Source organism: Rhinopithecus roxellana, chromosome 4, assembly GCF_007565055.1.
Source record: "Rhinopithecus roxellana isolate Shanxi Qingling chromosome 4, ASM756505v1, whole genome shotgun sequence".
Classification (NCBI taxonomy): Eukaryota; Metazoa; Chordata; class Mammalia; order Primates; family Cercopithecidae; genus Rhinopithecus; species Rhinopithecus roxellana.
In genome coordinates, this window is record NC_044552.1 from 8,266,826 (window position 1) to 8,338,914 (window position 72,089).

Below are 72,089 nucleotides of genomic sequence, written 5' to 3' on the forward strand. Positions count from 1 at the left end.
CCTCAGAACTACACGGACATGTTAAGTGTCAAATGCTTGGAGCCAAACTGGTCCTGGCCTAGGAAAGTCTGAGAATAACAGGCCTATACTGATGCTGTCCTGTTACAAGTTTCAACTTGCATTTATGAGAAAGCAAAAAGAGTTGATGTGTTTTCAGGTTTATTGAAGAAGAAATTGGCATAGAGAGATTAAGTCTAATATGAGGTCTCATGGGCACAAAGGGTCAGAACCTAAGAGAAGACCCAGGTCTCATGTCATCTACTCTCAGGTAACATGCAAAGGGCTTTCAAAAGTCACAAGTCTCAATAAATAGGAATGCTTTTACACTGTTGATGGGAACGTAAATTAGTTCCACCATTGTGGAAGACAGTGTGGTGATTCCTCAAGGATCTAAAACCAGAAATACCATTTGACCCAGCAATCCCATTACTGGGTATATATCCAAAAAAATATAAATCATTCTACTATAAAGACACATGCACATATGTTTACTGCAGCACTATTTATAATAGCAAAGACATGGAACCAACCCAAATGCCCATCAATGATAGACTGGATAAAGAAAATGTGGTAGACATACACCATGGAATACTATGCAGCCATAAAAAGGAATGAGATCATGTCCTTTGCAGGGACATGATGAAGCTGGAAGCCATCATTCTCAGCATACTAACACAGGAACAGAAAACCAAACACTACATGTTCTCACTCATAAGTGGGAGCTGAATAATGAGAACACATGGACACAGGGAGGGGAACAACACACACCAGAGCCTGCTGGTGGGTGGAGGGCAAGGGAAGGGAATCTAGAGGATGGGTCAATAGGTGCAGCAAACCACCATGGCACACGTATACCTATGTAACAAACATGCATGTTCTGCACATGGATCCCAGAACTTAAAAAAAGGAAAGTCACGAGTCTCTCAAAATTGTAGTTTCTTCAACCCTACATCTCCCACTCATCCCTGTACCTTCTCCTATTTTCCACATCAAAGATAACACAAGCGTCTTCTTTTAACACATTTTGGAGTCGCCCACCAACACCAATTCCCACAAAAAGTAAGCCAAGTGTAGTTTTATGAAAATCTGTTTGGTCCTCTTCTTTTCTTTTCTTCTCTATTTATTTATTATTTATTTATTTTTGCGACAGAGTCTTACTTTGTCGCCCAGGCTGGAGTGCAGTGGTGCCATCTTGGCTCACTGCAACCTCTGCCTCCCGAGTTCAAGCGATTCACCTTCCTCAGCCTCCTGCGTAGCTGGGATCACAGGCGCCCACCAACATGCCCTGCTAATTTTTTATATTTTTAATAGAAAGGGTGTCTCACCATGTTGGCCAGGCTGGTCTTGAACTCCTGACCTCAAGTGATCTGCCCGCCTTGGCCTCCCAAAGTGCTGGGATTACAGGCGTGCACCATCTGGTGTCTGAAGTTCAGTCCTGATTGAAGACCCTGAGTGCAGGGGCACGTGTGTCTCCATGGCTGCTGCAGGCCACACTATGGAAAACAAAACTCAACGCTTTTACAACCAGAACCCTGGAGCTGAAAAGACCAACCCTCCCTCTCTGAGTTTGAACTAAATAGTTTGTCTCTGTAGCATAGTAAACAAAGCAGAGAAGCTCATTAGCAACAGGATCTGTGGTGGTTGATGACTATGTGCACAGCTGATGGGCAAGTCCCGGCCATCTTTCAGGATTAATTTATGCTGGCCGCCTTGGCTTCCTCATCTTGTACATACTTGGTTCAGAGAATGCGAGGAATTTGCTAGCTGAGCAAGTTTATTCATCCTGCTTTCTAACTAGGCTCTTTCCCACTGAGATATGTTTCTAAAATTTCCCTCAGCAGACTTCGTGGCAAAAGCAGTGCAGCCTTCAACGGGACAGTTTAAATCTAAAACAAATCCTCCCTAAAAATGCACTGTTCTCTGTCAGGACAGAATCTGACTTAGTCTTTGAAACAGAAGTGCCTGAACTTATTACCAAAACTTCTAGTAAAGGCTGGAAGGACATTATCCCTCTATGTGCAGACAATACATTGAAAGAGGCCACTGGGACAAAGGTTATTTGCTAAGCACTCACTACATGCAACATGAGATGTCATTCCATTTTACTAATGTAAGAACAGACTGTTGCAGAAGTTAAATGACTTGGACAAGTTCAATTACTAAGTGGGTGGAGGAGGAATTTAAAACCAAGTCTCATGATACAAGGCCGATTGCACTATGTGTGTGTAACCCCAAGTTGACCAACTGTATAACTGTCACTAAGAAAGCGTAGACTATTAAATTAGATACTAAGAAGTCAAGGCTTGCATCTGTAATCCCAGCTATTTGAGAGGCTGAGGCAAGAGGATTGCTTGAGGCTAGGGGTCAGAGACTTGCCTGGGTAACACAGTGTGACTCTTTAAATAATAAATAAAATACACTAGATAAAATAAATAAATTAGATAAATCCATTATGCATTGAGTTGGAATTTAAGAAAAATATATAAATCAAAGTCTAGATTAATGACTTACAAAAATCATAAACTAAAGTGATTTTCTAATTTGCAAACAACCCTGAAACCTATCTTAATAATTCTTTGGAAAGTTAAATTGGCTAGTGATGACATGAAGCAACCTCAATTTTTCTCATATTTAATTTTCTGGTGTGCATTTCTTTTGGAAAAAAATTAACATTAAATATACCACATGGAAATGAATCCAAAAGTAACAGTTAATTTCAGTTCATAGGTAATGTCCAAAGCAAAAAGCAAGGAGAAAAATAAAATAGAACCACTGCACCATCTAGTGACGGAACTCTTGCTTTACAAGAAAACCACCTGATGAATTACATTTTGCAAATCAGTCCCCAGAACTTTCTGAGCCTGAAGAATATTCATAAAATTGTCCAAAAGAATGCATAGTGACAATCAATCATAGAAAATTAAGAGCAGACAGGATAGATTCTTCTCCTAAGTTTCCATTTGGAAGCTAGAGGCAAAGCAAGTTTTACTTCTCAAGGAGTAAGTAGGTGCCATGGGTCCTGTTTACTTTCCCCTCTGCACCCAGAAGTTTTATGTACTATTTTATGAGCTAATAAGGGTTCGAAGCCAGGCATGGTGGCACACACCTGTAATCCCAGCTACTCAGGAGGCTAAGGGGAAGGACTGCTTAAGCCCAGGAGTTTGAGACCAACCTTGGCAAAATAGTGAGCAATCCACTCTCAAAAACAAAATAATAAGGGTTCAACTGCAAAACATAGATGGTATAAGGACCTGTTCAGTAAATCTGAAATGTTTCTCCACAAGCCTGACCAGGACTCATTCATATTGGTAAACACAAGGCTCAGTTTAAGACTCAAGCATCTTCCTTCTAATTACCTTTCCCTGTAGTTTTGTCCATCGTAGGTGGTGATAAATCTGAAATGTACTAGCCAAGCCTAGTGGTGCACACCTGTAGTCCTAGCTACTGGAGAGGCTGAGGAGGAAGGATCACTTGAGCCCAGGAGGTCAAGGCTGTAGTGAGCTACATCACTGCACTCCAGGCTGGGCAACAGAGTCAGACCACATCAATCACTCACTAAATCTGAAATAAGTAAATGTGAAATTTAATGTCTTATTTGAATGCTCGGCAAATAACAAAATGCCCAAAGAAAACTGATTTATGTTTTAAAATTACAAAAATATTACTTCAAGAGCCAAAGATACTAGAACTAAAATAGAAAACTTTTTTTGGATCTCACGATTCATATTTTGTCCAAGATGTTAATATTCATGGCCAGGGAGAAAATATATTGAATAATTTCATGATTATTATGAATTTTAAAAATTACCAAGGAAGAAGAAAATACATTTCCAGAGTAATTATGTGGAATGAGTATGTCAGTGTATGTGAAAAAATGTTTACTTCCATTATGCTTGCGCAATGTTTAAAGTGAAGCTAGTTTTCATTCCAGCAAGATGTGAAACATGTATAGTGACTGGCTCCGTCAGCTCCAATCTCTTCACAGGCAAGAAAGTAGTTGAAAGCAGTTGGGTACTTAGCACTTCCCTGAGAAATCCCAAACATTCAAAATATGCATAAATTTGACAATTCAAATCCTGAGTTCATCATTTTTCAAAACCACATAATTTCATCTTGTTTTTGACAGTAATGAGATATTATCTCATTACAGGTAAGAGCTCCCAAAATACTCTGTGGACACCAATACAACATAGTCGCGGGGAAGCAAGGTAATAGAGCAAGAAAACCCCAGCCCGGCAATTATTAGCTCTGTGACCTTGAGAAGATCCTACCTTCTCTTAACTTCAAATGCTTCATCTATAAAACGGTGACAAAACACATCACTTGAAGGATTACCTTAAGTGTTAAAGAATACATATGAAGTGTCTAACAGATAAGAAGCACTCAACAAATGGTAGCTCCTTATTAATAAAACTGATAGCATGCTTCTTTAAACGGTAACTCAGAAGTAGATGTTACGTAGCCCAGGATTGGTCCTAGGCAAGTCTGTTACCTAGACTTTATGCCTCTCACCTTTATTTATGTATTTATTTATTTATTTTCTGAGACAAAGTCTCACTCTGTTGCCCAGGCTGGAGTGCAGTGGCGCGTTTTTGTCTCACTGAAACCTCCACCTCTTGTGATTTCCCAGCCTCAGCCTCCCAAGTAGCTGGGACTACAGGTACACACCACGGCGTCCGGCTAATTTTTTTTGTATTTTTAGTAGAGACGGGGTTTCACCATGTTGGCCAGGCTGGTCGCCTCTCACCTTTTAAGCACTACCTCCTAAATCTGTAGGTAAAACTGGGCCAGAAAAATTGACAAAAAGGCAAGAGAAGACATTTGAGTCCATAGTGAATGAATTGAAAAGATGTATCACCAAGAGTCGAACACCCCATAAAGCTTTCAAAGACAGGTTTATTTATATATAAGTGCATGAAATTGAATACAGAAACTTTATTAAAATACTGTATATTACAAATTTTTAATCCAATAAATTCTGTGTAATGACATTTAAGTGCTGGATTCACTTTTAACAGTTGTTTTGTGTGTATCAGTAAAGAGTTCACCCTGTATATTACAAAGAGGAGAGCCACATGAGGACCTCAGAAATGGTCCTGTGATTAGACACTGAATGATAGTAACTGTGCATCTTTTCCTTAAAGAAATGAATTGAAACCTAGATCTTATCTTTGTAGACCTACTTTCTATAGTTAAAAATAACTTGCGTATGTTTATTGCTGCCCTTTGAAGAAAATGAGAATGGTGAAAAATAATTTAAAATAAAGATCAACATCTCTAGGCTAAACCGATGCTTACTGCAATGAAAATACTTAAAATTCACTGCAAAATTTGTGTTCTCCAGGAAATTATGCTATATACATAATGAGATTTGTACATGAATTGGGAAATAAAAAATTGCTTATATAAAATTAAAAATCAATAATATACAATATTTACAGCTTGTTAGGTATTATATATAAACATAGTTTTTAAAATAATCCTTCAAAATTAAACTGTTTTATGTAAACATGCAGTACACATACTCATACAGTGTAGTTTATAGTCTTAACAGAAGGGGAAATGTGTTCACATAACACAGGGTACTTCATCAAATATGCCTTTGTTTTTGTATATTACCCTTCCAGCATTTATTCTCCTGTCTTTAAGCTTCACAGTACATTTAGTATTTCTATAGTAAAAATAAATCCCTGATGGTAAACATATTTCTAAAGGTTAAGGTGTGTGCCCTGTACTACAGTATAAAACTAACACTGTTCACTAGAATCTCTAGTTTACAACAAAACTAAATTTTAAAGTCTCACACTTAATTTCTTAACTACATTTTTTTTCCATTTCATACTTGGAAAAAGAAAAAATAGAGAAAAATACCACATCATGAAAATATAGCGAAAGTAGCTGTCATCTGTCACAGTCAATGACTAAGTAACTGATTTACATTGAACCATATGAAGTTAGTAGCTACTATTTGTTAGGCTTTCTAAACTTTGAATTCCCAGTCATGGGTGATGTGTACCTAGCCAACTCCCATCCTGAATCTTGCTAAATCCACTTTGCACAAGTATTTTAACTTTCAAGGCACTAAGGCTTCATTTAGCTTTTAAAATCTGCCTGTGATTTACTAAATGATTCATCAGTGGTCTGAGAGTTAACACAATTTGAAAGTGAGACTTTTAATACCTGTCAGGTCAACTACATTTTTGCTATTTAAATAAAGACATTTTAGCTAGTTAACTTTCAAGATAAAGTTGATTCCCTCATCTCAGAATAACTAGAGTCAGGGGCTAATATTTACAGTAGAATCCTACGAATTCTGGAGGGCTAAAACAAAAAAAACTGTTAATTTCCTATTTGTTCATCTAAATGTGTGGAGCTCAAGTCTGAATGTGCATATTGGTGAGAGGGCCAAATTTTAAAAAAAAAATTCTTCCATTGTAAATGCATCCAATATCACAAACATTAAGAAGGTGTCAACAGTTTCTGTGGAGAAAACTTTAAAATGTTCCATTCCAAAAATACTTAACAATGATGTGTCAGTACTTTAAAAACAAGAGAAGCTTCATCATCAGTAGTCCTCTCGAGTTAACACTCATTTAAACAGGGCTCTATAAAAAGTGATTTCTGCTTAATTCAGCAAGACAGAATAAAATTTTTAAAGTGGTGATTTTTAGTAACTACTGATTTATATTTAAGAGAAAAAAGTGTTACAGTTACGGGACTCAGATGATTGATGATGCACCGCAATGCCCCTTTCTGTGTATTTGTGTCAAACTGCTTTTCAGTTTCAGTTATCCACCTAAATCCATTCCCAAAAAGGGTAGAGTCATGTTACTACCAAGAGTAATATGTGGATGCAGTACATAATCTTAAAAACATATGTATGAGGTTCATGCTCTCCTGACTTGCCTGAAGTATTTACTTTTCAGTAAGATTAGAGCTGCACAATGGTAGGTGTTAATATTCTTTCCTAAACCAGCTCCTTGGATTCTATCAAAAAATTGTACATATGTTTAAACTATAACAGATGACATCTGTATGGAAAGAGGAGGAAGATTTTTAGGAAACTGCTAAATTTGTTCTCAAAATCAGGGAAGAGTTATTATGTAAGTTCAATATATGTGCCATAAATGTAAAGAATGTGAAAACAACTTCTCTAAACTCAGGGGAAGAGATGATTATAGTTCATAGCTCACTCAGAAACGTGAGTGTTTCCACTCATTTAAAAGTATTATCTGATTTATCTCCACATTTACTGAAAATACGTCAAATATTAAGCATTATTTACCCCAAATTCACGGATACATTTTTAGATAACTAATTCAGCAACCTCCTTAACACTGTCACTGCCTACACAGAACAGAGCTCCTTAAGTGAGAAGATCAAACCTATCACCACACACACACAGAATGTAATACAATTTCAAAATGCACGGTGGTCAGTGAAGCCTCGCATATAAACACAGCACGTGTAAACATGCAGTCTACATACTCATCCAGTATAGTTTCTAGTCCTAACTAAAGCGTGGAAATTGTGTTTCACAGGATGTAGGGCGCTTCGTCAAATGTTTTTGTTTTTGTGCATTATGTCTCTAAACGCTATAATTTTTAATCAAATAATATCCTTTTTATCCTGAAGAGTTTTCTTCCAAGATGTTGTAACAAAGACAGGAAGTTAAGAAAGATTATAAAACCATTCGATTATTGGTCCATTTTAACAATTAAGAGTTTCACCCCTGATTATTAAAAGAAATAGTAATTTACCCAGTTACCCAAAAAGTGTTTCCAAATTTCTCTGCAATCGAAATCTGCTAGAATTTCTTCATTAATTTTCCTCGTCCCTCACATCTTAAAAACAAATAATGACTGCAGAGATTCTGATTGAGACTGAGAGAAAAATCTGTAGTGTCAAGAGTGAAGTGGTTTGAGAATATTTCAGAAATTGCTCCAGGCATTTTGTTACTCCCTGAATTATATAATGAACATAAATTTAAAATAATTGTACTTAAAGTTAAAAAAAAAAAAAAAAAAAAAAAAGGCTGGGTGCGGTGGCTCACGCCTGTAATCCCAGCACTTTGGGAGGCCGAGGTGGGCAGATCCCTTGAGGTCGGGAGTTTGAGACCAGCCTGACTAACACAGAGAAACCCTGTCTCTAATAAAAATACAAAATCAGCCAGGCATGGTGGTGCGTGCCTGTAGTCCCAGCTACTCGGGAGGCGGAGCCAGAAGAATGGCGTGAACCCGGGAGGCGGAGCTTGCAGAGAGCCGAGATCATGCCACTGCACTCCAGCCTGGGCGACAGGGCGAGACTCCATCTCAAAAAAAAAAGAAACAAAATAACAGCTAGGGCTTAAGCACCCTTGGCCAGTGGAAGAAAGGACTTGGTAGACACTGAATATCATTCTATTTTTCTACAGAATTAGAACTGCACTGTAGAGCCAAAGGCCCAGGGCCGGTAGAAGAAAACAGACATAGAGAAGACAGAAGGGTTATATATCGCTCTTACTTTTCAAGAAGAATAATTAGCAAATAGAAAGTCAATGAATCAACATGGCTGAATGAATCCAAGGGAAGTAAGTGGGATTAGGGAAAGGAGTCAAGGCTGACTACCTCTCTACCCTTGTCCTATTTTAACCAGTGGTCAACAGAACTCCTAATTTAATCCTCCTTGCACTGGCCATTTCTGCCACCACCAATTCACAAAAGGTTCTTAAAGATCTGCTGATTTTAAAAAGAAAAGGTGAAAAGGAGATGAAGCAAGATTCTAAGAGAATGTTTTTAGTTTCTTTCCTAAAGTATATGTAGGGAAAATATAGAAATGAAAGAAAACTGATGAATTTTACAAAACAACATATTCAATTGGTAATGCAATTGCAAAATCTAATTTAAAAAAAATTCTAGAGACTATCGATTGATCATTTACTGTCAAATACATACTGCTTTGCCATTCATAAACAATCTCACATAATCCTCACAATAACTACATGAGGTATTAGTCACATTTTATAGAGTATGAACTGAGGCTCAGAGAGGTTAAGTGATTCACTCAAGGTCAAAAAGCTGACAAGTGACAGAGTCTTAATTCAATCTGTGTTGCTGGCTTGGAGTCTAGTATTCTCTTCACTATGTCACAGCCATGATATCTCAGTTATGGAAATTCTATTTAGTGGATGAACCAGGAAAATGAGAATTTGGAGAGACAAAACAGGCTAACTCTCAACTAACACCAGGAAGCAAAATGTTGTCCCAAACTTTTTAGGATTTAAAATCATCTTGCTAGCTCTTGGTGGACTCAAGGTAAAGAATTCCATCTTGGTAATTCTTGTACTCCTTACTAGAGAAAATACTTGGTAGAGCACTTTACATAGTGGATCCACAGAAAGTGTTTACAAAAGAGAATTATTTGGTGTATGAGTGGCAGCCTAGGTACATCAATGTGGCAGCTGCACTTTCTTCATTAGAGGTTCTTTAAAGACCTTTTCCACAACATTCTGTGATTTCAAATTATCCCGTTCCTTATATCACAAATACAAGATATACAGGCCAACTCATTTCTTTATTTCTCTCATTTAAAGTACAAACAAAACCCAACCCTTATACTTTTTCGAGCAGTGAAATGTATGCTGCAAATACTAAGAAAGTATATTGGGTAACAAACTGTAACACTGTTTGGTAAACATTAAGATCTAAAGAATAATTCAGCTACAGGCCCTGAAGATAGCCATCATTTAGGACTTTGTTTATCCTAAGCAAGGTAGGGTATTACCTTGGAACTGTCTCATGGGGAAGACTACTAGTTCTCCTTCTTTTAAAGTTTTAAGCATTATCTGTAGTTTATTTGGGGCCTCCTGACTAGCTGTCAACTATGGGCATTTTTAATCAGTATGTTAAACAATAATTAGTTTGGACATGTAGGAGTTCCTTCTTTGGGGAGCTGATTTCACTGTAAACAATATTTTATTAAACACTTTTTTAATAAAGGAGTGTCCACTATAGAGGATCCTCCCTCCCTTCCTGCATTTGTCATGAAGAAATGTACTGCTAAATCATATATAAATTTTAACGAAGTATATAACCCAAATACATCAATAAGGGCTTTTGTCATGTCCCAAACAACGGTCTCCAGCTCTATTAAGTGAAGAAAATTTCTCCAAAATTCAAAATTCTCAAACATCCTCAAACCTATTTTAAAAGATCATTACACTGAACAAATTTTCCACTAGAACATGAAAGTGTTCATTGAAAAAAAGGTTTCCAAGTAGACTGTATTCATATATAGCAGCTCTCTATATACGTATATAATGATATATATGTGTGTGTATATATATCATTAAACATTTCTTGTGTCTATAGGAAAGCTACTAACTTTTTAAAAATCTCAGCATATAAATAGCTATTAAGACAATTCATAAACTCACACTATTCAACTGCATCTCAAAACATCAAAAGAGTGACAGTTGCACAAAATCTCCATGGAAATAACTGAAAACAGCAAAGGAACCAAAAATAACCCTTAAAATTAAAAGTATACACATACACACACAATTCATAATGTAAAGCAACTTGATAATGAGATAACTGCAGGACACTCTACAAACTAATTATTAACCGTTCAATTATACTTTCATTCTAGAGTAAAAACAAGAGTTTAAATCTCTTTGGTCCACACATTGGTACATTTAATGTATCCAAGTTATTTTCTCATTAATTTTGGATTATGAATCGTGCTCTATATTACTTTACCGTTTCTTAAATCATAAAATAACCATATGTTAAAGTAAGTATTCCTTCTGTAGATGTGAAACAATTTCCACATGCTATTGGTAGTTCCTCTGGAAGAATACGAATGCTTTAAATTATTCACAGAATAGCCAAAATAAAGGAAGAACACAATTCAAGTCTGGCAGAAAAGAAAAAATGATTGACTTGGAAAAGTTATGCCTAAATTTAATTTGTAAAAACATCAGGAATATAAAGAACACATGAAAACAATTTCAGGCTTGCACATAATAAAAATAATCAATTTTAAGATTTACTTCAAAGATCCATGCATAGTTGCTTATTATTTTTTTTAAAACGAATTTCCAAGCCAGTGTTAGTAAATCCCTTAAATTGGCTTCCATACTGGGAAAAGTACTGCCTCTCCAACTTCTCATTGATAAATTGTGGATATATTCTGCTTCTGGCTAGAGAAAAAGTGGTACGGGTAACAAAGTTCTTAAATTTGAATGGAATATAACAAAGGCCTACCTTTACAGCAAATTGGATTAAACAGCAAGGCTACCAGGTTATTTTTTGATTATCCTTAACATTCTCTGCAATGTCTCCTTTGAGTTAGCACATTATAACTGTATCTGGTGCCAAAAAAATCTCATTAGGAGACCAGTTCAACCCTACTTCCTATACTCTTACAATTACGTATTGCCAGAACCTCTTAAAATGTTTTATATAAAGGACATTTCCACTTTTAACATACGCCCTCACAGATTCTTCTAGTAAACTTAAATCATAACTTCCTATCATAAATCAAGAACTGAACAACTGAAATGAATTACTCAAATACACATTCAGTACTGTATTGATATGCTGAGACTAACTGCCAAATTTTAAAATTATCTACTATATTTCCCAATTTTCACTTAGCAAAATTATGATGTTGCCACATGTCCAAAGTAAAATAAGTTTATTACTCTTCCTATATAACTTACTTGTTACTTATAGCTACAAATGAGGTCTTTATTTCCAGAGCCTAATTTAGGCCACTCTCTAAAAACAGTTAATACTCCAGAATGAAAGACTGTTTATGTTTTGTCAAAAATCAAGATATATGCAACACGTAATATAATCCCGCTGAGATACTAGTTATAAAGATGTTTTGTCCATGAGATACAAGGCAAAAACTTTCTTTAGAAGGGTCAAAGAATGCAACATGCATTTCAGACTTTTTTCTTACAAAATGTTTAAGAAAATTTTCAAATTATATTTTTATGACGCACAAACTACAATCAATGTGTATGACCCTTCAAGTTTCTGAATTTGTATAAACAGAATATGTATGCGTGAGGGAAGCTATTAAAAGGGTGTTAAGTTAGTGAAAAGTATGCACCCTACAGAGCTACTCTGAGTTCTTAAAACGGTTGAGCTAGTCTTCAGTTAAGAAGACTTATCTTCCACATCAATTAAATAACAATAATACCTAAACATATTGAAGCCCTAAATCCCAGAAACGCGCAACATTTAAAACCAAATAATTTCTCTCATATTAAAGAATTCAGTATTTAGCACTCATACGGGATTTAGTGTTACAGAACAAAAATCTTAGTACATTACCTGAATTCATGTCAAATATGTTCACAGCACTCAGCTACATCTACGCTTGCAAATTGTCACATGATCAATGTTAACAAAAAGAAAAGAGTTTGGCACATATATCAATACTTCGAAACGTCCCTGTAACTTAACACAACACTGTTAGGAACGATGATTTTCAACACCAATGTTAACCTGATAGGCAGCTAAACAAGGTGCTTTTTCTTGTAACTTTACATAGTGTCTTAATGCACCTTGCCTGAGACAGAGGCACATAAGGTGCAGTGCGGTAGTGCAATCACTTGAACACCAGAGGGCAATCTTTCCACACAGCTCAAGGTCTTCCTTATGCTTTGACCTGCTCAGTCCACATTCTTGCACAATTTCATTTCCACTTGTTAACAACGCCGTTTTCAGGGAATCTGTACATCTGTTTCCTTATGTGAAGTAAGACATTCCCACAGAAACCTCAAAGTGTAGCGAGGATCCTTGAAAAGGAGATGATTAATGTCAGTACAGTCTGTCCAACGCCCCATACCAGCGCTTCCAAAGGGGCCATGTTCTTCCCAGCTACTCTGTAAATGCCCGCTACTGCTGCACCTAAGGAGAAACGGGAGACAAATGAAGGGGCACAGTCCCTCGTTTTATAACACACTGCATGCTGCACCTTAAGAGCTCTTTTCATTTCATCAAAACTTAAATCATCGTATTTTTTCATTTTATCCACTTTCTATGAGAAAGTTTCCCTGTGACTGGTGAAAGTTACACCTTCCCATAATACACTTAGCCACTTATCTGAAAAACAGACTTTTCTACTCAACCAAAAGATATGTATTTATGGTATATGCTCCATACTTGATAGCAAATACGTTCATAAAAATAATTCATTATTGCAACCTCTCACCTGGGCATTCAATTAGCTACACCTCTGTAGCATTTTTGTAAACATACAACATAACATACTGATAATTACAAATAATAATGCAGAAAAATAACATAATTTAATGTAATTGCTAAATTATTAATAAATATTTTGATATTAAAGGTATCTTTTTTGAATAATATGAATCTTTAAATGTCATGTAAAATATAATACCTGACTAATCCATCTCACAATTCTCACAATCTACCATATAAAATAGTTCATTGCTTTTTAAATAAACCATCTAACTCTAAGTTATCTGGAGACTAGTATCTTGATGTCTAATAAGAATAGAAAATGAACTTGACATCTATTCTAGTGAGGTTCCTTAGGTAATGTACACTTCCAAGAACGGGAGAATCTCAGCATATGAGGAACCTCAGTGCCCATCCGATTCAACATCTGATCTTCACAGACCATCCATAATGATGTGGTATCTAAGTGGCTAACTTTAAAAGCACATTTAGGAACCAAAAAGGAGGAAATATTTAAATTATAATACGCCATCTCACAGATGCAGATGGCCTGAAAACTATTTTTCTAGCAAAACTGTCTATATATCCTAAAATGGTTAGATAAAAGAACATAAGAAAAAGAAAAGAAGTTATCTGAAGATACTGAATTGACAATTACAATTAAGACTGAAACCTATTCATGAAAATTAGAATATAATTTTTACTTGTCAACTTAGAAAAAAATTAGCTAAAGATTAATTCTTTGTACTTCACCCAAAATCTTCCAAATAAAAGTTATTGTATTGCTTTGCAAGAGATGTAAACAGGAAAAGCAAATTATTAACCTAAATCAAGGACTTTCATATACATGTTTTAAAATAAAAGGAAATTAAAATAGTGTACTTACCATATACTATGTATTTTGCTAGGAACTTTAAAAATATTATCATATTTAAATATCATACCACCCCCTCAGTATTATCATCTAATTTAAAGATGAAAAAAACAGAGGTTCAGAGGGGTTCAGTTACTAGCCCCAGGAAATAGAGCAAGTACAAGAGCTGGGATTTTTCAATCCAGGTTAGTATGGCTATAAATCCCAAAATCATTCTATCACTTCATATTTACACTAAGTGAAAATGAGAACAAAGAATTCAGAAAATGATAAAGTAGCTAATAAGCATCTCAAAACTCCTAGTAGCACCAACATTTACTTAATCAAACAATAAAATCACTTGTATAATTGGTCACATAACCAAATTGTGGAACTGGATGACATTCTTTAAAAATATTAAGTATCCTACAACTTTGTTATCAGAAATTATGTTAAAATAAATTAGAGTAATACTCTTTCTCTTTGGATTCATCCTAGATTTATGTGACTATCTTCCATTTTAAAAACCACAATTCGGCCTCCATCCCTCTGATACTGTTTTCAATCATGATCCACAAGAAGGGGAAAATCAAAGCAATTACTAGCTCAGGCTGCCTCGAAATGGAAAACAAATGTATCAATTCAAATGCTACATGCTTACATAAGGTGAGGAGCACGGGTTCTGGAGCTCCTAGATTAAAATCCAAGCTCCACTACTTAGCAACTGTGTTACACTGGGCAATCACTTAGCCTCCCATGCCTTGCTTCCTCAACTGTAAAATGGGTGGGCATGAAGATTAAGAGATGACACTTGTCAAGTGCTTAAAAATAGTGGATGATCCTAGTATGTACTCAACAAATTTTGGCTAGTAGTCATCATAGTAGTAAAGGATAAAGATAATTCCAATCAGTGATTCAACATTCAATAAATGGTGTTGGAACAACTGGTAGCCATTTCAAAAAAATAAATTTAGGTCCCTGCTTCACACCATTCACCAAATAAATTTCAGATGGATTAAATAACTAAATGTTAAAAACAAAAGTACATATCTAAACTTTAAAATGTAAGATAATTATATTTATGATCCTAGGAAAAGAGATCTTCTTAAGACCACAAAAAAATAGGAAAACCCATACAGGTATCACACCAAGGAACAGACTGGAAAGTATTTGCTATATGCAAAACAAACTGATGATTAGTATTTAGAATATAAACACACACATATACAAGCATAAACACATAATCAATACAGCATTTTTGTAATCAAACAAAAACAAAACAAATGTCCACCATCAGCTGGAGATAAACTACATGAAGTCCATACCATGAACCCATACAATTTCAAAAGGAAAATATAGATCTGTATGAACTGAAATAAAAGTAACTTAGACATATCATCTATGTAACAAAGAAAATAAAACATAAAACAATACGTATTCTCTACTAGTACATACATACGTGTGTATGTATGCATGTATGTATGTAAATATGTACGAGTGAATGTAATGCATCAACAAATATCTGGTGGATACATACCAAACTGAAAATAGGGCTTGCTTCTGAGAAGAGCACTAGTTTGAGAGTGTTGGTCAAAAGGGACTTTGCTTTATCTACAATGTTTTCAGTTTTATATAATGAATATAATTATGTATTACTCACGTAATAAAATTTTTTAAATCTAACAACTTCTATACCTAACTTGCCTAAAACGTCCCTAAAATCCCAAGAAACTTTCATCTTAAATGTCAGGATATGAAAGATATTTCATTTTAAATGCCAGGATATCTTTCAATCCTATTTTTCAAACAAAAATATTGGTATACAATGAAAAAGTTAAATAAATTCTTGATTTAAAAAAGCAGGGCACAAATATATTATGGAATATAATAGGAAATAACTATATTCCTTGTATGCAGCTATAAGTTATTCATTTTCACTGCCATACAGAATTCCAAGTATGAATATACCACAATTTATTTATCCATTCTGTGGCCAACAACATTTCTTTGTTTTCAGTCCTTTACAATCACAAACACTGCTCCTGTTCTTGTCCACAACCCCTAGCACACACATGCAATTAAGAGTTTCTCCATGATCCATGGGTAAAACCAGAATTGCTCAGCCCTATGGTATGGACCTGTTCAACTTGACTAGATAGTGCTAAATTATTTTTCCAAATTAGTTGTACCAATGTATATTTCAGTTACTCCATATCCTCAGAGGCAGGTGATATCCCTTTTTTTTTTTTTTTTTTTGCCAATCTAGTGGGTAAGAGATATTATCTATCTGATTAATTTATAAATCCTTGGCAATTAATGTGATTAAGTTTCTCTTCACATATTATTAACCATTAGGGTTTCTACTTCTAGGAAATGCTTAAGTCCTTTATTCATTTTTCTACTGGGTTGTCTTTTTACTTAAGTCACAGGGTTTTTAAAAAATATATAGTCTAGATATTAATCTTTTTACAATTATATGAAGTTATATATTGTTTTAACAAGTATCCCAGTTTGTTCTTTAGTTTTCACTCTCCTTAGGGTGTCTTGCTGAACAACAGCTAGCTGAAAGAGTACATTAAGATCTTTATTTTCATGGTGATTTATGAGGCTAATATATGCAGGCATTTAAAGAAGTGGGATAGGGTGCTTGAAATAAATAACACATGTGGATCTGCCACTGTGAACAGTGGTGAACATGATCAATTAGACATAAGGAAAGATCCCAAATGAAGTGGAGAAAGCAATACTGCCGAGATGACTTGAAGGTGAGTAAAAGATACAAAACTACAAGGATGAAGGGGAATAGAAGAGTCATCAGTAGACAGAAAACACTGATACACAACATAAAAGTGCCTGCAAATGGGCATTCCAATAAAAAGTGATGTTATCTGCCCTGTGTATTTCCTGACAGAAAGCAAATGATAGCCTGTAGTCCTAGTGACTCAGGAGGCTGAGTTGGGAGGATCACTGGAGCTCAGAAGTTCAAGGGTACAATGAGGTATGAGTGTGCCACTGCACTCCAGCCTGGGCAGCAGAGCCAGACCCTATCTCTAAAATGGAAAAAGAAAAAAAAAAGCAAGCATATCATAAAGGTTAAGTGTGAAGAGACACAAAGAGCTATGGGTAGAAAAACAGAAAAAAAATAGAATAAGGATAAGGGAAGAATTAGTTTTAATAATATGTTCATTCTATCAGTTTGCACAGTTAGATCGAGGTTGGCAAACTACAATCCACAAATCTGGCCCACCCACCTATTTTGTAAGCATGTAGGCTAAGAATAGTTTTCACATTTTTAAAGTGATTTTTTAAAATTCAGAGAATAACATTATATGATACATGAAAATTGTATGAAATTCTGATTGTAGTGTTCATCAATAATGTTTTCTTGAAATACAGCTGCACTCATTTCTGACATTGAATTATCTTTTGCATTCCAAGAATAGCAATTCCTAAGGTTCTGGTGTAGTCCTCATCTTATTCAGCAACAAGATTCCACTGACCTCTGCAAATAAGCTGTGCACACCTTTTATTCTATTTTCTGCAGTAACTTGGATCAAATATGAACTAGTTGTTCTTGAAAGTTTGGTAGAATTCTCCTGTAAACCCCTTTGGGCCTGGAGTTTTTTTGGAAGAAGGGTCTTTAATATTGCAATTGGCAAAAATAATTATTTTCCTATTCATATTTCCTATTTCCATTTATGTCACTTTTGACATTTTATATTTAGGTACGGCTGTTCATAAAACTATTTTATTTTTATAATTCTCTACCTTCATTACTGAGATTTAGTTATTTCTTCTATTATGCTCTGTATTTTACTCTTTTGCCTTAATCCTTTTTTCTTAGTTTGCCAGCAGTCTATTCATCTTATCTCTACAAAGAACCAGTTTTTTGTTAATCTTTCATAAACCTGACTTACAAAGCTTAATAGTATTTCTCCACACCAATAAAACTAAACAATGTAATCAAAAGATATTCATGCACAATAGCCGTAACAGGTGTTTAGGAATTAACTTAATAAAAAATATACAAACTTCCTATCGAGAAAAGCATTTTTAAACTCTAATAAGAGACATAAAAGATGATCTCAATAAATGCAGATACACTACATGTTCCTGGGTGATATATGCCAATTCTTCCCAAATCATCCTCTATATTCAGTTAAATCCTAATAAAAATCATTATCATACTTTTTGAGCGATCCACAGACACAGTCTAAAATTTATATGAAAGAATAAAGCTCCATCAGTAACTATAAACTTTGAGAAAGGAAAGCAACAAGAGGGACCTATTCCTGACAGATATTAAGATATACCACAAAACTACTGGGATAAAAAAAAGTGACCCTTCCATAAGAACAGACAAAAAAAACCCAACGAATCAGAATAGAGTTCAGAGACAGATCCCTGTACTTTGAGAATGTAATACACAATAAAGGTGGCACTACAAATCAATAAGGAAATGATTTTTTTTTAGTGTATGGTATGATAAAAACTGATTTACTATATGGCAGTGGGGGAAAAAAACACATAGAATCCTATCCAATACCTAAAACAAAGGTAGACTCTACATGGAGGATAAATTATGGCCTGAATGCCCGATGCCTTTTTTGTAAATGGAAATAAAGTTTTACTGAAACAGGCCATGCGCATTCATCCACATATGTCTATGGCTGCTTTTGCACTACCTTGGCAGAACTGAATAATGTGACAGAGACCAGTAGCCTGCGAAACCTAAGATATTTATTCCTTGGCCCATTACAAAAATGTTTGCCAATTCCTGCTACAGGCGAATTAAAGACCTTAATACAAAAGGAAAAACTGTAAAATTAACGGAAGAAAATATATCAGAATATCTTTTGGCACTGGTATGGGGGATAACTTCTTTAATAAAATCTTTATGAACCGTAAGGCAAAAACTCTTTAAGTTGATCACATCAAAATCAAGGATTTCTGCTCTGTAAATTATATCATGGATGAAGGTAACTGATAAAAGACTGAGATAAATTATTTGCAAAGTCCAAAACCAGAGGTCAATATCTCTAATATATAAAAATATCTGTAATTTAAAAAGGAAACAAGAATACCAAAAGAAAACCACAGAATGTAAAGGAGTAATCTATAGAACAGAAAACCTAAATACATAATAAACATAGGAAGAGATGCTCAAACTCATTAATAATCACAGAAATGCAAATTAAACCAACAATGAGAACTTACTTTACACCTTTAGACTGGCTAAAATTAAACAGCTAAAATTAGACATTATAAATAAGTTTCTCCCAATTCTGGTATTAACTAAAAATACTATATGAAAAATCACTCTGGTTTCAAAATAAAATCTAAGTAGCAGCAAAATATAATGAATATGTAACTGTATTCAGTCAGCAGCATCTTATTGAATATAGATATTTGGCAATCAATAACTGAACTGAAGATACAGCTACGAGTGCACTAGTATTCACAACTTGTATTAAGAAAATAAATATCACTACTCACATTGGCTAGTTTTCCTAACTCACCTGTTTGCAGGTCAGATAATTAGCCAGAAAAAATTACATGTTTTATTGCTAATACACACACAAATTTTTACTTGAAATTGTGTCAGACTTACATTTTTAAGGATTTAAAAATATAACACTGCAGTTTCTAAAATCACTGGCTTACTTTATTCTTGACTGAATTGCAAATGGGTTACATATACACACATATCATCAGAGATAAATGGAAGAATTCAATTTCTCATGCTCTCTTTAAAGTCTTCCAATAATATATGCAAATAAATACATATATATATATATACACACACATACCACTTAAACTTCCAAACAAGCTGCTCCTTCTTCCTTCCTCCTCTGTTCATGGTTCCACAATTACAACAGTGGCCATGTCAAAAACTACTGGCAGCCCCTTTCATATCTCTTTGCCACCACAATTAATAACTAATTTAGATTTTTTGTCCTTTGTATAGTTCTTACATTAACTCCTTCCTTCCCAACCTACGGCCATTATTGTAGTTCAGAACCTGGCCTCAAGTATAGATTACAGTTAATGCCTCTTAATTCCTCTTCCTTCCTCTTTATTCTCTCTCCCTATCCCCTCTTCTTTATTTCCTTTCCTCCCTCTCTTCCTCTCTCACTCCTCCTCTCCATCCAACCTGTATGTTTTGAGTATAAATTATGTTCTAGGTACTGTTTTATTTTTGGGGATCGAGCAGCGAGGAAGACAGACCAGGTCCCTGCTCTTTCAGGGTTTTCTCTTGCTTCTATGCGTTAATTCTGTATTCAACTATAAAACAAAATTTACCACTGAACTGCTTTGTCCCTTGCCAACTGCATTCAAAAATATCCATTTGTTTTCCATGACCTGCAGGATAAAAGCCCAAACTTCCCAGATAGCTTTCCAAGGCCCTCTGGAATCTGGCTCCGTTCTACCTTTCCTATGTGCTTTAGCTAAACCTGAGCACCTGTTTAAAACCCTGTCTATGACAAAGCGTATGAGGTACCATTCATATCATCAAATTAAAGGTTGAATGCAGAAACAACAAAAGCAGTTATAAAAACTTAACACAAGATAACACAGAAAAAAACAGCAACGGAAGAATAAGAAAACAGACTCCTCCCCATTTCCCACAAGTAGTTTATGGTTGTCTTATTAGTGCCTAGGACATACCCAGGGACATGGGAGCAGGGCTTTCCTCTCAAGACAAAGGATATCAATCATTCTGGAAAGGGTAAAGAAGGGAATCCCTTGCATCATAAAGATAAGGTTGCCTTCTTATCTCTGAGGCAAGAATCAACTAGAAAGGAAGAAGAAACTGTCAGAGAGTCCCAAAACAAATCCAGTGGTAGCAGTGAGCTGACCCTGACATATGGGAATAGGCCAGATGTGAAGGGCAACAGACACTTGTACTGGCAGTCACAGAACTGATAGCAGCACAGAGAGGTACCCGGTTTCTGGCACAACCACACTAAGCAAGCAGATGTGGCACACTCCAGTCTCTACAGGGTGCACACCTAAGCTCTGCTCAACCAGCAGCTGCAGAAATTGTTACAGTAGGTAAGTTGTCAGCAGTGGGCCAGGACAGGGCTACCCCTATCCCCTAGGAATGTCAGGTGACCATCAGGTGATGGTCCGGCAGTTGTCACACTAAAATGATAACTGGTCACAGGCACCAGGGAGAGACAATTTTCCAAAGGATAAAAACACTTGAAACTGGTAACCAGTAGCTTCCAATAAAATCTCAGGAAATGGGTAAGTGGGCTCGAGCATGCGCATTAAGACAAAATGGTAGAGTATGAGTTTCGGGGGCATTCCACTAGAAAAGGGAAGAAAGCCTCAGATGAGCATGACTACAACTTCTTAAACACACTGTGCATGCTCGCCTCCCAAGTGTAAGGAGGGCACTGCACATGCAGGTGGCTCACCCTAAAGGAAGAATGAAGGAAAAGGGGTGCAAGACACTGGAAATGGGCCAGCAAGTTGTAGGACCAAAGTTTAATGGGACACTTGACCTCCAAAGTGCCCGCCTGGGTCTCTTCCAAGTGTACCTTCCTTTCTTTCTTGCTCTAAAGCTTTGAAATTCCACTCCTGCTCTGAAACTTGCCTCAGTCTCTTTTTCTGTCTTACACCCCTCAGTCAAATTATTTCTTCTGAGGAGGCAAGAATTGAGGCTGCTGCAGACCTGTATGGATTTGCTGCTGGTAACTTGGACACCTTCTGCTGATAACAAAACCGTAACTAATTCTTTGAAGTCAGGCTGGAGTTTGGGCCTAAGTACAGTGTTAAGCAGAGAAGGCCAGAGGGAATGAACCTGAAAACTTGTCTGAAAAAGCTCATGAGGCAGCACAGCAGGGAACCTGCAAAGCACTAGAGGACACTCTAGCACAGCTTATTTCTAGTAGGCCATAATAATGTGTGCATAAGAAGAAAGTGCAATTTTATTGTGTAGTCACAGGCAGATGACAGTAAGGACCTCAGGGCTATACTTTTGTTTATGATAATTATCACAGACATATTTTTATGCCTTTCCTTTTTCCTAGAAAGTGAGCAACTTTAAAGCAGAAACTATAATCACTGTGAATTTTCCCATTGAACTGCCTTGCCTCTTGGCAACTGTTATGAATTTTTCTGTTTCCCACAAAACCTTGTAAAAGGACTCTTCACATTGCAGAATTACAACTATCTGTTCAATGAATAAATCAGTTCATCTTTATCTTCTAGGTGGAGTGTGTTAAGTGTTGACAAATAATCTACATAAAATATCTCACTAATGTTACATGTATAATAAGAATACAGCTACCAAAATGGTAAGTGCATACAAACTTACATCCTCAGACAAAACAAAATCAACTTACTGGTAATCATCGCTCCAGTTACAGAAGCCAGAAATCCAATGCTGACTGCAATGACAGAGATGACTCTTCCCTGCCTATGCCTCTGCAGCATCACAAACATCAACACTCCTGCAGCACCATGGACAAACAGAGAAGAGAAGAGAGCCCAGAGGAAGATCCAGTACCACATCTCTGAAAGGAAAAGCAAAGTGTTAATAATCATCTGTTGAAATACAACTTAGAAAATTCAGTTTAACAAATAGTGAGCACCTATGACTTGGGAGGTTACACAACATAATACATAGAAAAATGCCTCACACCATGCCTGACACAAGCAGCACTGAATACATTATAAGGTTTACCATCATCGCTGACGCCTGATGGGGAAATAATTCCTCCCATGGCTTCGAAAGGTTAACACTATATTCTAATTTTTTCTAAATGTCCCTATTATATAGCTATCATCCATCAATTTTATATTAAGCCTCTGATATATGTGTAAACTTCTTAGAATAAAATATAAAAATTAATTCCTATTTGAAATAGAATCTTTTGTTTTCTACCCTAAATAAGTGTTAAGAATGTTTTTAACTACCTTCTAACTCTAATTCAAATCATTCCAGATATCAGTCAATTATTTTTACCTTTTATTTTTAAGAATTTCAGGCATTTTCTCCTTGTGGCCCTGAACTTGGTATACTAAAAATTCAGTTAGATTAAAAAAAAAATCATTTGCCTCTAGTCATCTTAATGTTCCTTACCCAGAACTTTTCAAGCTCCAGTATTATCTCCCCAGTGTGACCTCAATCGACTGTTCACTGACATCTCGGCTTAGAGACCGTGGACAAGCGCACTTTTCATTCGTTCTCCCACACTCATTCCCTTTCCTTCTGGCCACCTGACTGCCTCCCAGTCACTCCATATAGTTTCCACAGATGTCCCTGCACTGACTCCTTCTCCCTGACCATACTGTAGTGAGGTATGAAAGAAAGGCAAGGGATCCAAGCTGGGCCAATCGTCCCCTTCCCCTGGGACTTCTGGATCGGGGCCAACTGAGCATCCTTGCTCTTCAGGTAGCTGAAGCTGAAAGGCTCAAGATTTGTGAAGTTACTTCATCATTGCATGATGAAAGCCACAGTAGAAGAAGGGAAAAGATCCATCAAAGACAAGAGAGAATCAAGTCCCTTAATGAGTTATTTCTAAGGCCCTGACACATTACATCCTTAGATTCAATGTCACATCCCAGTTCCCTTGTAATAAAATCCCTCTTTTTACTTAAACTATTCAGGTAAGGATTCTCTCACTTATACCTGAAAGAGCTGACTCTAAAATATTTAGATGTTACCTTGAGGGTCATCCTTGATATGCAAACATTCCATAATACAAAGTCTCTCATCTGTGATTTGGGCTAGGTAGTCACTATCAATTGTAAAAGAAAAGTCAATAAAATAGTCATTAATAGAATTAAAATGGATGAATCAAAACCTATGTATCCAAATATCATTAAATATGGATATATACTATTGGTAGGAATGTAAAATGATACAGCTGCTGTGGAAAATAGTATGGAGGCTCCTCAAGAAGTTAAAAACAAAACTACCATATGATCCAACAATTCCCCTTTCTGGGTATATACCCAAAAGAACCAAAAGCAGAATCTCAAAGAGATATTGGCACACCCATGTTTATCAGTATTATTCACAATAGCCAAGAGGTGACAGCAACTCAAGAGTCCCTGAATGGATAAACACAGTACACATATAATGGAAAAATTACTGAGTTTTAAAAGGGAAGGAAGGAAATCCTGTCACATGCTACAACATGAATGAACCTTGAGGACATTATGCTAAGTGAAATAAACCATCACAAATGAATACCATATGATTTTTTTTTTTTTTTTTTTTTTTTTTTTTGAGGCAGAGTCTTGCTCCATCACCCAGGCTGGAGTGCGGTGGCGTGACCATAGCTCACTGCAGCCTCCATCTCCTGGGACCAAGTGATCCTCCTGTCTCAGTCTTCCCAGTAGCTACAACTACGCATGTGGGCCATAAAAATATTTTTTGTAGAGACAGGATCTGCCTGTGTTGCCCAGACTGGTCTAGAACTCCTGGCCTCAAGTAATTCTCCTGCCTCAGCCTCGCAAAGTGCTGGGATTACAGGCGAGAACCACCACACCTGGCCTCAAGTTGTAACCTTTAAAGTCAACCAGTAACCATAACCAGTGAAGTGGCTTTCTACTGGTGTCTAAATGGGAGTCGTTTCCGGGACTATGCCTTTAACTTGTGGGATTGGATGCTAACAACACCAGGTGATGTCAGAACTGAATTGAACTGTAGGACACCCAGTTGGTATCCTAAATTACTTGGTGTGGGAAAAAAAACCACACATCACTTGTCACAGAAGTGATCTGTGTGAGGGTGGAGAAAACAGTGAGCGCCTTTTTTGGGGTGGAGGGGGGCCTGGAATGGAGTGATCTCAGCTCACTGCAACCTCCACCTCCTGGGTTCAAGCGATTCTCCTGCCTCAGCCTCCCAAGTAGCTGGGATTACAGGTGCCCGTCACCATGCCTGGCTAATTTTTGTATTTTTAGTAGAGACAGGGTTTCACCATGTTAGCTAGGCTGGTCTCGAACTCCTGACCTCAGGTGATTCGCCCGCCTCAGCCTCCCAAATTGCTAGGATTATAGGTGTCAGCCACCACGCCCAGCCAACAGTGAGTGTGTTTCATCAGATATGTTTTTACCAATTTTTTAAAAAAGGTAAAAAATTTAAAAGCATGGATATAAATTTGAAAAATAATTAGGTCAAGACCATAAATGACTAAGAATTTTAAAACAAAACAAAAACTCCCTAAAAAGGAAGCAGGGTATGGTTATTAAAAAGCAACATGAGCGATCTTTGTGGTAATGGATTTCTTCTTTGACTATAGTGGTGGATATACATGTAAGTGATACAATTGTACAGAAGTAAATACACATAGAGAAGAGTACAAGTGTACATGAAACACTAGCAAAACCTGGATAAGGTTGGTGGATTGCATCAATGTCAAGATCCTGGTTGATACATTATACTGTGGATTTCTGAGATGTTCCTACTGGGCAAACTGGATAAAGAGTACAAAAGCTCTCTATGTGTTGGTTCTTACAACTGTGACTCTTATAATCTCAAAATAAAAAGTTTAATTTTAAAAATCGAAAGAGGGAATAGAAAGATTTTTTTAAAAATCAGCTTAACCCTGCCAAATTCTTAAGAACTGGCACATAGAATGGACTCAGGCAATTTGAAATTATTTCAAAGAAGAGACATCTGATATATTTTACAGTGTGTGTTAAGCTACCATGCATGCTTCTCAATGGCATAAGAGATAGAAGCTAGTGATTATGGAAAAATAGACATGTTTGCCTTTTAGAGGCTTTTCTCTTCCAGCATTCAGGGAAACAGTATTTCAGACCATCGCTCTCAAACAAATGGCTTCAATTTATAATAAATACATTAAAATTTAAAAACCCCAACTTGCTCAGAAGATATTTGCATATTGAAAGATACAGTTTTCCTAAGTGAACCTAATAAAGTGAGAATATAAGGGAGTATAACATGGGGGTGTATATTTTCATCAAGGGAGCTCTTTTCTCAATTTACCCTGAGACAAGGAAAGGCTCTGCAACAACCACAGACTCTTCAATACAAAAGTCAACAATCCACCTTGTACCTCGAGCCCATTTAAAAAGTTCTTATAATACAATTAGAGGAAATAATTTATTGACTATATTTAACACTATGAACAGGAGATTATCCGACATTATAAAAAAGTAGTGTTGTTTGACTACTAAATATGTAGCTATGATCTTAACAATGAATCTACCTAATAGAAGGCAAAGTAAAATTTCAGTTTAATGTTTTATAAAAACCAAAGGCATAAAAATAATCACAAAATTAAAACAGAATCTCAAATGGTCCTCCAATGACCAGTCCAGGATTATTCCTTCATCAGACTCAACATCAACCAAGTACCCTAATGTCAGATTTACTTTTACATTTCTTTCTCTCTTTTAAAAAATCATACTCTTTATGATGGAAAAAATGGACTATCTTGAGAATATTTACAGTTATGTTAGGTTTTGTGTTATTACTATTATTTTGAATTACCTGACAGATCAACATAACCTCCTGAGTGAACAGGGCCTCTAAAGATTTTGATCAACTCTGGATAAGCAAGACTGTCTAAGGCCCAATCACTACTGGCAAATACATGAAACCTACTGGATTAGTTCAGGTGAAGAGAACTGCAGGATCCTAAGGACTAGAGCAAAAGCAGATGCCTAAGATCCTGGGAAGAAGAACACCTAGTAAAAAGACAGGAGTGGAATATCACAGCCTTTCCTTAAACTGTTGATGCTAAAGTGGACACCCGGAGGCTCACAGTTTTCTCTCTCCACCCATACCCCACCTCATCCAAGCTTCTAGCAAATGGGTAACAATGAAGGAAGCCAGAGAGACTTTGCTAGTGCTGAAAAAAATACAAAACAAACATTTAAAAAATGTAATACACAAAACAACAGAAACTTTGAAACATCTCATGCCTATAATCACCATAATTCTCTGGAAGGGAATATCCCTTCTTTCTGAACCTATCTCAGAAATTCCTTTTGTAACAATTCCCTACTCAAGACTATCCTATAATCCTCACCTTAGACTAATTTTGTCTGGATTGTTGCAGTGTGTTACTTTTTGGTGGGGTAAAAGGCAGCAGAGTTATAATCTGTTCCAGCCTCCAAACAATACTAGAAATAGCTCTGCTCCCAATCTGTAACTTTCATCAGCTCTGGTTGCCAAGTCACTAAAAAATTATCTTCTGTGCTTTTGTTTTTAATCCTTCGACAATATTATTTATGAGAAATGAATTTCTCTAGATGTCTAAAAAATACTGAGTAAAAACAAGTTAAAGAATGGTACGTATTGTATAATCCTATTTGTTTAAATGAGTACATTTTCCTATCTGTACAGAAAATGTATAATCAAATGGAAGAATACCTAACAATGGCTATCTTTTAGAGATATGAGATGAATGATACTATTTTATACATTCTTTACTATTTTAAACAACCCGTCTGAAATATTTTACACACATTTTTACTGCAAATATATTTTTAGAAATTAGTTTTTCATTCTTTTTTTTTTTTTTTTTTTTTTAAGAGATAGCGGTCTTGCTGTGTTGCCCAGGCTGAACTCAAACTCCTGGGCTCGAATGATTCTCCTGCCTCAGTCTCCTGAGTAGCTGGTACTACAGGCATGTACAACCATGCCTGGCTCTCATTCTATTCTATATCAAAGGAGAAGATGCTCTACTACACTAATGGTTAATACACTTGGGCTGCTCATGAGAATGACTGCATACCGGGTATACAGTAGAGACAGAAATCACTACTCTAGGATAAAGTTACATAAGAGGTATTTATTTAAAACTTCAAAAGTCATTAAAACAACAAAACCTATCTCATTAGACTAATTATTTTTTAATCCTCAAAAATACAGAGAATCCAACTTCTCTACTAAAAGTCATTAGCAAGTCAATACTGAACACTTACTGTATACTAAACATTCTAGAAATCAAGCTGAAAATACCATTTATATGTCATATATATTATTTCTTTATACCATCACCTTCTTTATAGAAATGCTCCATATAATATATTTAAATAATCTATGTCCAAATTGGGTTATTTCAAGCTTTTGGTTATACCAGCAAATCCAGTGTAGAACTTGCTCCCATTTTCTAACAGCAATGACTTCTGAATTTGGGGACATGTCCCACATAGGGGATTAGACTCTCAGAGAGATGATACATTTACAATTTGAAAAAGTGCTATATAGATCAAGGGGTAGCAACATATAGCCCATGAGCCACATCTAGCCTACCACCTGACTCTGCACAGTCTTTGAGAATGGTTTTTAGATTTGAAATGATTTTTTAAAATCAAGAAGCTGGGCACAGTAGCTCACTCCTGTAATCCCAGCAGTTTGAGAGACTGAGGCAGGAGGGCTGCTTGAGCCCAAGAGTTCAAGACCAGCATGAGGCCCTACCTCTACAAAAAAATTAAAAAATTAGCCAGGCATGGTGGTGTGTTCCTGTGGTCCTGTGGTCCTCACTACTCAGGAGGCTGAGACAGGAGAATCACTTGAGCCCAGGAGGTCAAGGCTGCAGCAGTGACCCATGACTACCACACCCCAGCTGGGTGACAGAGTGAAACCCCATCTCAAAAAAAAAAAAAAGAAAAAGAAAAAAATATATAAAGAACAATAATTTGTGACATGTAAAAATCAGAGGAAACTCAAATTTCAGTGTTCATAAAGTTTTATTGGAACAGATACACTCATTCATAGTAGTCTATGACTACTTTCAAGCTACAATGGCAGAGCTGAGTAATTGTGAGACTCTATGGCCCATGAAACCAAAAATATTAATATTTACTACATTTTCTATTTAAGTAAAATAAAATACTATTGCTAAAAGCAGAATACTGCATTTACAGAAAAAGTTTGCTGACTCCTGGGCTGGGCTTGGCTGTCCCATCCCCCATTGAAAATTACAGTCAAGGTAGTTTCATATATTATGAAGAGTTGGCACTTTGAGTGTTCAATTAATGATATTTCAATTACATATGTTCTAATTCTTCAGTTTCTACAGGGTACAGTATGCAGGTTATGCTATGGGGTACACAGCCCTGTGCAAGGGTGTGGGTTGTCAAGAAAGGTCCCAAGAAGAGTCATCACCACACATGCATTTTTAAAAAATTAACAAGATTTAAACAAATTAGATAATCATGTTGCAGGTGCAGTAAGAGTGGGGAGTGGGAGGCGGGACTTGGCTGTGTGCTGGAGTCACCTGGGAGAGCCTAAAATAAATGATGATGCCTTGATACCACCCGCAGACATTCTGATTTAATTGGTTTAGGATGTAGCTTTGGCACTGGAATTTTTGAAAGTTTCCCAATTTTAAACGTTTCTTATGCTCCTGTACAGCCAAGAATGAGAAACCACTGCTCTAAAACACAATGTTCAAATCATGAAATTGTATATAATAGAGAATATGAAATTGCAAGAACTCTGGGTTTGACTAAAACCAAAAAATATGGAAAGATGAGGCTGTAAATTACAGTGGTATGAATTTCTCTAGATGTCTAAAAAACACTGAGTAAAAACAAGTCAAAATTACTCTGGCTAGAGTAATTACTCTGGCTAGAGCCAGAGTAATTTTTGGTGAAGAAAGGGGAGAGGCTTATAGACCATACAGAATGAAGAATTTTGGTAAAAATTGAAGATTATGGGGACCCAATAAAGGCTTTAAATAAAGAAGTTATAGAATCATATCTCCTTTTAAAAAGATGACTCTGGTAGATATGGAAAAGTGGGACTGGATGGAGATGAGAGACTATAAGAATATTTCAAGAGTACAAAGAGATTAGCCAGGTGTGGTGGCATAAGCCCATAGTCCCAGCTACTCAGGAGGCTGATGCAGGAGGATTGCTTGAGCCCAGCAGTTTGAGGCTGCAGTGAGCTATGATCGTGCCACTGCACTCCAGCCTGGGCAATGGAGAGAGACCCTGTCACTATTTAAAAAAAAAAGTAATGATAATAAATGAGTAAATAATAACAATTTTAAAGAGTACAAAGATAAATTAAGGCCTGGATTTTTGTACTGGACTTGGGATTGAAAATAATTTGAGAAATATTTAGAACTTGCAGATGGCCTGGATGATAGAGATGAGGGAGATGTGATGTCTGGCCTCCCAGATTTCTGGTGTGAACACCTGGATAAATGATAATTCCATTAGGTTTGGGAGTATAAAAACGTATGTTTAGTCCATCTACCAAACAGTTCAAACGCTGGTGAGAAGCAAGCAGTAAAGAAACTAAAAGTAGGAAAATAACAAGTACAAAAATGTGAAGATTACCTGTACAATTACATAACTGACCATGTTCTAAAAATATCTAAATTTCTTTTTTTAATTATTTTAATTTTTTAATTTCTGGGGTACATATGCAGGATGTGCATGTTTGTTACATAGGTAAACGTGTGCCATGGTGGTTTGCTATACCTAACAACAACCCATCACCTAGGTATTAAGCCCAGCATGCATTAATTTCAGGTTTGTAGTGTCCCTGATTTTTTCCTAAATGCATGATTTTGTTGGAATTTAAAATCGATGATTACTAAAACAGTTCGGTTATTCTATTTAAATTTTAATATAAAAAGTTGCCAAAAATGTCACTCCCATCCAATGAGAAAAAGATAAAATTATAAAATCATAACTTTTCCTTAGCTCATTAGTGAGGTGAGGATGCAAAAGAGTGGGGGACATGTGTTACCCGGTAAAAGCACAAGAGCAGGCAGTGGGCAACATACAAGTGGGTAAGAAAAAATCAGCTACAATTTTTACAGATTGTTAAAGACCAAGCATGGGTTAACATATCAGCCTTGAGTTAATGACACAAGTGACAGACACAAATGCACACTCGCTTGCAAGTGCTTTTCCACAGGTCTCTGCTGGGTGCTCCCTGGAAAGACTGGATCATAGGCTGGGACTGGAGAGAGCCACCACTGGTGGTGTAGGCCTGCGGGAGGTGACACTGGCTGCTGGGGAAACACAGACATCTTGCTTCTTGCGACCCTTCTCTTATTCAAGGCAAAAGCCTTAGCCATTAGGGAAGGGCAGCAAATCCTGTCACCCTAAAGGGACAGGCAAAGCTATAACAGAACTCCAGTTCAGGGAAGGGTAGAAGAATAAAACCTCTATTCCTGGGGGAAAAGCAGAAAACCATCCAGGACCCAGGACCCAATTCCAAGCAGAGGTCTGTTACTGCTGATGGAAGAACGGAAAACTGCCTAAGAACAATCAGGAATGTAAGAAGAGTTTGGCCACCATGGTTCAGAAAGGCAGGAATGCTGACAAAGCTCCCCACTTCCTGAGATCTCGATACACAGAGCATGCCCAACACAAAAACAGGACAGCTCCCCTCAGGAGCCTAGCAGCAAGTAACAAGCATCAGCATTCCACCACTCAAGGGGGAGGCCCCTTCTGAGGCATAGTTGTGAAGAAGTGGCTAAAAGCTACAATGGAGCATGGCCACCGAGAATAACCCTGCAGTACACAGCTCCCACCCTAAACACAAGGCAACAACAGCAGCCTCCACAGAATGTGAAGCGTGCGGTGCGCTGAGTAACCACAACAACCAAATTCAAATTCAGCTCAACTCTTAAGTAGATTAAATCAACTCTCACACTACTGGTCTAACAGAAGCAACAGACCATCTCCAACATAAACACTATGTACCTCAGTCTTTAGTGAGATTTTCCAATTAAAAAATTATAAGAAGCACTCAAAAACAGGAAAAACAACTCACTGTTGAGAGAGAAAGCAATCTATAGAACCAGAGCCAGAGATGGCCCAGTTTGTAGAATAACCAGACATGGACTTTATAATAATTATTGCTAATATGTTAACGTCTCTAGTGGAAGAAGCACACAACACACATGAACAGATGGGGAATCTCAGTAGAGATGGAAATTCTAAGAGCCAAATGAAAATGCCAGAAGTTTAGAAAAAAAGATATGGAACAATTTCAAATGGTTTAACATATATGTAATTGGAGTCCAGAATAAGAAAGAGACAATGAAGAAAAGACACCTGAAGGGAAAGTGGCTAAAAATTTTCCAAAAATAATAAAAGTCATCAAACCACAAATCCAAGACTCGCACAGAATCCTAAGCAAGATAAATACCTCCCACTTCCAAGAACCAAAAAACAACAAACCAAAAATAAACCACACATACACCTACACACATCATAGTGAAATGAGTGAAAACCAAAGATAAAAGGAAAATACTGAGGGTAGTCAGAGGTTAAAAGATATATTACAAACAGTGGAACAAATATAAAAAGTAAAGGAAACTTCTCATCAGACACTTCTGAGCCAGAAGATAATAGAGTGACATCCTTAAAATATTGAAAGGGGAAAAAAACTATAAAGCCAGAAATGTATATCCAACAGAAATATCTTTCAAAACTAAAGGTGAAATGAACATTTATTTGTCAGAAAGAAAAAAGATCAGAGAATCAACTGTCAGAAGATCTATGCTACAAAATATATTGAAGGAAGCTCCTTAGACAGGATTATGATACCAGATGCAAACTTTACACCAAGAAAGAATCAACAAAGAAAGCTAAAATGAAGGTAAATATAAAAGACATTTTCTTCTTATTTTTAATCTAACATTTCAACCAGATTTAAAAACAAATTGTATTTATCAACTGGCAACCACATTTAATACATAAGTTAAAGCTACTGTAGATATTTAATAGTTTTCTACTTTTGCTCCTTAAGAGAGAGCAGAAATACTAGCTTTTAAACTTAATTATGACACCTTCAAGAGCTGCTTTAACATAGTGTCCATCTTAAAATTCATGGCAATACTGTTTACTACCCACTGAAACTAAAATACCCTTTTGCTTGCTAATTACATAATTTCAAACTGTAAATAACAATACCCATAATTAAATAGAAGACAATCCTTAGAAAAACAGGTTTTTAAATAAAACCAATCAAAATATCATTTGCTTTAAAGAAATCAGGTTAAAGCTATTTAAAATAGTTCAAAAATTGCTCTATATTTAAGCCACAGCACTATCTTCCTAAAAGATGCCATTCAATTTGTTCTTCCCCATAACTGATTAACTGAATAATTAATCAATTATAATTCCAGTGATTTTTTACTCAGATAAAAAGTGTAAGGATTAAATGTCAAACTCTGAAGCTAGTATGAAATTATAACAGTAACTACACAATGGTTTTAATTGTTATTGTGTGCCCTCAAGCATCTTAAATTACATGTATCATACCAAAAACTATTTTTTTTGATTCATGGTTTTTTGAATCACTGACCTAAAAATCTTCTCAATGAAGAATAAAATGTTTTACAATCTCATGATATAATCTTTCCATGGGATATTTATACTAAGTACTGAACATTAAACTTTTTACACCAATGAGCATAACTTGTAATGAAATTCTCAATATAATACATTCCTGAAACGAAATATAAATAGGTGACCAAATGAATGACAGATCAGGAAATACAAGCATAACCAGGAAAACTGCAAATAATGCAAAGTAAAGTCACAGTAATCACATCTTAAATATCATTCTGACTAATTGTAAGGAAGTAATTATGCTGTACTGGGATTAAGAGAGAGAGAATTTCGTAACTGGAAGGAATCTTTAAATACTGAATCAGGTTTCCTAAACCATATTTCAAGAAAGCCTAAGTCTAAGAGGTCAGAGGTGTTCAGAGAGCAAAGATTTTCTTGGTTCTAAACCTTACCCTACAAATAAGTATATTAAAAGTCTGAAGAAGTCCCACTTGAAAAAGAAAGTTGCTTAACCTGAAAGAGTAAAGAAACAAGTTTATGTGCAAATGCATACATGTTTTCTTAACTCCTAGTACAACCTCTAAACTTTTTTTCTTAACTCATAAAATTTCTAGATCAGCTCTCCTTTAAACAATATGAAAACTGTTTACATTAGATAGTATTATAAGTGAGGAAACAGGCCTAGGAAATACATGACTCTCAAGGATCCTATTACTTCTTTAAAATCTTTATTTTTAGAAAAAAAAAAAAAATAGCAGAACTCCAATTATCCAAGAAGGGAGGTGGAAATTCCAATAGCTGCTCACCTATTTACATTAACATTTTTAATGTTTGATTCTCCCATATACTTCAGATTTAATATAAGTAAAATGTTTAGAATTTTTAAGATACAGTAGACCCTTGAACAACACAGGTTTGCACTGCACGAGTCCACATACATGTGGATTTTTTTTCTTTTTTATTTATTTATTTATTTATTTATTTATTTATTATTTTTATTTTTATATTTTTTATTTTTTTATTTTATTTTTTGAGACGGAGTCTTGCTCTGCCGCCCAGGCTGGAGTGCAGTGGCCGGCTCTCAGCTCATTGCAAGCTCCGCCTCCCGGGTTCACGCCATTCTCCTGTCTCAGCCTCCCGAGTAGCTGGGACTACAGGCGCCCGCCTCGTCGCCCGGCTAGTTTTTTTTGTATTTTTTTTTAGTAGAGACGGGGTTTCACCGTATTAGCCAGGATGGTCTCGATCTCCTGACCTCGTGATCCGCCCGTCTCGGCCTCCCAAAGTGCTGGGATTACAGGCTTGAGCCACCGCGCCCGGCCGGATTTTTTTTTTTTCAATTAAACGTGGAGCAAAAATATTCTCAGGATGTCAAACCCGCCTACAGTCAGGGTGGACTTTTCACATCCAGGGGTCCTGCAGGGCCACTGCAGGAGTTTGGTATATGCAGTAGTCCTAGAATCAATCCCCCATATATACTGTGAGACCAAAATAGACACTCTTTATCAACTAAGACTGACCCTAAGATTAAGGAAGGAAAGTTACCTACAGGTGAAGGGTTCAGGGTCCAGGTGGCATGGCAAATTTCTAAAGTCCTATGGCTCTAAACTCCCTGACAATAGGAGCTATCAGACCACCCCTACCTGATTTACAACCCAGACCACAACTCTGATGAGACACAGGATCAGCCTTACAAACATTCTTTTCTGATAAGCAATTGCAGACCTTAAGCCAGTCTCTAGCAGGTATAGCATACCATAGAGACCGCGCACACACTGCCTTTGTGTCCCACAGTTCACCTTTGACGTAGTCAAATTCTACTTTATTTTAATGCTAAAACCTTGCCCCAAAGTAAGCACAGAATGTATGTTACACGTTTACCCACTGAGCATGCACTCAGCTCCTCTCATAAATATGTATAGCTTTTCCCCCAAACCTGCTGAATATGTATGACTCTATTGTGTAATACAAACTCTGAGAGGCAATAAAACCCAACTCAGCTTCCCTTCTATGAAGAGACAGCGTCTTCTGCACATGCACATGCACATGGCGGAGACTGTCTCTTCCTGGTCTGCAAATTGATATTGCCGATAAAACTATCCTTTCTACTATTCAGCCAGCTCAGTGGTCTTTTGGATGAAAACACTGAGGGATAACTGTATTATAATTTAATAAGGATAATTTTCTATGGCTAATACCACATACAAATGAAGAAAACATTCTCAAAAGATAAATTTAATATCATCTGTTAAAAGATAGTCACTTTTTTAAACAACTGGGTTATCACATGCTCTTAGAAATAAGTGAATCATTTATACTGAATTTTAATAAGTCTCAATCTCCCATATTAACTATTATACACCATAAGATAGCTTTAAGTCGATTACAAAAAAAACTTTTTAAATCGGGTGTTCAAAACCTCTAAGCTCTCAATAACAAAATCTCCTCAAGAGTTGGTTTACAATGCAGCATCCTAGGCCTTGTTCTAAGATCTTAATTCCACATATATCGACTGGAGCCATGGATCTGTATGAAAAGTTCCAGGTGATTCTGATACGTAGGCCTGGAAACCATGACAGATTCAAGTAATTCATGGTAGGGAGTGACAGAAGGAAAAAACTGTATAATGAAAATCCAGTTTCATGTTACTGATCAAAACATCTTTGCTATCCAAGGCACTCAAGAGCAGCAACGTAATCATGTCCTGGTAGTACCAACCCACAGGCAGTTCACCTCTCCTGCCTCTCTGCCCTCCCATAAACAGGTTCCTCCTCCACTCTCTACCTCTTCTTATGCTGTCTTCACAATTCCATTGCCTGGTTCTTCCTGAACACAACAAGCCACAAAAGAACTACTTAATCTAAAGGTTAGCTTCTCTTTTTTTTTTTTTGAGACGGAGTCTTGCTCTGTCACCCAGGCTGGAGTGCAGTGGCCGGATCTCAGCTCACTGCAAGCTCCGCCTCCCGGGTTCACGCTATTCTCCTACCTCAGCCTCCCGAGTAGCTGGGACTACAGGCGCCCACCACCTCGCCCGGCTAGTTTTTTGTATTTTTAGTAGAGACGGGGTTTCACCGTGTTAGCCAGGATGGTCTCGATCTCCTGACCTCGTGATCCGCCCGTCTCGGCCTCCCAAAGTGCTGGGATTACAGGCTTGAGCCACCGCGCCCGGCAAAGGTTAGCTTCTCTAGATCACTGAGCTCCTTATTGATGACTGACATTTTTACTTCTGTTCATCAGTGTTGACCACAGAGACTGGCATATAACTCATAATCAAGAAATATCAGGATTAATCCTTGAAAATGCTAGACTGTGCTATTTAAACATGATTCTACCTATCAAGACAGCTTTTTGCTTTTCTAACCACCTTGTTTTTACAGACACTTCTTCCCCTCATCTGCTATGATGTCCCTAGTCTTCCCTTAGCCTCATTCCCTTCTCCCTATACCCACCTTTAAGACTGTCTTAGCCAGTGTTGAGCAGGCCCCCAGGAGTCCCCACCACACCCTTGTGCAGTCTGCTTGCACAATGTTCCAGAGCTGGTCTGTGTATGACCAACAGAATACAGCAGCAGGACGGTGTATCACTTCCAAGATTAGGCTATCAAAGACTGTGGCTTCCGTTTTGGCTTCTCTGTGTGTTTGTATCCATGTGTGTGTGATCTCTCACTCTGAAAAAACCATGTTGTGAGTAGCCCTATGGAAAAGGCCTCCTACCACTTGCCAAGAGCCACATGAATGCACCTGGGAGCTGACCCCCTAGCCCCAGGTAAGTCTGCAGAGAACGCAGTAGTCCTGGCTGACAGCCTGACTGGACACTGTAAGACCCTGAGCCAGAACCAGCATTCCCGACCATCGGAGACTGTATGAGAAAATAAATGGCCGGGCGCGGTGGCTCAAGCCTGTAATCCCAGCACTTTGGGAGGCCGAGGCGGGCGGATCACAAGGTCAGGAGGTCGAGACCATCCTGGCTAACACAGTGAAACCCCGTCTCCACTTAAAAAATACAAAAAATTAGCCGGGCGAGATGGCGGCGCCTGTAGTCCCAGCTACTCGGGAGGCTGAGGCAGGAGAATGGCGTGGACCCGGGAGGCGGAGCTTGCAGTGAGCTGAGATCCGGCCACTGCACTCCAGCCTGGGCGACAGAGCGAGACTCCGTCTCAAAAAAAAAAAAAAAAAAAGAGAGAGAGAAAATAAATGTGTGTTGTGTTAAGCTGCTAAATTTGGGGGTAATGTCATTCAGCAATAGATAACTAACACGAAGATGTGTAAGTTAATACTCAAGAATATAAGCTTCTTGCAAATAGTCAACATGTATGTATCTTTGTATCTCTGACATCACCATGTCCACTGGAAAGTAACTCAAATGTTTGCTCAACTGGACTGACAGTGGTAATTTTTCAAGTCATGGCTTAAATACTCTGTAAGCAAAGCCAAAATATTCTCTGCCTGTTTCTTCACTTTTAAAAACTGAATTAATAATAGTGTCTACCTTGTGGGATTATTGTGAGGCTCAAATGAAATAATACATGTAACATTCTTAGAACAATGCCCAGCACATTAAAAGGTGTTAAAGAAATGTTAACTACTAAAAGTAAAATTTCTAAGAAGGAAATATATCACTTTCGTTCCTTAGTACTGAAACCCCAGGTATATATTTTTTTATATAAGAACTATAAAATCTGTCAGGGTGAAGTGTTGGTTAAAAAAAAAAAAAAAAAAGATGTGGCTGGGCACAGTGGCTCACGCCTGTAATCCCAGCACTTTAGGAGGCTGAAGCAGGTGGATCACCTGAGGTCAGGAGTTTGAGACCTGCCTGACCAACATGGTGAAATCCCATCTCTCCTAAAAATACAAAAAATTAGCCAGCCATGGTAGTGTGCACCTGTAATCCCAGCTACTCAGGAGGCTGAAGCGGGAGAATCACTGGAACCCGGGAGGCACAGGTTGCAGTGAGCCAAGATCGCGCCACGGTACTCCAGACTGGGTGACAAAGTGAGACTCCGCTTCAAAAAAAAGAAGAAATTATGTAAGCCATGACAGGATTATGAAAAAAAATTAGAGGTGGGGTACAGTGGATCATGCCTGTAATCCTAGCATTTTGGGAGGCCAAGGCGGGCAGACTGCTTGAGTCCGGGAGTTTGAGACCAGCCTGGGCAACACAACGAGACCCCGTCTTTATTTTTTAAAAGTTAGAAAAACTGACGTACATATAAGTATATGGGATAACATATTAAATGAAGGGGAGTAATGGAGTATGTTAATAAGCTAATGTTAATTGATCTAGTAACCTACATTCCTCAAAACTATTTTCATTTTTTTCAAGTCCTACTGCAACAAGTGGATACATGCTCTTAGATTATATTCCATGATGATCATAACACAAGCAGCTGGACTCCAGTTAGAAATTGTGTTCTTCCTATTTGCATGAAGTTTGGTGAAAAAAGTCTTTTTCTTTCAAGGCTTAATCTACTTAGCTAAAGACACGAGATGGAATGTGACAGTCTAATGAGGCCTCCTTTAAATGTGTTGCTACTGCCACTGTTTATTCTATGATTATTTTATTGTGCATGTAGTCATTAAAAACATAAAATTAACCTATCACACTTGATATAATCACATATATTAAATAATAAATTATATGCTCACTTTATAGAAAATGAGATGCATGCAAAATGCTTTGTAAAGTGTCTGATAGACACATAGTGAGGGTTCAATAAATATAGCCACCAGTAGAATTATTCATCTGATACTATAATAAATTCAACACGCTACACTCTCTGGGCTCTCCTCTTACCTCTGACCACTCTTAATTCCAATTTCCTTCCTTAGTTTCAATTCCTTGTCCCCATCCCTACCTCCTCCCTCTTCTGTTTAGGTTTCTTTTCCATAGAAAATATATCCCTAGAAATTGTGACTCCTCTTCATGAACTATCTTACTTTCTTAGACCTTCCTTTCAATCACTAAGCAAAGATAAATACATTTTATTATCAGTTAATATTAAAGAATCAAAATTATAACTCAAGCAGTCCCAATACTTATCCAGAAAATGGTTCAATCTAAGAAATGTCATGTGGACCTTGCACTTGGTATTGCTAGAGGATATGAATTTATGATTCAAAAATAATGAGACAGAAATTAAGAAAATAAAAACTTAATGACAAATGGTAAAAACAAAAATCAATCTCTAATGACAATTTTGCTTTTTAAAAATTATAGCATCTTCATTCTCAGTAAGATATACAGGTAAGCCTCCTAAGAAGTTAAATCCTATGAAGGCTGTATCATACTGGCACTTATTAATTGACTCTGTACCATCAAGGGTAAGGACTTTTCACATTTTTTTTTAAAGTAAAATGGAGGTCTGACACAAATACTGAAAAGTAGCATATATCTTTAGGGCTACATTTACAAAACATAAATAACTCTAAGTAGACATTTGAGGTAACTGTACCTACTTAAACTCACTTCCTGTAATAGGGCATCGAGGAAGAGGAATCTAACCTAATGGTAAGCTAGAATACAGAGTAACCCCGAGAGAAGCATGCCTGCTTGGGAATACTACTGAAGGAAGGTGCTGACTATACCAGTATGAATGTGAACAATTCCAAATACATATACCAAATATTCACTTTCTTTTATTTTTTTCTTTTGACTGACACTAAATATTAAAACAAAAATGGCTTAGCAACTATAATGCCTCAAAGGGAACTCTAACGTAGTATGTATATGTGCATGTGTATACACATCCTAAATATACATATATACAATACAATACTCCCCATTTATCTGCAGTTTCACTTTCTGCAATTACAGTTACCCACTATTGACTGTTGTCTGAAAATAGATGAGTATAGTACAATACAGTATTTTGAGAGTGAGACCATATTCATATAACTTTTATTACAGTATATTGCTATATTGTTCTATTTTATTATTGTTGTTGTTAATCCCTGACTGTGCCTAAGTTCTAAGTTAAACTTGATCATAGGTATACACGTGTAGGAAAAAACAGTACAGGCATGTGTTGCTTAAGGACGGGGATACATTCTGAGAAATGTGTCATTTGGCCATGTCATTATTGTGCAAACATTATACAGTATACTTACACAAACCTAGATGGTAGAGCCCAACATATATTCCTTTGAGGCTCTGTGGTCTAGCCTATTGCTCCTAGGCAACAAACCTGTATAGCATGTTACTTTACTGAATACTGCAGGCAACTGTAAGACAATGGGAAGCATTTGTGTCTCTAAACATAAAAAAAGTTCAGTACAAATATGGCATAAAAGATGAAAAAATGGGATATCTGTATGGGGAACTTACCATGAATGGAGCTTGCAGGCCTGGAAGTTGCTCCAGGTGAAACTGTGAGTGAATGTGATGGCCTAGGATGGACATTATCGTACACTGCTGTAGAATTCATAAACACTATACACAGGCTACACTGAATTTACTTTTAAAATATTTTTTGTACTTCAATAATTAACCTTAGCTTACTGTAACTTTTTTACTTTATAAACTTTTAAGTTTTAACTTTTTTCTAATCACATTTAGCTTAAAACACAAATACATTGTACAGCTGTATGAAAAATACTTTATATTCTTATTTTATAAGCTTTTTTCTACTTCTAAAACAAAAAAAAAAATTTTGTTAAAAACTAAGACCCAAACAGACATATTAGCCGAGGCCTACCACAGGGTCAGGATCATCAATATCACTGTCTTCCACCTCCACACCTTGTCTCGTGGAAAGTCTTCAGGGGCAACGACAGGCAGGGAGCTGTCATCTCCTAAGGTAACAATGTCTTCTTGTGGAATTGCTCCTGAAGGATCTGCCTGAGGCTGTTTTACAGTTTTGGTGTTTTTTTTTGTAAGTAGGGGTACATTCTAAAATAATGATTAAAAATCTAGTAAATATATAAACCAGTAACACAGTTGTTATCAAGTATTATGTACTGTACATAACTACATATGCTCTACTTTTATACAACAGGCAGTACAGTAGGTCTGTTGACACCAGCATCACTATAAACATGTGAGTAATGTGTTGCACTATGACATTAGGATGGCCATCATCTCAGTAGGTGATAGAATTTTTTTAGCTCCATTCTGAAATTATGGGACCATCATAACATGAGGTCCTTCTTTGACTGGAAAGTTACATGGCACATGACTGTATATATGCAGTTCAGAAATATCCATGGTTTCAGGCATCCACTGGGGGTTTTAGAACATATTGCCCTTGAATAAAGGGGACTACTACTAGTACCACTACTACTACTACTACTAGAGAGAGAGAGAGAAAGAGAGAGAGTGAGAGAGCCTTTTAACCTTCATTCCAGGTTGAATTCCCAGCCTCCCAACGCTTATTACCAATAAAAAGAAGGGAACACCTGCCCCCACATTTGCTGCTGACACTGAGAGAGACCAGCCTGAAGCAGCCCTCATCTTTTTCCCATGGAGCAATTATCCCTTTCCTAACACCAGCCAAGTTTTGCGTTTATACTGGGGTTTACAGACCCTGCCCTTTTCTAAATAAAAATTCTTCTCTAAACTCTTAGCAACCAAATTTGGGTCAGAACACTAAGATGGAAGCCAAAATAGTTAACGAAAATAAAAGTAAAGCAAAAAAAAAAAAAAAAAAAAAAAAAAAAATTAATTGTAGATTTTTTAAAAGTCTAGTTACCTAAAAAACTGTATATACAATATCGACTCTCGTTTTAGATTGGGGTTGGGAATTTAGAACATATTCAAAGAAAGAAAATCTATTTGAGAAGGAAAGGAAGCTATTTATCTCTATACTTCAGAAGCATATAACTGATACAGTGAAACAATTTAGGAATCTTGTGAAAAACGCACTTAAAGAAGTGATATATACAGAAAGAGAATTTTGGCAATGGTTATTAAGTGACAGATATGGGGTTTCTAGGGATTAATATGCTCGATATGGAATCCCCATACAAGTGTCTTCCAAGGTAGGGGAAATAAATAGCAGGCTGAACTTGGTGGGAGTTCTAAAACTGGCTAGATAATAAATATGGATCACTAGCTTTTACAAAGGCAATGGCAACTTAAAATTTTAGAAAGCCTAATGTATTACATTTTCCAGAATATTTTATTTTCTGGACAAATTAGTTCCATTCATACATATTCAGGCTCGCTGATGCAAATACTTACCAGGGTACTCTTAAGTACAGGTTGAATATCCCTTATCTGAAATGCTTGAGACCAGAAGGATTTCAGACTTCAGATTTTGGAATATTTTCATGCGATTTACTGATTCAGCATCCCTAACTTGAAAATGTGAAATCTGAAATGTTCTAGTATTTCCTTTGAGTGTCATGTTGCTGCTCAAAAAGTTTAGGGTTTTGGAGCATTTTGAATTTCAAAATTTCAGATTAGGAATGTTCAACCTGTACTGTAATATTTATTCTCTCTCGACCTGCCTGAGTTAACAAGCTATGTAGGAGAACAAGGAAAGGCAGAGAACAAACGGCCAGGAAACTCTGGTTCCAGTCCTGCCTCTGTCATTAAATAACTGCTCTCAGCCACGTCACTTCACTGATGGAGTGATTATTTCAATATTTCTAAAATTAAGTCGTTCTGGTTGTAAAATGTTAAGATGTTTGTAGTTCTCATTATTACTTTTTAAGAATTTATTTTTGTAAGGTACATAAACAAGACTACTTTCTAGAGGTCAGTCTCCAAGATAAAAAGGTCAGTGTATTTTCCCACTTCACCTATTGGGATAACACAAAAAGCGAAGAATCACATCACATCTCTTTGTTTGTACATGGGGAAAAAAACACTAGTGACAGCATATTTCCCTTTCATTTGGTATTTAATTAACCAGAATGCCTATTAAGCAAATTTGTGCAAATCCTTCACACAGTTATTTCTTAAATCCAAGTAGCCCTGGTTCTACACTATGCTCCTTTCTATTAGTTTCATTTCCAAGTTTATAATGATGATAAAAATGCCTTCTGACTTAACAGTATGTGTTATTGCATTATGAAAAAAGATAATGACTTTTTCATTTATTAGCTATCAGATCTAAGCAAGTTACTCTTTGCTTCAGTATCTGAATCTGTAAAATAAGAACAATAATCTCTCTCAGGATTGCTGAAAAGATTAAACAAAATACATGAAAACATTATACCCAGCACAGAAAACTACACTCAATAAGCATTTGCATGTTTTAAAGGTATGTATAAAAACGATTTATACGAGTTGCTTAACACTTCATTCCTCTTAAACAGCATATTCACTCCAAGAGATGCAGCTGAGAAACAATGCAATGTAGAATGTTTAAATCATACAACTGTTAAAAATTTTTAAATTCACCTCAATAAACATGTATTTATCATTTACTATGTGCCAGGTACTATAATGCTAGGGTATAAGAATTCAAAGGTGAGGCAATGGATGGACCCTCAAAAAGTTCACAGTCTAGAATCGATAAATACAAATTATAACGTAATTGAAAAACATAATAAAGGTATGTACAAAGAGCAGAAGTAGCAAGATAAAGCAAGAAATTCATTTTGCTTGAAGAAAGTAAAGAGGAAGTAGCTGAAGTAGCATGATAAAGAAGAAAGAGGAGTCTAGAGGCAAAGACCTGGGTCTAAAGCCCAGCTCAGTCATATACTGGCTATAAGATTTGGGACAATTTAATTTACCTCTCTGAGTTTCCTTTTAAATGTACTTTGAAGAGTTATTCTGAAGATTAGAAATAATATACGTAAAGTGCCTAACACATAATGGTCATTCAACAAATGACAGATGTTTCAGAAGTTGTGTTTACTTGCCTCTTTTTAGTAGACTAAATTGTAAATGGCACTGTAGGCAGCATCTGTTAACTAATGATTAAGATACACATGGGATCACTACGGTCACTAGTATGGAGAAGGCCACAATGAATCCCATCAGAATATTACCACTTACAGACTGCCACCATTGAGATGTGGTTCCTAACATGTTGTATACTCAACCACTAGTGAAACATATTTCTAATCTGGTTTTTTCTGCATTTTTACCCTGACGCCTAGAATTTTACATATTCAGACAATAGTTATTTCCTAGTAGAGGTTCCCATGTGCCTCGGTCCCACCTCAGTCCAAGTTTGGGATGTTTGGCATATCCTTTATGAAATGGCAAGGTCCAATGAGCAACTGGCAAGTATTAAGATCATTATTGAAAGACAACTGGAGCTAACCTTGGATGAATAACTACAATTATCAGCTTAATGGTTGACTTGTGGAACTGGAGGCAATTATAATCATTATAATCTTACTTATTTAAAAATATTGTTGAAGCTGGCCAGGAGTTAAGTTACATTTACATTTACTCTATGGCTCCCAAAGCTAACTTTCTCTAAAAGTCCTTTGATGAGCTAAGCCAGTGATTAACATCTACAGGCATACCTTGTTTTATTGTACTTCACTTTATTTTGGCTTTTACAAATGGTAACTTTGAGGCAACCCTGTGTCAAGCAAGTCTATCAGTACCATTTTTCCAACAGCAGGTGCTCACTTGGTGTCACATTTTGGTAATTCTCACAATATTTCAAATTTTATTATTGTATCTGTTATAGGGATCTGTGATAAGTGATCTTTGATGTTACTATTGTAATTGTCTGGGGGTGCGACAAACTGCGCCCATATAAGACAGGGAACTTACTCGATAAATCTTGCGTGTGTTCTCACTGCTCCACCAGCCAGCCATTCCCCAGTCTCTCTCCCTCTTCTCAGGCTTCCCTATTCCCTGAGATACAATATTGAAATCAGGCCAGCTAATAACCCTACATTGGCCTCTAAGTGTTCAAGTGAAAAAAAGAGTCAGATATCTCACTTTAAATCAAGTGCTAGAGATGATAAAGCTTAGTGAGGAAGGCTCGTTCAAACATGAGTTAGGCTAAAAGTTAGGCCTCTTGTACCAAACAGTTAGCCAAGTTGCAAATGCAAAGAAAAGTTCTTAAAGGAAATTAAAAGTGTTACACTAGTGAACACACAAATGATAAGAAAGCAAAACAGACTGCTCTCTGATATGAAGAAAGTTTGAGTGGTCTAAATAGAAGACGAAACCAGCTACAACACTCCCTTAAGCCAAAGCCTAATCCACAGAAAGGCCCCAACTCTCTTCAATTCCATGAGGAAGCTGCAAAAGAAAGTTTGATACTAGCAGATGTCGGATCTTGAGGTTTAACAAAAGACACTTCCATAACATAAAAGTGCCAGGTGAAGCAGCAAATGCTGATGTAGAAGCACAAATTATCCAGATGATCTAGCTAACTGATGAAGGTGGCTACCCCAAACAACAGATATTCCATGTAGATGAAACAGTCTTATATCAGAAGAAGATGCCATTTAGGACTTGCACAGTTAGAGAGAAGTGAATGCCTGACTTCAAAGCTTCAAAGGACAGGCTGACTCTTCTTAGGAGCTAATGCAGCTGGTGACTTTATATTAAAGCCAATGCTCATTTACCATTCTCACGCCCTTGAGAATTATGCTAAATCTACTCTGACTGCGCTCTATAAATGAAAGAAAAAAGCCTGGATGACAGTACATCAGTTTATAGCACAGCCTATTGAATATGTGAAGCCCACTGTTGAGAACTGCTCAGAAAAAAAGATTCCTTTCATTTTAATGAGTATTTTCTTCACTGACAATGTACCTGGTCAACCAAGAGCTGTAATGGAGATGTCCAACTAGATCAATGTTGTTTTCATGCCTGCTAACACAACATCCATTCTGCAGACCATGGATTAAAGAGTGATTTTGACTTTCTAGTCTTATTATTTAAGAAATACACTGTGTAAGAAGGCTAAAACTGCCAGAGATAGTGATTCCTCTGATGGATCTGAGCAAAGGAAATTGAAAACCTTCTGGAAAGGAGTCACCATTCTAGATGCCATTAACAACAATCGTGACTCATGAGAAGAGGTCCAAATATCAACTTTCATAGGAGTTGGAAAGCAATTAACTCCATTCCTCATGGATGACTTTGAGGGGATCAACACTTCAGTGGAGGAAGTAACCACAGGTGTAGTTGAAATAGCAAGATAACTAGAATTAGAAGTGGAGTCTGAACAAGTGACTGAATTGCTACAACCTCATGATAAAGTTTGAATGGATGAGGAGTTGCTTCTTAGGGATGAGCAAAGAAAGTGGTTTCTTGAGATGGAATCTACTCCTGGTGAAGATTATGTGAACACCAGTGAAACGACAACACGGGATTTAGACTATTACATAAACTCAGGTTGATAAAGCCGCAGCACGGTTTGACAGGATTGACTCCAATTCTGGAAGTTCTACTGTAGGTAAAATGCTATCAAACAGCATCCCATGCTACAGAGAAATCTTTCATGAAAGGAAGAGTCTATTGCTCTTCCTTAGTGGCAAACTTCATTGTTTTAAGACACTGCCCTCATCCCAATCTCCAGCAATCATCACCTTGATCAGTCAGCAGTCATCAACACAAAGGCAAGACCCTCTCTCTACCAGGAAAAAGATAACATCCTTGCTGAAGACTCAGATGATCGTTAGCATTTTTCAGCAATAAAGTATTTTTAAATTAACGTCTGTACTTTTTTTTCAGACAATGCTATTGCACATTTAAAGACTACAGGTAAAATGTAACTTTTACATGCACTAGGAAAACAAAAAATTCCTTTGACTCACTTTATTGCAATATTTGCTTTCTTGCAGTGTTCTGGAACTAAACTTGCAATATCTCCAAGGTATGCCTGCACAAATATATGCTAAGTCCCTACTTTTCATTTCACTTCAACAAAAATTGGTACAGTTCAAATACCAAACAGTGGATAAACGCAAGAAAAATCAGAAGTAAGATAAAGCAGTCTACCTCTAAATTCAACTGAATCATGAGATGGTCTTTATGTCCATGTAATTTTCCAGAATTACAACAATATGCTCCTTACCGGCAATCAACACGTACAGTCAGTCTGTTTCAAGTTAAATAACCACAGCTTAAAAGTGAGGATAGCATCAAGCAATCCAGAATCTACTTTAACTGTATAGTTTCTATTCAAAGAAACCAGTGTCCTTCAGGTTGTCTTTTGTGGTATATAATTCCATAAAATTTCCTTCTATGAATGTATTCTATCCCATGCCAGACTTTATATCTGTTATATATATGAACACGTTATATTTGTAAAATACTCGTAACACTCTTAACCAGTTTGACAAAATGCATTTTGAAATACTAATGTTCTATTGAAATTTAACTGCCTTACACATTTTCAAGAATTAAATCCTGAGTATGTTTTTAAGAATTTTTTTTCTCTGAAAAGCAGGCACTGAGGAGTCACCAAATCGCAATTGAATCTCTTTCTCGTAAATTCTACTTTAGAGAATAATTTTTAAATTCGGAACTCAAAGTATAACGTAAGCATTTCCACATAACAAAACCAGAAGTTTCTTCACAAAGCAAATCTACAGACTGAATAAAAATATTGTGTGTATTATCACTCACTTTTACAAATAGAAATTAATGTTATAAGGCCAATTCCTGACAGCCTTAATAAGTGAAGGGAAATACACAAAATTATCAAAAGTCTCAGAAGCAGCAGCTGGAGGCCTGAGGGAAAGAGACAGACAGACAAAAGGAAATGGGAGGAGAAGGAGATATATGAAGCTAACATGCTTAGACTGCACTAGACCTTAGCTCAGCCCCGATCCACTGTAATTTACTCAGTTATCTACATTGCCCCAAAAAATTAACGGTTGAAAAGCAAATCGACCTATTGTGGGCAGTGATTTTAGGTCCTACATTTGGCTTGAGACTTGCCAGAAAGAAAAAGAGCTAAATCAGAAAAAGATGTAAATAGCAAGAAGCGATGTGTGTGGAAGGGGGAGGGGAAGAGGGTAATGGAATAAAAGCGAACCGCGCTCAAGTCTCAGCACTAAAGCTACTCCGCGCTTACTACAGAGGCCGGGCCGCCGCCGGGAGCTCTCCCCGTTCAGGGCAGGAGCGGGGGTCGCGGATGCTCACCCCGCGACTCAGGGAAGGGGGTGGCAGGCGCCGGCGCCCCCAGGACACGCGCGGAGTGGCTCCAATTAACACCTTCCTCGCTGTGACCTGGAGCTCCGAGCGGGGCGCGCACGGGGGTGGGGCGGCGAGGAGCGTGTCCCCTCCCCGGGAGGAAGAAGACGGGAGAGGGGAGGACCGCATCCCTGTCACCAGCCCAGGCGCGTCAATTACCCGTGAGGTTCCTCAGCACCGTCCCGTGGGCCCAGAGGCTCAGGACCTGCTGCACCGACAGGTTGATCATGGAGTGGTCGCCCCCCTCCGCCTTCATCTTCCCCGAGGGGCGCCCGCCGCCCTCTCCTCGGGTGCCGGGCGGCGGCGGCGGCTGCGAGGCTCGGGGGGCGGCGGCGGGTGCGCGGCTCCTCCAGGCCGCCGCCGCCGGTGGAGGCTGCGGGACGCCCGGCCGGGCGCTGCTGCTGCTGCAGCCGGAGGGCCTCCGTGGGGCGGCCGCTCAGCGTGTCTCCCAGGCAGCCCCCTCCCCGCCGGGGAGACATTGAGGACGGCGGACGGAGGAGGGAGGGGAGGGGGCCGGGCGCCGTCCCCGCGCGGCCCCCGAGCGAGGACTCCGGGCGGAGGAGGCCGCCGCCGCGCCCTCTCAGGGGCAGCGCCGCGTCGCGGAGGCCGGACACGCGAGGAGGCCGAGGTCACGCCGGGAGGCCGGTGCTGACGGGCAGCCGGCAGGTGCAGCCCCCGAGAGGGCCCAGCTCATCGCCGCCGGAGGACGAAGAGACGCGGGACCGGCCAGAGGCTGCGGCGGCACCTGCCGCCCGCCTGCCCGCCTGCCCGCCCTCGGGTCGCCGACACTCGAGGAACCGCCCCCTCCACCCGCAGCCGCCGGCGGGCCGCTCGTGCGCGCGCGCGCGCGCCTCTTAGCGCCGGTCCCTCCTCCCCTGTCCTCCCCGGAGCCGCTGCGCATGCTCACTCCCCCGCTCCCCGCGACCCGCCGCCCTCCAACAGCCGGTCGGCCCCAAAGCCCTCCTCCTCGTTCTCCCCTCGCGCTCCAGCTCGCGTGGCTGACGGCGCCTAGCGTCGGCCCGCAGTGGGGCGGAGGGAAGTGCGGTCTACGTCACTGGCGCCACCGCCGGGCCTTACTGCTGATTGGGCGCTCCAAGGGAACCGCCTCCACACCCCCCACCCCCGGACCCCGGGCGCGCGCCCTGGGAGACCTGGAGACCTGGAGCCCTCGCCCTGGCCCTGCTGCGTGCGCGCTGTGCGGGCGGTGTGGGAGGTGCGGGCGGTGCAGGAGCCTGCGATGCAGGGGCAGCCCTGACCCAAGGTGGGGCTGCTGAACTCGGTGAGGTGGATACTGTGACAGTTCACATTTTTTGCCTTAAAATGTAATGCTTTTGGTAAAGATGCTTACGTATAACTTTTTAAAAGGTGTAAATATGTCAGCATTTAGATGTATTAATTTGCGGGGTTTTTTTTCTGAGCCTGAATCGAATGACCTGGATAGGTCACTTACTTGCAGAATGCGTGTTAAAACCCCTAAAACACAAATAAAACTGCGTTATCATTCTGCTAATCCCTCTTCCCGCAGCAAGAACTTGGGCCTCCCAGGGTTCCAGGACCTGACATTACCTGTTTACTCCAGGCTCAGCAGGTGTCCTAATCCTCAGGGCCATCACCGGCTCTAGTCCCCCCTTTTATTGGTGGTAGTATTCTTTTATCTAAATTGTGCCTGTTATTTTTTTCCCTCGAATTTAAACTCGACCTCTCTCCCCATCATTTGCTGTCTTTCTTCGTGTCCAGCGTTAGCCAGAGGAGCATCTAAAATCCTACTACAAGTTAAACTCCTCGAAATGTGAAACCTTTTAACTTTAAAAAATAAAGATTTAAGTTTTAGCAATAATACAAATATGCAGTAGCCAGCCCCTCCCCCCACCTTTTTTCAACCCTTCTGCCATCTGGATAAAGAAAAATTTACAAAGAGAAGTGAAGAAATACCTGCTGTAGCTAAATCATCAAGTATATTTGACAAAGCACTGAAGGGTTGAATTACCTGTCAAATAGTGGTCTTGGTGGTCACTTTAAAATAATATTTACCTACACATATTTATTTATTTATTTGTATTTTCTTTTTGATGTCACAACATAAGAGAAATTTTTGCACCATTAATAGGAATTGAGCCAAAACTCATAATGTAGAATTTATCTTCCTCCTAGAATTTAGACTTAATTAGATCTATTAAGATTACAGAATATCAAACCTAAAAGAGGCTTTAACATTTTTTTATAATTTTATTTTACAGATAGGGAAACGGATTCTGTGAATTAAGTGACTTGACAGAGATGACAGCACTTCAGAGCCCAGTTTCTGAATTCCTGGTCTATTATTCTTTCTAGCAACCCCATTATCTTTCTTAACCCACTGTTAACACCCTCACTTTAAGATTCTCCATGGGAAAGTGCAGGTTACCTAATGATATTCTTAAGGGACTTGGCATTACATAATTACTGATGTTAGGGAATGTGACCACATTCAGTGAAGGGTTCACAGCAAACTCCCTGAGCAGGGACTCATTAAACTGTCATATCGGAAACCTTTAGTTAGTTTAAGTTCTTCGGATTGCACACTGTTATTTAAAACACAGTAGCACCCAGTGAAAATATTCAGAACTCGGGACAGTGCCTGGCACATGTACCACAAATATTTGTTGAATGAATCACTGAGTGATCTTCATAGAAAATTAAGCATTGTTCTTGTTCCGAATAAATATTTTTTACAGAATCCAAGTGTTCATGTCAGGAAATGAGAAAAACACAGCAATGAAACCTCAAGTCAGTAATGTTCTTTGCTACCCAACAACTTCTCCCCTGCTCTGCAATTCAATTTAATTGGCGTCTGTATTTTTTTGGCACCTACTATCTGTAATGTTCTGTGCAAGGTGTTATCTGTAAGATTTGAAGATAAGGTCTCTACTCTCTAGGCTATTTAACTCAGGTTTGCATTGATAAAGGTAATGATCTTGGATAAAGGTAAAGAATCTTAAAGTTGGAAGCTTATATCCTTAAGAGAATGAGACATTTTCCCAACAGCCAGAGTTATGAAACCCAAAACTGAGTTAATACAAATGAAAGTTATGGAATTTCTTTCCTACAGATTTTTGATACAGAATAATATGCCAATTCACGAATGGTTTAGTCACGATCCTGTTGGAAATCAGGGAACACCCCAAGTGAATCCAAAAATTTCCTTTCAACTCTGTGCCCTTCAGCATGAAACAATTCACAAATGTAATTCATAAACCAAAATTCCTGGTTTATTTCTCACACGTAAGTGAGGGAACACACAGTAGCCTTAGTCATGTTAAAAACTGTCCAGAGACAACCTAGAGGAAAGCTTTTAAAATCAATTAAAATATAAAATGATACTGATCCTTTGAGAAAAACATTTTCAGGTATCTTTTCAGCAGCACCCCACTCTACTGGTATCAACTTACTGTATTAGTCCATTTTCACGCTGCAGATAAAGACATACCTAAGACTGGGCAATTTATAAAGAAAGAGGTTTAATTGGACTTACAGTTCCATGTGACTGGCGAAGCCTCACAATCATGGCGGAAGGCAAGGAGGAGCAAGTCCCGTCTTACATGGAGCAGCAGGCAAAGAGAGAATGAGGAAGGTGCAAAAGGGGAAACCCCTGATAAAACCATAAAGAGTCAATATCATTCCTCCCCTGGCCCCTGCCGAACCTCATGTCCTCACATTTCAAAATCAATCATGCCTACCCAACAGTCCCCCAAGGTCTTACGTCATTTCAGCATTAACTCAAAAGTCCACAGTCCAAATCTCATCTGAACCAAGGCAAGTCCCTTCTGCCTGTGAGCATGTAAAATCGAAAGCAAGTTAGTTACTTCCTACATACAATGGGGGTACAGGCATTGGATAAATACAGCCATTCAAAATGGGAGACATTGGCCAAAACAAAGGGGCTACAGGCCCCGTGCAAGTCCAATATCCAGATTGATTCAGCCTGATTCAGCTCAGTCCAGCTCCACGGGTCTTCTCATTTCATACCTGAGGCTGAGGAAGATGTCACGCTCTGAGTACGTGCCATTCTCATGGTATAGGGCTGGAACCAGGGCTGTAATGGGACACTGGCCTTGCCTGCAAGTCTTGATAACAGACTCTGAAACACTCTGTTATCAAGATAAATAATATACTAATGTAATATTTTTAAAAATAAACATGCAAAAATCCATGATTAATGAAATACCAAAATTTTAAATAAACATAGAATCTGACCCTGCACTTGCAAGACCTTGTCTCACCCATCTCATCCTTATCCCAGCTCTGGCATGAACAAGAGGGGCAGCGCTAAACTACATAGGTGCACTTAAAGTTCATGCTTAGATATGGGGTCCATGTCACATACATGTCACATATCCACATTCCCTTGTTTGAAGCAAATTGCATAGTTAAGCCCCTAAGTGAATGGGATAAAAAAGTATATTCTGCCTACAGAGAAGGATGGAAAGAATGAATGGGAAGGGGCAACAAATGATAGTGAACAAATAATGCAGTCTAACACAGGCTGAGTGAGGTTAAGTCTTCTACAAATAATATATTTCAGCCTATATTTCTGTGTACTTTTTGTAGTTTGCACTTTACGAATTTTGATTCTATGTGTTTTAGTGAACACATATGTATGTAAGATTTATGATTTTGCTTTTTTAAATTAAAAATATATTAATTTCCATTATAAAATGCTTTTAAACTTTAGGTGAATCTTGTCTGATGTTAACGTCGTGAGTCCTGCTTTCTGTTTGTATTTGCCTGGTATGTATTTTTTCAACTTTTGAATAATTTTGTTTTAGGAATTTGACATCGTAATCCAATATGAAATTTCTAATTTAATAGAAGAACTTCTAGATAATTTCTAGTCATTGATATGATAAATATGTGGTATTACTTGTATCATAGTTATATTATTCTTTCTATTTTTGTTGCTTCTTTTAAAAAAGTATTTCATGAGTATGGTTTGTGTTTCCTTTGTTTATGTGTTCCTTATAATTTGAAAGGATTGATTTGGTTTTTATATTTTACAGTAATCTCTGTGACCATAACTGATATACACTTCATCCTCTGTTTAGAATGTATCTAGTGACCATTCACTCTCAGCAATCCTAAAATCGTATAACTCCACTTCCTTATAACCTACTTTTCCTCCCCTTCTCCATCAATTATAGTACAGTATATATTTTTTTCTATTTCTTACTTCTACAGCTAAACTACGTAAGTTTTAATCCTGATTTTATTGCATTACCAGGAGTGAACATTCAACATTCAGTGAGTTACTTAACCTCTGTAACTTTCGGTTTTCTCCTCTGTAAAATGTGACCTATAATGTTCTATTATATGTATAATATATATGTTATACATTATAGATAGTATATATTTAATTATAATATTTCCTTGAGATATTTTGAGGATCAAAGTACTTAGCATTTAAGCACTTAGAGTGAAGTCTGGAGCAGTAAATACTCAATGAATACTAGTTTTTATTACTGTAACATTTAAGTGTTAATAGATTTTTTAGAACTGTATGGGAATGGCAATCTTCTAAATAATTATTTGTTTTAAAGAACAAGCAGAAAGAACTTGTGAAGGATTCTCTTGATGGGTAAGAGTCTACCTCTTTCCCACCTTTTTTTTTTTTTAGCGTGATGAATTCATATGACTCTAAACTCTCATGATATGACGTGTGATCAGTGAAAAGTCTCCACCGATCCCTGGCTCCCAGCCACTTAGGTCCATGCTGCCTGGGAGTTACCTGCCCTTCCTGGGCCATAACACTGTTTCCTTTAGTAAAAGTGTGGAAAGTGATGTTTGGGCATGAAGAAATAATTTAATGTAGGGCGGAAACTGTAGTATTAATAGAAGGTAAGTGATAAAATTGAGAATACAGGAGAAATGCAAGTTTAGTGACAAATGTCCATTAAAAATAGCCCAATTCTGCTCCCAAACCTAGACCATTTACACAATATTGGTAAGAAAATGGATTTTAGGGGCTCCCAACTGTATGCAGCATTTTAGTTAGGGAAAGAGTATTAGTCAGGATTCTCCCAGAGAAACAACCAATAGGTTGCATATGTATAGAAAGACATTTATTATGAGGAATTGGCTCACACGATTACGAGGCTGACAGGACCCAGTATCTGCAGGGTGAGTTGGCAAGCTGGCGACCCAGGAGAGCCAATGGTATAGTTCCAGTCTGAGACTGCATGCCTGAGAACCAGGAGAGCCAATGTTTCCATTCAAAGACAGGCAAGAATTCTCCATTACTTGGGGGAGCCTTTTTACTCTATTCAGGTCTTCAGCTGACTGGATGAGCCCCACCCACATGAGGGAAGGCAGTCTGCTTTATTTCATCCACCAATGTAAATATTACTCTCACCTAAAAACACCCTCACAGAAACACCCCAAATAATGTTTGACGAAATAACTGGATATTCCACGGCCCAGTCATGTCGACACATAAAATTAACCATAATTCTATTTAACACACAAAATTAACCATCTGAGAAATTCAGGAGATTTGAAGACACCTGGGTTATACAGTATGTTCAACAAGGCACGACCCTCCTATTATTGAAAGAAGCTTTGAAATGAGAAATGGAGTTGTCATGAACAGCTTGAAAACCATCGTTTATTTAACACTTTCTATCTTTCATATACCAGTCTGTAAACTGTGAACCATCACAACACCCTTTTAAGGTTGTGCTGTTATTAGCTTCACTTTTCAAATAAGGAAATTGTGACTCTGAGCAGCTAGTAACCTGCCAAGGTCACGTAGCCCAACACTGTCTGAATCCAAATCCGCAAAATTTAACCATTACTTACTCAATTTGCCCCTTGTTTTAATAAGACTTCTGAGGCTCAAAACTTACAGGAACTTTAGATCTGCTTGTTGAATGACTTTTGAGGCAGAGATATTCACTGTTCACTAAAATCTCTTCTTCCTGGGCATACAACCTGATACATTTCCCAGCCACCCTTGCGGGGAAGTATGGCCTTGGAATGTGCCCAGATGTGATGTGTGCCACTTCCATGCCTGGCATATCAAAACCTCTTTTAACTGTTGCTCCATACTCTTATTACTTTTCTGACTCATTGGGATGGTGACACTCCAGTATTTTTGAAAGTCACATGTCAAAGATATCAAAGCCAGTATCAGCCTGGGTTCTTGAAAGAGTGCATAGAACAGGACACGGAGCCCCCAGCTGATCTGGAATCCCCTTTGAACTTCCTTGGTATAGAGCTTATAAAGGAAAATAAAATTTTAAGACCCTCTGAATTTATTATGCCAACAGGAAAGGTAAGCCCTGGAGACTGAGTCATGTCACATGTTTGGAATTCTGCTTCTTAGGTTGTAGTTTAACTCTCTTCCTCATTGTTCTTGTTCTGTAAATGACTAAGAGAGCCCAGAGCCCAGATCTTCCCTTCCAATCACTGATCTTTGTTATAGATTGGCTGCCTCCTTTATTGTCCTGTGTCTAACTTAGACCAGATGGTGCTCAAGACCCCATAACAGTTACATCTTCCATGTGGAATGTTAAATGTACCTTTCCCAAGGGAAAAAGACCAATTAGCTAATCAGATCATTGTAACTATGCATTAAAGCTTAGATAACTTCTACACTTTGGAACACTGGCTTCCATTCTTTGGAATTTGTACTTCCCAGGTGGGCCATCCCCACATTGTACTTGAACACACTCTCCTTAAACTAGATTTTGACCATTTTGATTATTTTAGATTAGCAAGCTATTGTATTTTGGGACTTTTCGTTCAGTGGTTTAGCTTCCCTAATTAGTATTCCAATACTGCTCTGATAAGAATGCATTATTTTGTATTCCAGGTTTCCAGTGATTCTATTTCTAGAAGTCAATTGGTGAATTCAGCTTACTAATCAAAGCTAGATGATCCAAATTTTCTATAGACACAAACAATTTGAGCATATCTTGTCTACCCTCAAAATCCTGCCACCTTGCAGCTGGCAAAGGCTGTTTCCTAGAGAAGTCATCCACACCACCTTTCTTCACTTATATGACTTTCTAAGTTTTTATATAATGTACAGAATAAATGTTACCCCAACACTCTTCTCCATATTAAAGTTCTGTCCAACTGGGTACCTAACCCAATCCATCATAGACTGAATTCAACTAGAAATATTAGTTGCATTAAAAAAATTGAAACTCTGAAAGTAAATTTTCCCAATGGTCTTTTTTTCTTTCTTTTTTAAAATTATTTTTTAATTTTTTAATTATTATGAATACATATTACAATTATTTTTAAATTAAATTTTAATTTTTAAATTATGGGTACATAATGATTGTATTGATGGTGTACATGTGAGTTTCCATACAGGCATACCATTGATCATGACCAAATCAGAGTAATTGGGATATCCTTAGTCTCAAGAATTCATTATTTCTTCGTGTTAGGAACATTCCAATATCACTCTTTCAGTTATTTTAAAACATACATTTTTGTTAACTATGGTCACCCTATTTTGCTACAGAATACTAGCTCTTACTCATTTGATCAAACTATAATTTTTGTGCCCATTAACCATTCATTCTTTATCTTTTTTTTTTTTTGAGACGGAGTTTCATTCTTGTCACCCAGGCTGGAGTGCAGTGTTGTGAACTTGGCTCATTGCAACCTCCGTCTCCCAGGTTCAAGTGATTCTCCTGCCTCAACCTCCCAAGTAGCTGGGATTACAGGCATGTACCACCACGCCCAGCTAATTTTTGTATTTTTGGTAGAGACGGGGTTTCACCATGTTGGCCAGGCTGGTCTCAAACTCCTGACCTTAAGTGATCTGCCTGTCTTGGCCTCCCAAAGTGCTGGAAATACAGGCTTAAGCCACCAGGCCCGGCCTGGTAACCATCATTCTAATCTTTATCTCCATGCATTTAATTATTTAATTTTTAGCTCCCACATATGAGTGAGAACATGTGACATTTGTCTTCTGTGCCTGGCTTATTTCACTTCACGTAATGTCTTCCAGTTCTATCCTAGTTGTTACAAGTGACAAGATTTGATTCTTTTTTATGGCTGAATAATATTCCGTTGTATATATGCATCACATTTTCTTTATCCATTCATCCATTGATGGACCCTTAGATTGATTCCGTATCTTGGCCATTATGAATAGTGCTGCAACAAACATGGGAGTGCAGATATCTTGTCAATGCTTCATGAAAAGCATTCCTTTGGAAATATACCAAGCAGTGGGATTGCTGGATCATATGGTAATTCTATTGTTAGTTTTTTGAGGAAACTTAATGCTATTCTCCACTGTGGCTGTACTAATTTACTTTCCCACCAACAGTGTATGAGTGTTCCCCTTTATCCACATCCTCCCCCAGCCTTCATTATTGCTTGTCTTTTGGGTAAAAGCCATTTTAACTGGTGTGAGATGATATCTCATTGTAGTTTTGGTTTGCATATAACTGATGATTAGTGATGTTGAGCATTTTTTCACATACCTGTTGCCCATTTATATGTCGTCTTTTGAGGAATGTCTATTCAGATCTCTTGCCCATTTTAAAATCAGATTATTAGACTTTTTTCTTATTGAGTTGTTTGAGCTCCTTATAAATTGTGCTTATTAATTCCTTGCCAGATGAGTAGGTTGCACATGTTTCTCCCATTTTGTGGGTTGTCTCTTAACTTTGTTGATTGTTTCCTTTGCTGTGCAGAAGCTTTTTAGCGTGATGGGATCCCAGTTGTCCATTTTTGCTTTGGTTGCCAGTGTTTTTGAGGTATAGCTCAAGAAATCTTTGCCCAGACCAATGTCTTAGAACATTTCCCTGATGTTTTCTTTTAGTAGTTTCATAGTTTGAGGTCCTAGTTAAATTTTAGTCTTTAATCTGTTTTGATTTGATCTTTGTATGTGGTGAGAGATAAGGTTCTAGTTTCATTCTTTTGCATATGGATATCCAGTTTTTCCAGCGCTATTTATTGAAGAGACTTTCCTTCCCCCAATGTATGTTTTTGGCACTTTTGTCAAAAATGAGTTCACTCTAAATGCAGGGATTAATTTCTGGGTTCTGTATTCTCTTCCATTGGTCTATGTGTCGGTTTTTATGCCAGTAGCAGTCTGTTTGGGTTCCTATAGCTTTGTAGTATTAATATAATTTGAAATCAGGTAATATGATTTCTCCAGGTGTATTCTTTTTGCTCAGGAGACCTTTGTCTATTCAGGGTTCTTTGTGGTTCCATATAAATCTTAGGATTTTTTCCTATTTCTGTGATGAATATTGAATAGTCATTTTTTTATGCCTTCTTAGATAACTTTTTCAAGCTCATATTGTAAATATCTGGGTTAATTGGGAAACTAATGACAATATCTGACCTATTGTAAAAGTATGAGATTGAATACAAATTTATAATTTTTATCACTTTCATTTCATTATACTAATTATATGTGTTAAAAAATAGAATACTTTTTTTCTACCCTCAAAGACCTTAGCATCTGTTTAAGGAAGAATAAAACATACATTAGAAACAATAAAGAAATAGGTAACAAACAGTTACTGAGAACAGATGTATATATGTATTATATGTGTTATATAATACTAATAAATATATTTGCATTCTATAATCCATATCACATTATAATTGTACATATTATATGCAATATATATAATATGTATGTATTATGTTTTATTTGTATAATGTATATTGTCATGCATCACTTAATGAGGATTCTTTCTGGGAAATGCATCATTAGTCAGTTTTGTCATTGTGTGAACATCACGCAGTGTATTTACACAAATCTAGATAGTATAGCCTACTTCACACCTAGGCTAGATGGTACAGCCTATAGCTCCTACGCTACAAACCTGTACAGCAGGTTACTGTACTGAATACCGCAGGCAATTGTAACATAATGGGAAGTATTTGTGCATCTAAACACATCTAAATTTAGAAAAGGTACAGTCAAAATACGGCATAAAAGATAAAAATTGGTGGAACTCTATAGGGCACTTACCATGAATTGAGCTTGTAGGATTGGAAGTTGCTGTGGCTGAGTCAGTGGGTGAGTGGTGAGTGAGTGTGAAGGCCCAGGACCTTACTGTACAGTGGTATAGACTCTATACACACTGCACTCTTAGGCTACCTTAAATTTATTTTAAAAATGTTTCTACAATGATAAATTAGTCTTAGATTACAGTAACAATTTTACTATATAAATTTCTAAATTTTAAAAACTTTCTGACTTTTTGTAATAACACTTAGTTTAAAACACAAACATATTTACAGCTGTACAAAAATATTTTCATTCTTTCTGTCCTTTTTCCATAAGCTTTTTTCTGTTTGCAAAACTTTTTTTTTTTTTTTTACCTTTTAGATTCTTTTGTTAAAATCTAAAACACAAACATATGCATTAGCCTAGGCCTTAACAGGGTCAGGCTCGTCAATATCACTGTCTTCCGCATCCACATCTTGTGCCATGGACGGTCTTCGGGGGCAGTAACACACATGGAGCTGTCATGTCCTATGGTAACAATGCCTTCTTCTGGAATCCCCCTGAAGGACTTACCTGAGGCTGTTTTATGTTAACCTTTTTTTTTTTTTTGAGACAGAGTCTCACTCTGTGGCCCAGGCTAGAGTGCAATGGTGCAATCTCGGTTCACTGCAACCTCCATCTCCCGAGTTCAAGCAATTCTCCTACCTCAGCCTCCCAAGTAGCTGGGATTATAGGCGCCCACCACCACACCTGCCTAATTTTTTGTATTTAGTAGAGATGGGCTTTCACCATGTTGGCCAGGCTGGTCTCGAACTCCTGACCTCAGGTGATCCACTGGCCTCGGCCTCCCGAAGTGCTGGGATTACAGGCATGAGGCACCGCACATGGCCCATAGTTCTTTATTATCATTCTTTAAATACAATTGTGTGTTATATATAATTGTATGTGTTCTACTTTGATATGACTGGCTGCAGGGGAGGTTTTTTTACATCAGCATCACCATAAACACATAAATAATGCATTGTGCTATGACATTAGGATGTCTACAATGTCATTAAGCAATAGGAATTTTTCAGCTCCATTATAATCTTGTGGGACCACTGCCATATAAATGGTCCATTGTTGACCAAAATGTCATTATACAATGCATGACTACGTATTATATGTAATATATATGTATTATTATTTGTATTATAATATATATGTGTATATATATAGCACATATGTGTTTCCTCAGCAAATGTATTACATATATTACATAATATATATAACATATATGTGTGTACTCATAATATATATATAAATGTATACCCAGTCACTGATATATATATTGCACAAATGCTTAGGGAATTATACAAATAGAATAAGGTGAATGGCCTTCCTCATAGCCATGGTCATGTCACCTAATTTCCAGTTTGAAGAAATGCTTGTATCAACTAGAGCAGACTGTCAACTATCTTAGTTTCTTCATCTTTCCAGATGACCAAAGGAATTTAAGACAGTTGTAAAAATCAAATTAACAAACATCTCTTGAGTAAGACACTGAGGCAGGCAATGGCTGCATAGATGTCATCTTTCAAAATTAGGCCAAGGGTTGCATGTAAGCCAACAAGTTGCACAACAAAATGTGACTTCCTCCCTGCAACCAAGGAGGGTTGCTTGCTTCTGAGTCTGGCTGCCAAGGGAGCTTCCCCTTTAATTTCAACTTCTTTATATTCGTCCTGGATTTTCGACTTCCAAAGTGCAGTTTAGTATTTTATTGTAAAACACAATGCACGAAGTACAGTTGAAAGGATGAATAAAGATTTTAACTGACTCCAAGGTGAAGATTAGGTCCTGACAAATTCCTGGTCCATGTGTAAAGAGAGGCCCATTTAAAGGATCTCATTGCTAAGAGAGCAGATCTTGTGTTAGGTTCTCACCAAAGTTTAAAAAAAAAAAAGATCTCATTGTGGTTTAGTTAATGACCTTTTCTCTTTCTCTGGAACCTTTAGAAAAGTTACCTAAAGAGAAGACAAAAAGGCCCTTTTGCCCTTTGCCCATCTTCTTCCCTTCTGAAAGTTTGAACATGGTGTGAATAGATAATTAAGCATTTTTTTTTTTTTTTTTTTTTTTTTTTGAGACGGAGTCTCGCTCTGTCGCCCGGGCTGGAGTGCAGTGGCCGGATCTCAGCTCACTGCAAGCTCCGCCTCCCGGGTTTACGCCATTCTCCTGCCTCAGCCTCCCAGTAGCTGGGACTACAGGCGCCCGCCACCTCGCCCGGCTAGTTTTTTGTATTTTTTAGTAGAGACGGGGTTTCACAGTGTTAGCCAGGATGGTCTCGATCTCCTGACCTCGTGATCCACCCGTCTCAGCCTCCCAAAGTGCTGGGATTACAGGCTTGAGCCACCACGCCCGGCCAATTAAGCATTTTTGAATTATTGTTTATTCCTTTCTATTCTTTGTAAACCTTTGAAAAGCAAGACCATTTCCTTCTCATATATACTGAGGTCTAAAATATAAGGAAAATAATAAATCCGTGGGTTTAAATTGATCACTTACTTTGAAATTACTGAGTAGACGTCCACCCCTTAAAATAGAAATACACTCCTTGAAAGTCTTATTATTGCTCCAGTCAGAGTAGCCTGTTAGGGCTGTTAATGACTGCAAAAAGATTTATGTATAATACATAACTTCAAAAAACTTATATTGAAAAGCTTGCCTAGTTTGAAGTCGTTGGGAATTTAAGCCAACAAGGTTGATTTTCCATTTAAAATCAGAATTTTGTTTTTCATATTTAGGTATTTTAAAACAGCTTTGATAAATATTTGGTCCATTTTTTAAAAAGTCCCCAATGGTGTGAATGTGTATAAAGTGAGGGTAGATTTGGTGTTTGGATATAGTCAGAAGTTGTTTAGTGTTGTGTCAGTTAAGTGACCAGCCTGGGAAATATTTATTTTGATCAAAACTGAGGTGCGTCTTAAGAGGCAAAACCTTTATCTGAGTAATTCATAACCTGGTTTTGAAGAAAATTTCAAAAGTATTTGAGCTAGGCCGGGCGCAGTGGCTCAAGCCTGTAATCCCAGCACGTTGGGAAGCCAAGGTGGGTGGATCACAAGGTCAGGAGTTTGACACCAGCCTGGCCAATATGGTGAAACCCTGTCTCTACTAAAAATATAAAAAAATTAGCCGGGAGTGGTGGCGGACGCCTGTAGTCCCAGCTACTCGGGAGGCTGAGGCAGGAGAATCGCTTGAACCCGGGAGGCAGAGGTTGCAGTGAGCCGAGATTGGGCCACTGCACTCCAGCCTGGGAGATAGAGCGAGACTCCATCTCAAAAAAAAAAAAAAAGTATTTGAGCTAATGGTAACAATATTAGAATAAGAGTCATACCTTCCAGAGTGTCTTCTCTGAAGGGTAGTATCAACTGGGAATTATAAATGATACAAATGTTACTATAAAGTAAAATACTAACTAACTAAAAATATTTTACTTTACAGTCACATCTCTTGAAATCTTTCATTTGCACCAGATTTGGTCTTTGATAAAGATATCATATCATCTCCAAATTTTTTAGCTATTTTCCTCTCCTTGGAGATCTTATTTATTTTCTGTGTTTAAATATACACAAATAACTCCTATTAAAAGAGAAACAAAATCAAAAACAACATTTACTTTATTGTTTACCTGACTCATCTAAGATCACTTTTTCCTTTCCCCTACAATAAAAATTCTTCAAAGAATAACACAGTATATTGCCAACATTTAACTGAGTTCCCTTTTTTCCCTGGTAATGGGGTCCTGCTCTGTTGCCTCTCCTGGCCTCAAGCAGTCCTCCTGCCTCCGCCTTCCTAGTGGTTGGGATTACAGGTGTGAGCCACCACACCTGGCTTTAACTGAGTTCTTTCTATGGGGCAGACGCTGTGCTAAGCATTTTTCATGTTATATTCAGCCTGCCTATGAGCAAAGTGTTATTCTCCTTACTTTAAGGATGAGTATGTTAGTTTCCTGATGCTGCTATAATAAAATACTATAAACTGGTGGCTTACAATAGCGGAAATTTATTTTCTCATAGTCCTAGAGGCTGGTAGTCCAAAATCAAGGTGTTGGCAGGCCCCCTCTGAAGCCTCAAGGGGAGACTGTGTTCCATGCCTTTGTCTTAGTTTCTGGTGTTGCCAGCAGCCCTTAGCGTTCCTTGTCTTGCAACTGCATAACCTCAGTCTCTACCTCTGTCATCACATTGGGTGTCTTCCCTGTGCATGCCTCTCTCCGTGTCTCTCTCCTCTTCTTATAAGGACACCAATCATAATGGATTATGGAGCCACCCTTCTCCATTATAACCTCATTTTAACTAGCTATGTCTGTAATGACCCTACTGTGAAATAAGGTCACATTCTGATCTGGGAAGGACATGAATTTGGGGGACCACATTCAACCCAGTGCACTGGGACTTAGATAAACTTCTACCCGTTAAGTTGTGCAGTTTGGGTGGAATCAGGATTCAGGTACTGTGGCCATCAGAGCCTGTCATCATAACTGCTTCACTATTTGACCTGACCACTGGCCCATCGCCTTTCCTCCTTCATCCATGTGATGCCATTTCCAGTCCCAGATTGCCATTGAAACTCTTCTCCCAAAGAACCTCACCTTCTGGATCATCCGGTTTCTTCCTGCCCTGGTGGTGACATCCTCCTCCTTAGCAGTCTGCTCCCTTGGTTCTCTGGCCACACTCTGAGCCTTACACTCCAGACTGGGTGTTCCCTCTTGCGCTTGCTCATCTTACTTAGCCTATGTCCTAAATGTGGGTGCTTCCCAACTCACATTTCTCTGTCCTTCCCTTCACATTCTTTCTTTCTGAAATCTCTTCCATTCTCAGTTTCAGTTGTAACTGCTATGCCATTGGCTCCCCCATCTCTGTCAGTCTGTTTCTCCCTGCTGCCCTCTCCCCTAATCTCTAGCCCCATACCTTCAAACTCCTATTGGACAAGAAGTCCTACCATCATGTCTAGCCCAGCATGCTCAAGCCAGGTATTTTTCTTCCTTGAAAAGCTTTCATCCTGTCTCACCGTGTGCACTGACACACATGTCCTGGCCCAAATCTTTGCTGTCTCATGGAAGGAACACTACAGCAATGCCCTAGTTAACTGAATGCCAGTCTCCACCCTTCCAATGTGTCTTGCATAACCTTGACCAACTAATCTCTCCAAACCCAATTATTGTTATTCCCTGTGCTCAACCATTCCCTATGTTCTGCTGCTTCATGTTTACACTCCTCTGACATCTCTTTATCCACCATCTTCGCCCAGTATAATTTCCCATGGCTTCAACATGGACTTGTAGTCTAGTTAGGCATTGCTTCTCTGCAAAACTAAGCATATTCTAATTTCTATGCTTTGACTTATGTTATCCACTCGACCTTTTTTTTTTTTTTTTTTTTTTTTTTTTTTTTTTTGAGACGGAGTCTCGCTCGTCGCCCAGGCTGGAGTGCAGTGGCCGGATCTCAGCTCACTGCAAGCTCCGCCTCCCGGGTTCAGGCCATTCTCCTGCCTCAGCCTCCCGAGTAGCTGGGACTACAGGCGCCCGCCATCTCGCCCAGCTAATTTTTTGTATTTTTTTTTTAAGTGGAGACGGGGTTTCACTGTGTTAGCCAGGATGGTCTCGACCTCCTGACCTTGTGATCCGCCCGCCTCGGCCTCCCAAAGTGCTGGGATTACAGGCTTGAGCCACCGCGCCCGGCCCCACTCGACCTTTTATCCTCTCCAATCTTACCTCTTCCATCAGGCCCCAGATCAAATCTCACCTCCTCTAGGCAATTCTCTCTGACCATTTCAGGTTTTATTCATTTCGGTGGAACCTCAAGGAAAGAATAACAGAAAAGTGGTCAGAAATGCAGGATGGACTTGCTCTCTCTGTGTCCTCTGTTCTTGGCTTCTATGTTTATATTTGCTCCATCTTTCTCTCTCTCATCTCAGAACTTCTAAAAATCAGCATACACATTACGCTGAGCTGTCCTGTTTTATTAATTGTTGCTTTATGTCTCTTCCCAACTATTTTATCAGACAAGTGAGGGCAAAGGCCACAACTCATCTTTTTTTCCTTAATACCTATACCACTTAACATGATATTGAATACTTATTAAACCATTTTCACTTAATTTATTTAATAAAATTTCACAATAAGTTGAGTGGAGTTTCTTACAGAAGTGCCAAAAAACTGTTTCTGAAACCTAATGTGTTTTAGACACTAGTTTTCTTTTTTTTTTTTTTTGAGGCGGAGTCTCGCTTTGTCGCCCAGGCTGGAGTGCAGTGGCCGGATCTCAGCTCACTGCAAGCTCCGCCTCCCGGGTTCACGCCATTCTCCTGCCTCAGCCTCCCGAGTAGCTGGGACTACAGGCGCACGCCACCTCGCCTGGCTAGTTTTTTTTTTTGTATTTTTTTTTAGTAGAGACGGGGTTTCACCGTGTTAGCCAGGATGGTCTCGATCTCCTGACCTCATGATCCGCCCGTCTTGGCCTCCCAAAGTGCTGGGATTACAGGCTTGAGCCACCGCGCCCGGCCTAGACACTAGTTTTCTAAGCCAAAAATATTTCACTGAAGGTAGACAGAGTCTGTAATGTGAAATGTGAAGATAATTTCCTCAATTGTATAAGCAAAAATTAGTTTTCAGGATATTTTAGGGTTGTGTTAATTCTCTGCTATCTTCAGTTTTCTAGAAAAATCCTTAAAGCTGTAATAAACAATATAAATTATATTGGTAATACTGGAAAATTTTTATTTAGCAATGTTAGTGAATGTTATTCTTTTTGTCTTAATCACTAAATATATGTCACATATATTTATGCTGAACCCATGCCAAATTTCTGAAAATGGAACTCATTGACATTCAAAAGACAAAAAATACTCAAGCGCTTCATTACCACAGTATTAAAACTATTGTCTATATTGTAAATAATAGTAAGGCAAACAAAACCTGATTTCTTTTCCATGAATAACATGAAGGGATTAGAACTTTTTGAAAATGAATCTGAAAGACTGGGCACAGTGGCTCTCGCCTATAATCCCAGCACTTTGGGAGGCCGAGGCAGGTGGATCACCTGAGGTCGGGAGTTTGAGACCAGCCTGACGAACATGGTGAAATCCTATCTCTACTAAAAATACAAAAATTAGCCAGGCAGAGTGGCGGGCGCCTGTAGTCCCATCTACTCAGGAGGCTGAGGCAGGAGAATCACTTGAACCTGGGAGTTGGAGGTTGCAGTGAGCTGAGCTTGCGCCATCGGACTCCAGCCTGGGTGACAGAATGAGACTCCATCTCAACATCGCAGAAAAAGAAAGAAAGAAAGAAAGAAAGAAAAATAATCTAAAGAAGTCACTGAATGTCAAATCATAATCATTTTCTGATAATCTACTCTCTCTCTCTACTCAGGAAAATATACGTAAACGTTTGACACTGAACTTTTATGAGAGCAGAGATGGTCTAAATAGTTCTACGTTCAGCACTTTGGTGAGTGTGCACGAAGCACCATAAGTTTACAGCTAAAATGGACCCCAAATTTACTATCCAGAATCTGTAAGGAACTTAAAACAACTCAGCAAGAAATAAAACAAGTAACCTCATTAAAAAATGGGCAAAGGACATAGACACTTCTCAGAAGAAGACATATAAGTGGCCAACAAACATGAAAAAAATGCTCATCATCACTAATTATCAGAGAAATGCAAATCAAAACCACAGTGAGATACCATCTTACTGTACTGTGCCACCTGAATACTGTACTGTACTTTACTGTACTGTACCATCTGAATAGTAGCCATTCAGAATGTCTACTATTAAAAAGTCAAAAAATAACAGATGCTGGTGAGGCTGCAGAGAAAAGGTAATTGCTTACACACTGTTTATGGAAATGTAAATTAGTCCAGCTGCTGTGGAAGACAGTTTGGAGATTTCTCAAAGAACTTAAAACAGAACTACCATTTGACCCAACAATTCCATTACTGAATATATACCCAAAGGAAAAGAAATCATTCTACAAAACAGACACATGCACTCTTTTGTTCATCACAGCAGTATTCACAAGCGCAAAGACATAGAATCAACCTAGATGCACATCGATGGTGGACTGGATAAATAAAATGTGGCACATATATACTAGGAAACACTATGTAGCTGTGAAAAATATTAAAATCATGTCCTTTGCAGCAGCATGGCTGCAGCTGGAGGCCATTATCTTAAGAAAGTGAATGCGGGAACAGAAAACCAAATGCTACATGTTCTTGCTTATAAGTGAGAGCTAAACACTGAGTACACAGGATATAGAGATGGGAATAGTGCATACTGGAGACGTCTGGAGGGAAGAGGGAATGGAGCATGTGTTGAAAAATTACCCATCGAATACTATGCTCACTACCTTGGTGATAGAATCATCCATACCCCAAACCTCAGTACTGTGCAACATACCCATGTAAAAAGCCTGCATTTATACCCCCTGAATCTAAAAGTTGAAATTATTAAAAATAAATAAAATAAAATGGGCCCTCAGATTGAGGGAATAGATAAAAGAGGGGCTATCACCATGAGTGAAGCCAAAAATATATGGACCATGATTAAGGCTGGTTGGTTGTTTATAGGAGAAAACCTCCCACAAGCCTTTTTATTTGAGCCTTTTTAATGGAAACTCAACTTGACCAAAAAAAAAAAAGAAGAAAGGTTGGGATTTGGGTATTATTATTATTATTTTTGAGATGGAGTCTCTCTCTGTCATCCAGGCCAGAGTGCAGTGGCACAATCTCGGCTCACTGCAACCTCTGCCTCCCAGGTTCAAGTGATTCTCCTGCCTCAGCCTCCCAAGCAGCTGGGACTACAGGCATGCACCACCATGCCCAGCTAATTTTTTGTATTTTTAGTAGAGATGGAGTTTCACCACATTGGCCAGGCTGGTCTTAAACTCCTGACCTCGTGATCTGTCCCCCTCGATCTCCCCAAGTGCTGGGATTACAGGCATGAGCCACCGTGCCTGACCTGGAGTTGGGTATTATTAATCATTACAATGATTGAGGGGTTTCACAGAATCAAAAGGCGGGGATGAAACTGGAGTTCTGGAAGGAAGTGAAACCAGCAACTGACAGCTGACAGAATCCAGGAAGTACTGTGTGTACATCTTTGCTTCTCCTTTTTGCATCTTCTCCTATCTTCCTTCTCCTTAAAGGCTTCCTTTCTCTGGTCTTCAGGCTTCAAAGTGGGCTATGGCTGCAGGACACATGAAGAGATAAACTTTACTCTTGGACTTAATTTAGAAATTCTTGGGTGACAGCCTAATTGCCCCAGTTAAATCAGATTGCCAGAACTTGAACTATCAACTGTGGCCATGGAACTGATTATCTACTATAAATTTGGTTGCCCAGAGACTGCTTCTGTGGTTTTAAGCATAATGTTGAAACGTTCAGTTTTGTGACTTGCCCTAAATTTCATCAGGGGCAAGGGAAGAAATGAGCATACAAAATAAACAATGTAACAGTAGATGACAAAAACAAATTTGTTTCATAATTAATTCCTTGAATCATGCTTGTTTAACATTAAAGTTACATTTTGGATGGGGATAGGGAATAGAGTTATTTTCATGAAAAAACAGTCATTATAAGTTTGGCAGATACTTCAGAAGTAGATGTCTATTGGAAGTACAATTTGGATATAACTTAAAATTAGAATTTATGTCTTCAGTAAATAGAAATGCAGAAATCATGAAATGAAAGCTAATATTGCCATAGTACATAAATACAAAAGTAATTGAATCTCAAGGAGTCTTGAAAAAAATTACATGCAAGTTAACATTAGGTTGAAAAATGCATTATCCAAATGTTTTTTTCCCCATCTCCTATGATCTTGTATGAGATTATACAAATTTTATGACATCATATTCAGAAGATTAGGAAGACCACCAGAGTAATATACTGTGGGCAAAATAAAATATTTTGGGAAGACTACCTCAAAATGTCACTTTTGGTGATTTCTGGGTTGTGTGATGACGAGTAATTTATTTTTTTTACTTTATATATTATTTTTGGAGCTGTTAGTGAAAATCTGTTGCTTTTATAATTTAAAAACATTATTTTTATAAAAAGAAAAAGAGTACCCTGCAGTAGAAATATCACTATATTCGTGGAAACAGTGCTTTGATTAGCTGATATTACATTACCAATATATAAATAGGAAAGATAACACATCAGATTACCATACCAGACAAAAGCACTGCTGAACATTCAGATTCCTTTTGCATAAACTTTTCCATTTAAATATGCAATTGTTTCAGCACCTTTTGTTGAAAAAATGTTCATTTGTCCCCAGTATAATTACTTTGGTGCATCTGTTGAAAATTAATTGACTGTGTGAGTCTGTTTCCAGGCTCTCTATTCTGTTCCATTGACATTTGTTAGACCTTATGCCAATACCATATACTATCTTGATTAACTTTAGCACATTTTGAATTCAGATAGGGTGACTCTTTCAATTTTCTTCTTCTTTTTCATGTTTGTTTGGGTCTTCTAATCTATGAACATAGTATATATCTTCATTTATTTGGGTTTTCCTTAATTTATCTCAACAATGTTTTGTAATTTTTAGTGTAGAAATTTTGGTTTTATTTAATTTATTTGTAAGTATTTTACATATTTCTAATTGCTATTGTAAGTGGATTTTTGAAAGTTTTTCAATTGTTTGCTGCTAGTACATAAAAGGACGATTGTGGAGTATTGGCCATGTATCCTGTAATATTGTTAAATTTGCTTATTAGTTCTAGTGGTTGCTTATACATTCTTTAGAATTTTCTACATCAACGAACATTATATTCTTTATTTCATTTTCTTGCCCCATTTCATAGGCTAGGACTTCTATTACAACATTAAGAGGGTACATCTTTGCCCTGAGTCCAATCTTGAAGGGAATACGGTTAGTCTTTCCCCACTAAGCATTATATTAACTATAAGAATTTCATAAATATCCTTTATCAGCTCAAGGAAATTTCCATCTTTTCTTAGTTTACTTAGAGTTTCTTAGGGTTTTATGTATGTACGTACTTAGATTTAGAAGATACAAGTTCAGTTTTGTTACATAATTACATTGCATAGTGGGGAAGTCTGGGCTTTTAGTGTACCTGTCATCCAAATAGTGAACATTGTACCCGATAGGTAATATTTCAACCCTATCTCCCTCCCAGCCTCCCACCTTTGGAGTCTCCAGTGTCTATTATTCCATTCTGTATGTTCATGTGCACCCCTTGTTTAGTTCCCTCTTATAAGTGAGAACATGCAGTATTTGAGTTTCTGTTTCTGAGTTATTTCACTTAGGACAATGGCCTCTAGTTCAATCCTTATTGAGCAAAAGACATGATTTCATTCTTTGTTATGGCTGAGAAGTAAAAGATATGTATATATAATATGATATCCTCTTTGTCAAATCATCCATTGATAAATACTTAGGTTGATCACATAACTTTACTATTGTGAATAGTACTGTAATAAACATATGAGTGCAGTTGTCTTTTTAGTATAATGATTTATTTTCCTTTGGGTAGATACTTAGTAGTGGGATTGCTGGATCAAATGGTAGTTCTATTTTTAATTCTTTAAGAAATCTCCATACTGTTTTGCATAGAGGCTGTACTAATTTACGTTCCCAGCAACAGTATATAAGTGTTCCCTTTCTGTTGTATCCTCATCAACACTTGTTGGATTTTTGGCTTTTTAATCATGGCCATTCTGGCTAGTGTAAGATGATATTTCACTGTGGTTTTAATTTGCATTTCTCTGATGATTAGTGATGTTGTACTTTTTAAAAATATGTTTCTGGGTCACTTGTATGTCTTCCTTTGGACATGTTAAGATGTAAACCCAACAAATGAATGTAAACAACCAGATGTGGAACATCTTTGGATTACTTTCTATTCAAACTCTAATTCTGTCTTCATGGCCACATAAAAAAAGATGAAATCTACATTGAAATCTCGGTTTGGTGAGTTCACAGTTTTTGCTGCTGGTTGGTAATTTCCTTAACTACCCATTCCATATTTTTAACACCCATTAGTCAATGGTCAATCCTGTGCTTTATTGTAATATTTTATAAGATATATTCTTTCTCTTTACACCTCCTTAACATTTACTTTTTGAAAGAACTGGTAACTTAATAATACCTGATAATTAGATTCATGACATTATGCTCAAAATTACTTTACTAAAATATCCCTACCTTGCCAACAAAAGAAATAGAATGTTCTTTTAATGCTGTATTCTGAAAGGAAAAGTCTTCAAAGAAGGAAAGTTCAAATAGTGGCCACTCAACAGCAGATTTTTAGTGTTTAATATATCCAGTGAAAGGTCTGTGGGTAAATATTCAGTGATTAAGTGGCCTACATACAACTCACAGCTTTTCCTCTAAATATCAAATATAAAAAGAAAAACTATTAGGCATTTTCAATGGTTTTTAAGTACTTGTAGGAAGTTCTGGCTCTATGTATAGTTTTTTAATATATGTGTCTACTGTTACATTAAGATCCTATTTTTATATCAACGTTTATGTTAAGCAGTGCAAAGTTACTTGACCTCTTGTCTGTTGAAGTGTTTCTTAGTTATGGTTTGAGACGCTTTCATCCAATTTCATAGCTTTCATTCTCAAACTTCATCAAAAGGAAGAATACACAGGACCTTCAGTAACATGTAAACAGTAAGAAAAAAAACTTTAAGTGAGAATAATAGAGAGTTTTATATGTGGTAGGTGGAA

At 37.8% G+C, this 72,089-nt stretch overlaps 1 protein-coding gene across 1 annotated transcript; it reads right to left on the minus strand.

Annotated features, from left to right (window-relative positions):
• Positions 1-9,533: 9,533 nt before the first annotated feature.
• On the minus strand, positions 9,534-49,271 carry TMEM170B (transmembrane protein 170B). The gene is made up of 3 exons (XM_010357148.2): positions 48,538-49,271; positions 22,410-22,580; positions 9,534-12,905 (listed from the first exon to the last, which is right to left on the minus strand). The coding sequence occupies exons 1-3, from the start codon at positions 48,632-48,634 to the stop codon at positions 12,775-12,777; spliced, it is 399 nt and encodes a 132-aa protein (XP_010355450.1). The 5' UTR covers positions 48,635-49,271; the 3' UTR covers positions 9,534-12,774.
• Positions 49,272-72,089: the final 22,818 nt, after the last annotated feature.

Bases quoted from the DNA above. Each gene is read 5' to 3' on its own strand.
- TMEM170B (XM_010357148.2), bottom strand. From the start codon at position 48,634: ATGAAGGCGGAGGGGGGCGACCACTCCATGATCAACCTGTCGGTGCAG. The intron at 22,581-48,537 runs GTAATTGACGCG...TTTTCCTTTCAG, and splicing joins GGTGCTGAGGAACCTCACGG to AGATGTGGTACTGGATCTTC. The intron at 12,906-22,409 runs GTAAGTTGATTT...GTTTCTCCTTAG, and splicing joins AACTGGAGCGATGATTACCA to GTGCAGCAGTAGCGGGCATT.